We start from the raw sequence: 72,089 nt of genomic DNA, 5'->3' as shown, positions 1-72,089 counted from the left end.
ATACACGGGCCGGCTGGTTGTGCGTATTATAACCAACATACATTGTAAAAAAAGCCAACATCAGCATTGGCTGGAATAAAACGTATTAGGCGCTATCTCGTTTTTCAACGGCAATATTTGTGGGGCACCAAAAATATTAGAAATCGTCTTATTTCTCTCTGAACAGATTTTGACCAAAACAAGATGATTTTGTCATTTAAGTTGTATGTTCTTTCAAATTTGACACTCAGTTTTTCATTATGTCACAAAAAGATTATTTTGTGAAGTGCCCTCTGCAACAAAACTCAACTATCCCTTTAAATGCAAATGAAAAGATTACCAACAATGCAACAATATTGTTTTGACTCACAGAACAGTGCGAGGGCGACAGCTCCAATTATAAGCAACAAGACGATAAGAAACATGATAATGGACGTAAAGAAACAGATCATCCGTCTATAACGCAGGTACATCATCTCCTCATAAGCAGTCATGGGATAGTGCCTTCTGCGACCCATTGAATCATCAGGCAATCCGCTGTTGTAAGGACGGCCAAAAGTCACGTCTGCATTGTATCTAAAGAACATTTGCGGCGATGCAGGTTCATGCCTCGAGTTAGGGGGTCCACCTCTGTACCAGTTATACTGGTAAACATATGAAAATAGAACGAGAAAGACATTACATGACAAGGGCCGTCGAGGGACCACTTTGAAATTGAAGGAAGGGGGGGGGGATATTTGCCGTCAATTTAGTTGAAAAGTTTCATATTTCACACATTTTTCTTGCAGCAAGTAAAAAGGGAGGAAAGAGGATTATCAATTTCTGATATTTGCCGACAGAAAAGTGTCATATGATGGAGAGGCGGAGGGGTGTAACATTTACATTCACCCCACCCCTCCTATATCGAAGGTTCATGATTACCCCTAATTTTAACATGTTCCTTTTTAATGGGAGAAATTAGATCGAGTTACATCTACATATTAATGGAGGCAACATACATGTAATTGATCGACGTCCTTGGGAGGGGTCTTAAAAAGTTCAACCGATCTTGATTTTTTTTTCGGGGGGGGGGGGGCATGTGCCCCCTCCCCCCCCCCCCCCGTGGCTACGGGCCTGGAGACCAGCACTAGAATACTGCTCTCCCGTGTGGCACCCTTTTTTTCCTTCCTCACAGTTCTTTCTTTCCCTTTCTCTCCTATTTTCCTTTCCCTTCTTTATCCTTCTCTCTCTCTCTCTCTCTTTCCTATTTTTTGTTTTTGTTCGTTTGTTTGTTTTTGTGTTGTTTGTTGTTTTGCAGGGGGGCAAGGCCCGCTTGGCCCCCTGGATCCGTGCCTAATAGGCATTACAATTTAAGTTGTTGACAATGTAAAGTTTATCAAATTGCGCTTCTGATGTAAAATTCACAATGTAAAATTGTATTTCAATAGAGAAGCAATAACATCAACCTGCATGTACACTTCCAAATGGGTTTGATTCACAGCCAACATAAGTCCTTTCTTTGAAAAAAAAGAATTACATTTCAAATCTGAAGTACATGTAGTGTTTACAAAAGTACACAATATACAGTGAACAGTTACTATTCTTATATGCCAAACAAAATACAAGGAACCAGCTATAGGCGTAAGACTTAGGTCTGGGTCGGTACTGTAGGCATCCATCTTGATCTACCGATGATCTTAAGATTCAGTTCAGTTCAGTTCATTTTATTCAAAACCACACTGTTACATAAAACAGAGACTGGTAACAGTACATCAATCAACATATTCTAGCTTGATTACATCATAAACTGAATGGTTTTAGGACCCCTTTAGAAGCTAAGCTTGTGAGTGGGCCCCTATAGTCAACAAAATACATACATTTACAGTAAAAAGAATGTTACGTATGATTATACAATGGATGAAAATACTAAGCTACGGAATAAGATCGCCGTTTCAAACCGACTCGCCCTAGATAAGCTACCTCTCGCGGCCGTCGTCCACACTATGAGCAAACACGACGGATGTAAACACGTCAAATTATTAACCCCCCCTCCCCCGGTCTAGCCCTGAGGACTAGAAAAAATCCCCTAAACGCGTTAACCATCGCGTACAGCAGGATTTTGCATCATTTGGAAAAAGTACATTTTGCCTCAAAAATGGCCCCAAATTGATGTTTTTGAACCCCTTAATGCGGCACCGCACGGACAGCGTCCAATCTTAAAAAACACCTCTTTATACGCGTTTTCTTGGCAGTCTTTTTATTTGAGTGAGATCCCCGGGCAGCGCTTTTTTTACACGATTGTTTAGCCATTGTTTTTGCGAAGAAATTCTTAGAAATACTGTGGTGAAAGAATGGGCAAGCACGTACACTCAGGAAGGGAAGATAATATAAAAGGGAAAACAAAGAAATACATAAAGAGAGTGGAGAGGATATGGAGAAGGAAAAACAAAGAAATACAAGACAAAAGAGAAGAGGATATAGATTGAGGAAAAACAAATTAGAACATGACGACAGAGAAGAGGATAGATTGAAGGAGAACGAAGACATAACGACAGAGAAGAGGATAGATTGAAAGAGAACGAAGACATAACGACAGAGAAGAGGATAGATTGAAGGAGAACGAAGACATAACGACAGAGAAGAGGATAGATTGAAAGAGAACGAAGACACAACGACAGAGAAGAGGATAGATTGAAGGAGAACGAAGACATAACGACAGAGAAGAGGATAGATTGAAAGAGAACGAAGACATAACGACAGAGAAGAGGATAGATTGAAGGAGAACGAAGACATAACGACAGAGAAGAGGATAGATTGAAGGAGAACGAAGACATAACGACAGAGAAGAGGATAGATTGAAGGAGAACGAAGACATAACGACAGAGAAGAGGATAGATTGAAAGAGAACGAAGACATAACGACAGAGAAGAGGATAGATTGAAGGAGAACGAAGACATAACGACAGAGAAGAGGATAGATTGAAGGAGAACGAAGACATAACGACAGAGAAGATGATAGATTGAAGTAAAAACCCGGGAAAAACAAAGAAATACATGACTAAAGAGAAGAGGTTATAGATTGAGGAAGAACTAAATAAGGACATAAGTATGAAAGAGAAGAGGATAGATTGAAAGAGAAGAGGATAGATTGAAAGAGAACGAAGACATAACGACGGAGAAAAGGAAAGATTCAAGTAAAAACCCGGGAAAAACAAAGAAATACATGACGAAAGAGAAGAGGATAGATTGAAAGAGAAACAAAGACATAACGAAAGAGAAGAGAATAGATTGAAGGAAAAACAAAGAAATACATGACGAAAGAGAAGAGGATAGATTGAAGGAGAACGAAGACATAACGACAGAGAAGAGGATAGATTGAAGGAAAAACCCGGGAAAAAACAAAGAAATACATGACAAAAGAGAAGAGGACATAGATTGAGGAAAAACAAATTAGAACATGATGAAAGAGAAGAGGATAGATTGAAAGAGAACGAAGACATAACGACAGAGAAGAGGATAGATTGAAGGAGAACGAAGACATAACGACAGAGAAGAGGATAAACTGAAGGAGAACGAAGACATAACGACAGAGAAGAGGATAGACTGAAGGAGAACGAAGACATAACGACAGAGAAGAGGATAGACTAAAGTAAAAACCCGGGAAAAACAAAGAAATACATGACGAAAGAGAAGAGGATATAGATTGAGGAAGAACTAAATAAGGACATAAGTATGAAAGAGAAGAGGATAGATTGAAAGAGAAACAAAGACATAACGAAAGAGAAGAGAATAGATTGAAGGAAAAACAAAGAAATACATGACGAAAGAGAAGAGGATATAGATTGAGGAAGAACTAAATAAGGACATAAGTATGAAAGAGAAGAGGATAGATTGAAAGAGAAACAAAGACATAACGAAAGAGAAGAGAATAGATTGAAGGAAAAACAAAGAAATACATGACGAAAGAGAAGAGGATATAGATTGAGGAAGAACAAATAAGGACATAAGTATGAAAAAGAAGAGGATAGATTGAAATAGAAGAGGATAGATTGAAAGAGAAACAAAGACATAACGAAAGAGAAGAGAATAGATTGAAGGAAAAACAAAGAAATACATGATGAAGAGGATAGATTTCAGCTAGCTGGCTCTCAACTTAAATAGGGCTTCAAACACCTACAATCAGGGGCGGCGATTTCTTTTCATGACCGGGGGACGAAATGCGAGGGACGAGGAAACATATTAGCAAGAGGGGCCAGTGGCGTAATGAGCAAAAACGTTGGGGAGGGGGGGGGGGGGGGAGATGTGGGGAGCTAAAGTATTTCCGATCAGGGAGTGCAAAGCGAGCGAAGCAATTGGAGCGTAAATTGGCGTGGGGTCCAGGGGCAAAGCACCGGCGGGAATCAGGGGGTGGAGCCCCATGACGCTCTTGGGTTTTAAGCATTTAATTTCGGTTAGATGAGCATTTTTTGGTACCTTATTTGTGACACTGGCAGGTCACTAATTGGAGTGAGGTCTAGGGGGCAGCGCTCCCCCAAGTTCAGGGGTTTTAGGCAAAAAAATACGATCCGATTGATGAGCATCTAGGGGCCGTCTTAGGGCCTTTGGTTGGGTCCGGGGGGGGGGGGGCGGTAGAGCCCCCGGGAGCTGATTGAAAAAAAAAAGAAGCATTTTAGTAACATTTGTAAACCACTGGTATCAAATTAGAAATAAACCATGTTTAAATTTTATGGGGGGGGGGGGGGATTACTGCCACCACATCAGTACGCCAGTGAAAGGGGCGGAGGTGACGGAAGTGACTACCTCCCATGAAGCTATGTGATAAGTTCTGATTATAGAGCTACACGCTACCCCCTCACAGGTTTTTGAAGTTTTGTTGTATTATAAAGTTACATTCTTTAGCAAAACTACAGCATAAAAACAAGCAATATACTGTTTTTACACTTTACTTTTACTTTGCCGGTATCTAGTGTGCAGTCAGTAGGCAGGAAGGGACTTCTTAAAAGAGCAAGCTGAATATTAATTTTTGGATCACTGATCTACTTCTATAACTCTTAATCTTGTAAACATGCAGTGTAAACTGTGCTTACGCGATACCAACAATACAATATTTACTTGTATATTTTGAGGGATATTATGCAAAGGGGCGTAGCGACCGAGTGAGAAGATTTTTGCATTTTTATTAGTCTAAACGCTGTACTCTTGGGCCCCTCCAGAGCCTAAAAGTGTGTTGTAGTCTTTAGTCAGTAGTTGTTATACATTTGTTGGTGTGCACTTTCTCAGATTATCTGGGGGGGGGGGGGGCGATCCCCCCTAAGTAAATTGAGGGAGGACGTGTACCCCGCCCCACAATCCATGGGCCAGTACCCAAATTTTCACATATCAGTCCCTTTCTGGATTCCCCCCCCCCCCCGTCCCCCCAAAGAATAAATATTTTCACATTGTTACATGTGTGCAGAATATATATTGATATGTCAACCTTACGAAAGTGGTGTTTTCATAATGATTATTGACCTCCTTTAAATTTATATTTATATGGAAGACTTTAGAAGACAACTGTTAATGTTCAACTAAGAGTGTAGCATACTTGAAAGCATCTTCTAATCTGTCCTTACTAAAATGTGCAATGTTGTTCAATTTCTGATTCTTTGTTGAAAAACTTGCTTGCTGTCAATAGTGTATTCATGTTTTATATTTTTATAAATGTCTAGTCCGGTTAAAAATAGCACGTAATGATATCATTATTTTACACGTACTTCACATTATCCTATCGATAAGCGCAACGACTTGCTTTAGTATCAATTATCAAAATATAACATTAAAAGTAAGTATAGTTTTCCTGAAAACTGCATTACAATGTGAATTCATTGTCAGTGAAAATGTAGTACAATATACAACAATGGGCAAAGAATTGTTTCCAGAGCAATGATTCAAGTAAGAAGTACTTATACATTGAAACGGTTGACGTTTGTATATACATGAACTTGAAATAATAAGTAGCCTTGAAAGTGTCGCAATATATCATGTGTGAGTGAGCTTGAAGTTTAATGGTGTAGGTTAATTTGTTTGAGACTATATAGCCTTTACACTGTTTTTAATGACAAAATATATCCAATCAAATCAAAATGAGTGATGTTATCGAACAACTTAACAATATCAATCTTCTATTCTCCTAAATGAACCTGGGAAACTTTAAAAAAAACTTGATTACAATGTGAATTCATTGTCAGTGAAAAAATACAATATACAAAGTCAACGGTGTGATAGTAGACAATGAGTGCGAAATATCCGAACTGTTCAATAGAATGTTTAATGACGTTGGAACCAAAACAGCTGCCCAGATTCCTCGCTCTTATAAACACCATTTGGATTACATGAACGCATCAAATCCAAATTCGTTATTTTTGTGCCCTACATCTGAAAACGAAATTATAAATATTTTTAGGAATTTAAAGAATACAAATAGCACTGGAGTTGATGATGTTAGTCAAAATATAGCAAAGAAATCTATTCACGCTATAGCCCGTCCGTTGATGCACATTATGAATTTATCAATTTCGACTGGAAAATTTCCAAACCGGCTTAAAACTGCAAAAATTGTTCCTGTACCAAAAACAGGGGATCCTTATGATATATTTCAAAGTTACTAGAAAAATTAGTTTACGTTCGTCTATATAAATTTCTTGAACATAACAATATTTTATACATGCATCAATATGGCTTTCGGCCAAACCATTCAACTAATCATGCTCTTATTGATTTTAGTGATACAGTATGTAACGCATTGCACTCAAATAAGTTTGTTATCGGTATATTTTTAGACCTGTCGAAAGCTTTAAATGTAATGGATCACGACATATTACTTTCTAAGTTATCTAGATATGGTATTCGTGGTATACCCTATTTATGGTTTAAAGATTATTTAACAAACAGAAATCAATGTACAATGTATAAAACTCATATTTCTAAAAAACTTTTGATCAAAACAGGTATTCCTCAAGGATCAATTCTAGGTCCTCTATTGTTCCTATTATATGTTAATGATTTATATTGTGTTTCAAAATTGTTTCACTTTATTCAATACGCAGATGATACTTGTTTGATTGCCTCAAATTATAATCAGAATGACTTAATATGTCAAACAAATACAGAACTTATCAAGGTTGTTGAATGGTTAAGAACAAACAAGCTATGTCTCAATGTTAAAAAAACTAAATGTATATATTTTTGTTTGAACAATTCACGGAGTATCGCTTTACCCAAAGTACAATTGGACGGAGAGTTGATTGATTTCGTCGACTGTCATAATTTCCTTGGTATACATGTTGATTGTTATCTAAAATGGGATTTTCATGTCAGACATGTCTGTAATAAAATAAGTAAAACCATTGGAATTTTATATAAATTGAAATATACAGTACCCCCACATATATTAATTCTATTATACAATGCTCTTATCTTGCCGTATCTCATGTATGGTAATATTGTATGGGGTTCAGCGTGTAAAACCAGATTAGTAAGTATTTTTAAGAAACAGAAACAAGCTATTCGAATTTGTACTCTTTCGCATTATCTTGCCCATTCTAGTCCTATTTTTCATTCGTTAAATCTTTTAAACATTTTTGACATATATAAATATCTTGTTGGTATTTTCATGTATCGATATATAAACAATACTCTTCCACTTTCGTTTCATGATATGTTTCAGCTAAATTCAGATATTCATTCACATTTTACCCGCAATTCAATGAAATTTCGACTGCCAAAACCTCAAAATTCGTTAGATATAAGATCCATTCGGTATACTGGTCCCAAAATTTTAAACGAAATTGAAAATTGTATTTCCGATGCAACCACACTCAATGTATTCAAACGTAAACTTAACCAGCATTTCGTTAACAGTTACAATACTTGATGTACTCCAACAATGATTTTCAAAAGATTGTTTACGTTACATTTCGGTTAGTAGTTAGTTAGTTTGTGAGTGAGGGTGTGTGTGTATGCGTGTGTGTGTGTGTGTGTGTTTGTGTGTCGGCGCATTTTTGTGTGTGACTATTGTGTTTTGTGGCTGGGTGAATTATTTTGCAATTATAAATGTATTATTTAACTTTGTTCAGGTGCCTTCTATTGTACAAGCCCCGTGCTTTTTTTGAAGGTATCCTTTCATCTATTGTTATTATTGTTATGCATCGTCAAATATTGTCAATATCTGTTATAATTTTTATGGATGATGAATAAATAAATTGAATTGAATTGAAAAAAATACAACAATGGGCAAATAATTGTTTCCAGACCAAAGATTTAAGTGCGAAATATATCATGTGTGAGTGAGCTTGAAGTTTAATGGTGTAGGTTAATTTGTTTGAGACTATATAGCCTTTACACTGTTTTTAATGACAAAATATCTCCAATCAAATCAAACAACTTAACAATATCAATCTTCTATTCTCCTAAATAAACCTGGGAATTTGAAACTTGATTACAATGTGAATTCATTGTTAGTGAAGAAATACAATATACAACAATGGGCAAATAATTGTTTCCAGACCAAAGATTTAAGTGCGTAGAACTTACATTTTATATTGAAATTGTCGCCGTGTGTATATCCATGAATTTGAAATAATAACCTGGTCATGTGTCATTGAGCTTGAAGTTTAATGGTGTGGGTTTGTTTGAGACTATATAGCCTAGCTTTACACTGTGTCATTCATGATATATATCCCAAACCAAATCAAACTGACTGAGTGTTATCGAACAACTTATCAATATCAATCTGGCTCAAAGTGACTCGGTAACATTTATGAAGGTTGATGAAAAAACTGCGTAATTTTTGTATGAAGTTTTACTTATTATATTCCTTCTACTACAATAACTCTCTGACATGCACAAAAAACCTGAAATAATCCACTGGGGGACACCCTCTGATAGTAAATTCTCCCAACCATTTTTGAATTTTTCCAACCGTTTTTCCATGAAAATAAGACATATAGCAGGACTTTAAAAATCTTTAAACATCTAAATGTCTGGAATGGTATATGGAGTCAATGCATTGCTTTGTAACATTTTGTTTATTCACCTAAAATGTAATTAAATTGTAATAATAGAGTTGGGAGAATTAAGAAATCGATCAGATCATTTTCCCAATTTTGTAATATTAATAATGGTCTGTTTTTACTCAATTTTTTCAGATTATCTTTAATTATACATTTAGTCATTGAAGTCACCATTTGCTCTCATCTGAACGATGTTTCCAAGTCCCTTTAATTGCGGTGGAAGTTTGTTTGAGAATATATAGCTTTAACATTGATTCATTTATGAGATATATCTTGGATCAAATCAGACTGAGTGATGTTATCGGCGAATAACTTAACAATATCAACCTTCCATTCCCCTAAATAAATCTGGGAAACCTCGGTCTTTAGATACATAAAAGAAGATTACTAAATTTGGTGCCTGGCTTAATGGCGGTGGTTAGCCTTTACACTGTTTCATTAATGAGATATATCTTCAATCAAATCAGGCTGAGTGATGTTATCTAACAACTCACTAGTATTAAATGTCCATTTTCCTAAATAAACCATTACACAAAATGATATTACTAAAGATGGTTTGGGTGCAAAATATCCATTCAATATTGTTTAAATATTGCCTTCAGAGGTTTTAGATGGCACTACTTCAGCCTAAATTCGCAAAAAAGCAGAAATATATGCCCAAATGTTCAATGTTGAAGTGCATTCGCGTAATCTATTTAGGCCGGATCGATATGATTATTTACCAATTATTAGTAGGCGGTTTCCCGGCAAAATGTGTATCATCACGTATTAGTCAAAACATATTCTTTCACATGATTGGTAATAAGAGCTTCCATTTCATTTGTTGAGAGGGGGCGTTTCCAAAACTGGTCTAGGTATTTGAACTGGGGGGGGGGGGGGGTTGCACATAATCTGCATTTTAAGTGAGGAAAGACAAGAAAATAACAATCATCACACTACGGTATCAATAAGCCGACTACACTTTCCAAATTTCATAACTTGTTGGCCCGGGTCAAAGTTTTGATTGCATGACGCACGTCTGTGACGCCAGGAATAATGCATATTCAGATATCCACTAAACTTGGTGCCAACATATTATGCAACCCAATTGGTGTAAATATTTGGTTTGTAGAAAGATTACTACTGTGTAATTTGACGTTGGAAATTTGGAATTGAATTGGGGCATCAAACGATGAATACACATTTAGCTGACCAAAAATGCGAAGCAGTTTTCACTCTCTGTGGGATCCTAAACGTTACAAAAAGTCAAAATCAGTTCGAGAACAGACGTAAGACAATAACAAACACAATTTCAGACCAATCGTATTCATATAGTGAATGACGTTGGCCTCAAGTTATGTAAGTTGTTGTTCTTGTTCTTTTAGTGTTATCGCTGTTTCATTCACTTTTATTTTGCGTTTAACTTGTTTCAAAATACATCTGAATTATGCTCTACATGCAGGGGCGACGATTTCTTTTCATTGGGGGGGGGGGGGGGGGGGCCGAAATGCGACGGACCAGTGGCGTATTTAACAATAGCGAGATTTCGCTCAGCAACATACAGACCTTCACGGACGCAGAGCACTCAGGTTTACGGCCGTCGCACACAGACCGCCCTCGATACAATACGTGGTTTCACTTTTCGGTGAATGCGTACGTATCTCTACGGAGGTATTGCATTTGCGATGCCATTGGCAATTTTCGTAATGTAACCAAATTTAATGCATACGTCTTTGTGAAGTGCCTCGATACAAAATATTTCTTTCACCTGATAAGGATAATATTATTTCAATAGACAGAATCCAAACTGCATACATTAGTTGTTGCCAGTTCGACAAACATTAGGTTATTTCGCAAGCTCATTGCGGACAGAGAATCTGCGGTTCGTGTGCAAAATCGAGAAGCTACTACATCGCTGAGTAGTCTGCAAGCACAAACCCTGGTCAGTCGTAAAAGTGAGTCTGCACTATAAGACTACCATAGGCCATGTACTGAAGCTGCTCCTGACACAGGGTCTGTACAACAAGTGAGCCCATAAGCATTTATTGTGCTTATAGGAGGAGCTTAGCTCTGAGAGGGATCGTCATGGTAACAATGATTGACATTCACTATCAGAGCTGGCTTGCATGCCTCCTACTGAGATGAAGGTCAACTTGGTAGAAATTGTACCATTACATAACACATTGGAATGGATGAGATTCCAGTTCTTAGTACTGTACAATGTACTATAAGCCTTGTGCATGCATACATGTATGTACAACTTTTAGCTCCATGATTTTTCATTTTTTAAGAAATGGAAGGAAATACAGTGTACTCCTTGTATGACTCACAAACTCTCTCTTTCTTTCTCTCCCTCTCTCTCTCTCTCTCTCTTTCTCTTCCTCTATCCATTTCTGTCCCACTCTTTCCTTCTCTTTTCCTTCTTTTTCCCTTTCTGTCCCAGTCTATTCCTTCTCTTTCTCCATTTCTTTGTGCTAGAATAAATTTTACTGTAATTTTTATTTAGGTTTATGAGGACCTGAATATATTTTCATCCCTTACTATACCTTTTACCTCATCTTTCACTTTCTTTCTCATTTTGTTCATGATTACAAATTCACATAAAACTTCTTTTTTATGTCTACAACAAGGAGAAACCCAAATTATATAAACTTTATACATGTACATGATTATGTCATAATTATGTTTGCTAATTTCATTTCCAGTTGGCAACTCTGTGACGTATACATGTATCTTGTGAGCTCCTCTCCCATTTGCTTTGTATGCAGAAATTAACAAATTTTCAATTTTCAATTTTCAAACAGATTGTGTGTAAGGCATACAAGATAATGCTTTATTTATTTAATAAAGGTAATACACAGTTTTGGTATGGGGTCATGAATTTGGTTGAAACAAAAAATTTGGAAGCATATGCGATCCTTCAATATTCAGTGATCGTTGTCGCGGTTGAAATCGAGTCTAAAGTTAAGAAATTGTAAATAATAAACTCTTTATGTTGTATAGTTCCCTCTCAAGGTCAAGATATTAATCAAGCTATAAAACAATGTTTTTGACTAAAATCGACCGATTAGCTATTTCCGTTTGGAAATTTTATATCACAACTACATATTCTGAGATTGTCATGGTCGCAGCTACCATTGTACGGCCGTAGACGCTATTTGAAATTCATCAAAATTTACCGGGAGCACCGGTAAATTTTTATATTCAATTTTTCTCGAAAGCAGAAGTGTTTTAGGGGCTAAATTTTCTAGTGCTTATAATACATCCACAGGGGCAGCCAAATATATCAAACTTGTAAAGAATCATTATCCACCCAACTCAATGTCCGATTTATGTTGACAAATCTCAAAATGACAAATATATTTGGCATTGACAGGGAGGGGGGCTACTTTTGTCCTGTTCGACAAATAACAAGACCAATGTTGAATTTTTACAGCTTTAATTAAAAAGCTTAAAGCAGAATACTGATCGAATCATGAAAAACCCATTTCACCAAAACCATGTGATGAAACACTAAACTTGTAAGAAGATGAAGTTGGAGAAAATCAGAGAATAATAATATCCTAAGTAATATATCCTTCCCAGTACAGACATAATGTACGTGAATAATAATTAAGATGCCAATTTGTGGAAGCTTAATTTAAGTCACGATTTCAGTTGATAAACTTTAATACGCGCAACAAATCATGAAGGTACATTTTGTCTAGTAATGTACTTTTTTTTCTTGCACATACAGTATGATAGCGTTTAAAGTAATATACATTTTTACATGCAGTCGGTCACAATTTTTTTGTTTTCACCCAGATATCCGCACTCCACAGATACATGTACAAATAAGCGCCTGTAATGCAGTCATGTATCTTCCCAAAGTACTATTTGATGGAACAAATTCAAAGGACACAAAGAGTGTTGTTTGAATTATAAGCAAATGTACTGCAGTGGTCTGATATAAAGAAAATATGTCCTTATAATTATACACACAAAACATACAATTTGTTGGCGATAAACCCTGTCACCAAATGTAGAACTTATTAATTCACTGTGAACAATGACAAGTCTGAAGTTAGGGTTCTTCTGATGCGCTTTGAAATTTAGGGGCCATATAAGATGACTAAGTTGGTTCAAAATTAGGACGCTTTAAAGATGCCATAACATTTGGGCACAGTATGGATGGGTTACTGTCCTAAATCTCTCATTATTGTCCTCATAGAATTGATGAATTCTTTACAGGCCACAACAGGGATTTGGAATTGTTGATATTACAAGTACACCTGTTTAATGTTTCAAGTTTCAAGTTTCAAGTTTATTTGTTTCACATTTCACCCCCAAAAAAAGAATTCACATAATTCTTGACAAAATTAGAACATGTACATGTAATGTGAAATATACTAAAAGTGTCACATTATATAATTAATTCTTTGAAAAGACGTCGAAATTAATTGTAATGAATAGAAGGTTGTACAGAGTGAAATGTGAGGAACCTATTAAAAAGCTCAGCTTGTAGATTATAGGTTCCCATAAATAAAACTTAACATTAGGTTGAAGTGGTTGTAATGGTAGAGGACGTAACAGTTTCACATTTAAGACAACTATTGAGCATTTTATGATATCAATACAAAGTAGAATTAACAATGTTACAACATTCGATTTTTATCGCTCTCATTCATAAAATACAGTCTCAGATTCTTGGTAAATCTTTTTCAAATCAACTGAAATTCCCAAAGTCAGAAGATTATTTTCATAATGTTATAGGCTTACCATATCTTTACTCCATTCAATACTGAAGAGGTATGTGCCGAGTTAATGTGGAACAAAAATGTGTGACTCACCTTATTTCCAGTTCCCATTTCAAACAATATCAAGCAAGGTAACATTAGGGGGAATGCTCTCATATTAAGAAAGATTTTTAGAATACATTGTCTATTTACATCAAAGTATTTTGATCACAGCAATGAATTATGTGTCTGATATGCCTGTTTTAGTAGTTTATCATATCATTTAAGGTTTTATATCAATTTGTACAGATCTGCATGGCGCCAAAAACCTCTCATGACAAAATAACATTACTGTCAATTAATAACTTACTGTTGGTACACTTGCATCTCTCGTAAAGTACATATATTATGTCCACACAGTGGCGTATCTAGGGGGGTGGGGCACTTGGAGGGGCACAAAGAGGCAATGGAGAGAAAGAAAAGAAGGGGAAAGTGAAGAAAAGTCCTAATCCTTACGGATTATATGCCCCCAAATCCGCAGGGTAAATGCACGTAATCTAGTTTTTGAGAGTTTGAAATACGAAATTTTTCTAAAGCTTGGTCACTTTGCGCCCTCGCATAATTATTTTCTTTCAAAATCTCGTAATTTCACGTCCCCGGTATACAGTTCTTAAATAGCTTAAAGAGTTCAAACATTTTAAAATAAAAGATATAATTATCATTGCTTTGCTCGCTATCGTGAAAGTTTCATCTGACTCCTGCTAAATATTGCACCCCAAGATAAGAAAAAGTGTATAAAACAGCATTTACAAAGCTTCAACATTTGAAAGAAATCCTAACTTCAGTATTTCTCAAGGGTTTTTGTTAGTTTTGCTCCCGATTGTAGAAGTGAGTGAATAGAAAAACATTTTTCAATATATAAAATTCTAGCTTCTCTACCGCTCAATTACAGAGGTCAAAACTGTCCTGGGTAAACTCAACATATTCAGTTTTTTAGGGTGAAAATGAAAAAAACTTGCCTGTCGGTCGCTTTGCTCCCTAATTTGTTCAATAATGTAGATAAGTTTGGGCACTCGGGGGGGGGGGGGGGCGTAACTTCAAAAGCACTCAGAAGGGCTTGGTACACTAAGGATTTCCGTAACCAGTTGGTAATACTACAAGAGTATCCTGCTGGTTAGTGAGAATACTGTTAATTGCCTGGCATTGCTCTTTCTTCAGCACCACTCCCGCCTCCAAAAACGATTTTACTTCATGATGCTACATGGGAAAGTGAGATGAGCGAGGCAGGAAGACTGCAAATCGACCATGACAATGTGAAAGCTCTGGATGTTTGAAGAGAGTTAGAGCTAGAGATGAGCAGAAGACCTGCTTCATAATCTTGCTGAAGTGAGATATGGACATAATTCTCTGTCTTATCTCTCAGTATCCCCTATCCACTGTGTTTTCTCTTACAACATCAGTTACATAATCATATGCCTAGACAATAGACCCTAGTAGTAGGCTACATTTATGTTTGTTTTAAACTAAGGCATAAACTCAGGGATGGCTGCGAGACCTCTCAGATAACTTTCTTGTTCTGACCAGAGAAAAGTAACATATTTCCTGTTCTGAATGTACTGCCCTTAATATTTTCGCTTTTATTTTGACATTTAGCAGTTTAGTATATACATGTAAGCCTGAAACCTAGTAGAGATACCGTTGTTGTCAGATGATGGATGGTGATGGAAGTATACACTGTCCAGTGTTCATAGTCTGTATGTTTCAAAGACTTTCATTTTCCCCCTCCAAATTGCTAATGAATGGGACAGTTGTCATTTAACTCTTTTAATGCTAATCTATTTGTGACAGATAGACTTGTCATTTTCATTCACCAATAGCTCGACAGGAAAGGTATTTGGTGGTCAATGTGTATCAAAATGTTGAGGATAAACTCAAGCATTCTAAATATACCATCATAATTATATGCTACCTTAAGCATTTTCAGAGAAAATTTGTTAACTTTATTTCAACATTAAACAATCTTGAGGGAAAAAAAAAAAACACAACTCACATTTCATTTTCAAATTCTCATGAGGTAGAGAGTGAGAGATAAGAAAATTAGGATGAGATAGATGGGGGGAGGGAGGTTGCTGGGAGTTTTGTTAAGAAAAACAAGAACATGAAAATGTGACTGCAAACTCAAAATAAAAGGAGGTGGGGCCCCCCAAATTTTGTTGTTGTTCAATGAACAGATTCAAGATGTCTTGCCCAGTAGGCCTATAGCATCTGTATCTCCCTTTTTATTACTCATCAGGATTGTAAAGAAATACAATGCCGCTTTGAGCTTACTCGGATGGAAATAACTCTTCAGTTTTCTGTATTTTGCATCCAGCAATCCAAGAGGGCAAAACTTGGTCTGAATGAAGGTGTTTGGTCTGGCTGGTGTTTGGCCTGGCCCAGTGTTGTTTTAATTTAACTGGTGGTCATATCTTATCTGCCTTCCCAATTATCTTGTTACTGAGAGCTTGCCAGCCAGTCCCAAGAGAGGGTGATGGACATTGTATAGCAACCAATCACAGGTGACCCTGGAGAAGAGGGTGGAGCTAGATTTTGGCCGTGGGAAGCAGTTTTGGTAAACCTGTACAGACCCTATACTGACACAACCTTCTTCTTCTTCTTGATTTGTTTTTGTTTGGCAATCAGTCACAGTTGACTATTTTTGCCCCACACTATTTTATGAATTATTTATATATATACATATATGTACAATTTCATGTCATAAATGACTATTTTTAGGATTCTTTCTCTTTCCATCCTCTTTCCTTCCTCTTTTTTCTTTTTAGACTCTATAACTTTTTTTTAGAGAGAAAATTCAATAAATTAATAATTTTGGAAAGAGACGACGGCCTAGCAAGTTGTGAATGAAAAACGCCTATAAACTAAAACTAAACGTACGTACTTATGTTTACGCGCACGTGCGCGTTCAAATATCACCTCACGTATGCACATGTGTACTTCGCACTTACCCCCACCCTTTTTAAAATGCCATCTTACCAGTCTTTGAGGTATATTTCGCAGACTTTCGGTTTTAACCTAGGTCACTCCGGCATAGGTGAGGGGTGCCAGCTAGCATGTGATGTTGGAGGTGATCACCGAATTGTTAGAAAAAGTGAATGGTCAAATTAGTTACAAGTATTGTGGGCTTTATTGGTGCAAGAAAAAGGAAAAGAGAAGATTTAAAAAAAAAAAAAAAAAAAAAAAAAAAAAAAACCTCAACAACAATTTAATTGTTTTGATACAGCCGCTTTGTTCTTAAAACGAAGCGAACTATTGCTTTTTGTTTAACTATTTCTGAAAGTTTAAGTAGTGTCATGATTTCCTGTGGATGTGATAAATCAGTTTCTACGAGTAACATAGCTCTTTCTATTATGTACTTTGGGCATTCAGTGAGAAAGTGGTTTACAGTTTCAGTACGTCCTATGCAGTTATTGCAATGGCCTGTCGAGTGTATATTCAATCTGAAGAGATCTAAGTTCAAACCTATCACTCCTATTCTTAATCTATGGAGAATACTTTCTTCAAATCTGTTCAACTTACATTCATATGGTTGATTTACTGTAGGCAGTATATGTCTAAGAGATCTATCAGAATTATTCCATCTGTCTTGCCAGAGTTTTATATACTTGCTGGTAATAATACTCTTTATTTCAGAAAAGGATAATTTATTACAAATTTCAATGTTATTTTGTAAAGCAGATTTTGCATAAAAATCTGCCATTTCATTTCCGTGTACACCACAATGGCTAGGAATCCATTCTAAGTGTATGTGTTTTCCTTGATACGATAATTTTGTACTTAATGTAATAATTTCAGTTACAAATGTAATATCTTTTTCATCCTTTATGGCGAGCAGGGCGCTTACGGAATCACAAAAAATAACAATGCCAACATACACATTAATGTTCTCTAGCCAATTAAGCGCAAGGACAATTGCAGCCAATTCGGCTCTGAAAGATGAGGTGTGATCCGCCAATCGTTTGGCTTGTTGAAAGGAGAATGCTGGTACATAAAAAGAAGCAGAACTTATTCCAAAACTTGGAACCTTTGACCCATCTGTATAGATGTGTAGTTGTATTGGCCATTTGGTACTGATCAATTCTAAACTGCGTTGACGTAAATAAGATGGGTTTTCATGTTTGTTCACTATTTCGCTTAATTCTATCGACACTTTTGGAGCATTAATTTTCCAAGGGGGGAAACTAGGTATAGTGTAAGGTTCGATAGTACAATGTTTCATTAGTTCTGTTCTGCATCCAAATGGCTTGTTATTCTTTTGGAGCTTCAAAAGTTCCATTTGCCAGCTGGGCTTAACGTTTAATATGACAGGGTGATCTCGATGCATTTCAATCTTTTGTCTGAATCTGTCCGCCAGCATCTGTCTTCTTAAGTCTAAGGGCATTTCACCTAGTTCAACTTGTAGTGAATCTAATGATGTAAGAGGAAGAGCTCCCGCACAAATTCTCAAGGCTTGATATTGAATGGAGTCAAGTGATTTCTTTATACTTTGAGCCGCACTGTCATAGGCTTCACAACCAAAATCTAATAACGATCTTATCAATGCTCTATATACCATTAGCAGGGATTTCGAGGAGCTTCCCCATGTAGTCCCAGTAAGGCACCTAAGAATGTTCAGTTTCTTTTTACATCTAAGGACTACGCCATCTATGTGCGTCTTCCATGAAAGTCTTTTGTCAAATATAAGTCCTAGGAAATGCTTCTTTGATTGGAATAAAAGTGCGTCGTTGTTTAATTTTAGTTCTGGGTATTTTGCTTTATTGTTTTTAGTAAATAACACTGGAAAGGATTTACTCTGTGAAAGGCGAAAGCCCCATTTAGTAAACCATTCACTCAATGTGTTCAGATAGCACTGTATTCTGTTTGAAATAATTTCTATGTTATTACCTGACATCCAGATGACACAGTCATCAGCATAAATAGATGTGGTGATTAATTCATCTGTTGGAATATCACTCATCATGATATTATACAATATAGGACTTAAGACACTCCCCTGGGGGAGGCTGTTGTACATTTCATATAATTTTGATTCTTCTTTACCAATCTTTACTTGGAAAGTCCGCTCTTTCAGATAGTTATAGAGAAACTCGAGCATATTACCTGTAATACCATGTACTGATAGTTTGTAAATAAGGCCTTTGATACAAAGTCTATCATATGCCTTTTCAATATCGAGAAAGATTGCTAAAGTATATTCACCAACATTAATGCTTCTTTGGATGGCATTCTCTAAAAGTACAATGTTATCCGTGACCCCACGTTTACTACGAAAGCCAGTCATGAGGGGAGGAAGTATATTGTTCTTTTCTACATACCATTGGAGTCTATTCTTCACAATCCGTTCTAGTATCTTGGCAAAACATGAGGAAAGTGCTATGGGTCGGTACGACGATACCTTTCGGGGGTCTTTATTCTGTTTTAACACAGGTATTAGGATAGAGTGTTTCAGACTGGGAGGTATGCTACCCGTATCCCATATCAAGTTCATGACCTTTAGCATATATTGTTTTGCTTTCTGAGGAAGTTTTTGGTAAACCTGATAAGGGATCTTGTCTTTTCCAGGAGCTGATTGTTTACATGTGTTTAGAGTTTTTTGCAATTCAAAAAGAGTGAATGGTTCATTCAAGATATGCTCCATTCCCCGCTTCAGTGATTTCGTGACTTGTTGCTCAACATTTTTGTTTTCTTTTATTTCTGGACATTCTTTAACATTACTAATTGATTGGAAGAACTTAGAGAAAGCCTCAGTCTTTTCACTGTTACATGTGATTTCTTTTTCATTTTCTATCAGGACTGACATGTTTTTTGTTTTTTTGACAGATACCCCCTTTAACCGTTTAATGGTAGACCATACCGCTGATTCTGGTACAAAGCGGTTGAGTCTTGAGCAAAATTCTTGCCAGTAATTTCGTTCTGCTTGGCGTAGAGTTTTTTGTACCTCTGATTTTTTCTTCAAATATGTATTTAGATTTTCTATTGAAATGTGTCTTTTTAATCTATTATTAGCCCTGTTTCTTTCTTTGATACTTTGTGTACAGTCTTTTGTCCACCAAGGTACAGGGTCATGTTTTTTCTTTCCCCTCTGGGGCATTATTTCTTTAATAGTCTCTGACAAACTTTTCATAAAACATTTATACATTTTCGTAGGGTCGGAATAGTTGCCACTATGTTCAATTTTATGTTCACATTTTTCGGCAAAAGTGTTCCAATCAAAATTTTTAAAAGACCAAGTTGTTTCCTCATTTATCTTCTCGCTGTTGCTGTTTACTTTCCCTGCTCGGTCCAATAATATCTGGGTGGAGATGGGAAAATGGTCACTACCAAGGGTGTGCCGCAAAACTTCCCACGAGCATAGGCACGATAGTTTGGGGGAGGTGATGCTAAGATCCAAACATGACATTTTCCCAGTGCGTGGATCTATTCTGGTTCCTCTTCCGTCGTTTAAAATTATAAAGTTATTGTCATGTGTGAAATTTTCAATTGTGTGCCCATTTTGGTCTATCTTTGCACTACCCCACACAGGATTATGTGAGTTGAAATCCCCAACTATAAGGAATAGATTGTATTCTAGTTTGTTAATCATCCTGTTCAAAACAATCTCGTTTAATTTTTTGCAAGGGTTATAGAAATTGATTATGGAGATTTTTGATCCAGCAACATGAACTTTAATATGTTGTATTTCGAATTCTTCGTCATTGACAGGATATTCATAGTTGATGGAATCATGTACATAAATGGCACACCCTCCTTTAGATTGATTTTCCCTGTTTCTAATAAAACATGTATATTCAGGGATTTGCAATATTCTATCATCATTGAACCATGTTTCCTGAACACAAATTAAATGGTACTTTACATCTTTATATGAATCTAAGTATTTTATAAGTTCAGGACCGTGATTAAGAAGTCCCTGCGCGTTCCATTGTAATATGGTTAGCGCTGTCATCATCATTACTATGCTATACCAGTACATCTTTAGCGTCATGTTTTACTCTTTGTTTGAGCAGTCTCTCAGCTGCCACTTTCACTAAGGATGAAATCTCCTTCTCGGATTTTCCATCCGTAAAAGTGAGAACAAGTTGCGTAATGAAAGAGATTATTTGCTCATCACTCATTAATGTTACTAGGTTACCTCGAGGGAGGGCTTCTAGTTCTACTTCAGTTTTTCCATCCTTATCTATTAATTTACTGCTCTGTGCGTTTTTTTGCAGCGGGGTGATCCAGGGCTGGGGATCAAGTTGCGGGGTGGCGTTTTCAGGGCGGATTGCTGTGGATGACCTCACTGGTCGGGGAGGAAGAGGGAGGTTATCTGAGTTGACATCGAGGGAGGGATGTGATTCAGGGAGGTTGGCTTGTGGTTTCTGCTGTGCTTTTTCTTGCTCCGACTGTATTTTTGCAGCTTGTGCGTATGAAAGATTGTTTTTTACTTTTACTATTTGTATCTTTTTGGCTTTCTTAGCTTCAAGACAGCCGTCAAAGGCTGCTGAATGGTTCCCACCACAATTTATACATATCGGTCTTTCTTTTCGGTTACATTCCTCAAATTTGTGGTCTTCCCCGCATCTGACGCATCTCATCTTTGTTCTGCATTGAGCTATGCCGTGGCCGTAGCGTTGGCATTGAAAGCACCTCAAAACGGGGGGAATGTATAGTTTAACCTCAAAATGTTGATAGCACATTGTTATGTTGCTGGGGAGGTTTGTACGGTTGAATGCTATAATAACACTCCTCATTGGGATAAAATTGGGTCTGCTTTCTTCAATTTCAATTGATTTTACATTTGATTTGGACCTTTTCATGATTCTTTTTACATCAATTACTCCTTGGTGTTTCAATTCATTGAGAATTTCGTCATCAGTCATTTCTGTAGGTACTCCATATATGACCCCTCTCACAACTTGCTGCTTTTCTGCAACTTTTACTGGGATGGTTCCTATGTTACTAATTTGAGATAGTGCTTTTACTTGTTTCTGGTTTTTGCATTTGATAAGGAGACCTTGTGCTGTGGGTTTGATAAATTCCACAGGGTTCGGACAAGCTTCACGGATATTTCTAGCTATAGTAATGGGATTCACATTCTTTAGCGATTTTGATTTATCTATGGGGGTAATTAAGACTTTGAGTTCCGATTGGCGGTTCTGGGTTGTATTTTGGTCTTCTGAGGAAGAGGATTCTGTTCTCATTGAAAGATTTTCAATTGCAATGCTTCCTTCGCGCCTGCGTTTATTTCTCGGTTTTTGCTCCCTACGAGAGTATTTTACAGTAGGTAGCTGGGCTAGACTTCTCTCAAGGCACAATGATTTGTTGATAAAGTGTCAAATTAGGGTCTGTGCCTGCAGACTAATCGCTGAGGTACTGAAATCCAGAACGGGTTTTGGCCAAATCTACGGGCGTTCTCAATGACGCCCCAAGTGAATAAACAGCCAATCAGCGAGCTTGTACCAAAGATGGTTATGAGAATTTCGTCGTCTAATAACAAAGGATGACGAATTTTAACGGGCGGATCTAGCCGAGTTCTTTTCTATGGCGTGGGGGGGGGGGGGGGGGGGGGTAGAAAGCACCTTGGCCAGCCCAAGGGGGGATTTTTATGGGGGCAACTGCTCCCCAAGCCGCCATCAGTACGCTAGTGCGAGGGTCGAGGGAGCAAAGTGAACGAGAGGGGCGAAGGTGACGGCACTGACTACCCCTTCACAGGTTTTTGAAGTTTTGTTGTATTAAAAAATTACTTTCCTTAGCAAAACTATAGTATAAAACCACCTCCCTGATAAAACCAAGCAATATACCTTTTTTTTACACTTCACTTATACTTTGATGGTAATTAGTGTAGTCCGAAGGGTTGTTAAAGCTTATCTGTACTAGTTTAAGGAGGGGAAAAACCGCCCTGCGAGGTCACTGGACAGGTGGTTATCTCATCAACTCAGCTCTCAATTAACATTAAATAAAGAGGATCATGGGGACCAATGGTCACCGATAAGCCATTGTTTGTCTATATAGAGGGAGCAAGTAGTTACAAGTAGGACAGTGTGGCTTTAACATCAGTTTAGTAGGTAAATTTTAGTATCAACAGGGAGCTTGGGCATGGATGGGATTTCTATTCACAAAAAGAAGAAAAAGCACAAACATCCATTCTCCTGCGTTGGCATAGGGAAAGAAGCTCTTGACATTTACAATACGTTCCAATTTGAGGAAGATAAACTGTTGGTCATAAAGATGGAATAATTATTTTAAAATTATGGAATGAATTTGACAATGATTTATTCCTAATAGATCTAAATAATAGTATACATTCTCAGATTTTATTGAATGATAATTTGTGAGTGTTTGTTTTGCGTTACTGCTAAATAATGTGTATAGTACTATGCTAATCAACTTGGGGACCTACGTCCTTAAGTCATAACTGACAGTAATGAGGATTAATGCCTCACAAAAGGGCACTAGTATAGCACATCTACACGGTTTTGATCCTGGGGGCTCACAATGCCGAGGCAATTGCTTAGCCACTGAATCATAACTGTACGCAGCGGGGGATAGGGTACATCACCCGGTCGCCGCCCCCTCAATTACAAAAAAAAACCAAAGAAAATGCAATAAATTATCAGTAATTCATTGCATTTTCCCCCGGTCCCCAACAGGAAAAATTCCTCTGAAGGGCCATGCATTATGGTTCAAGGCATGCACAGGAGATGAGTTGAAATTAGAAAAAGTGCTAAAGAAATTTGAGAACTATTGCATGCCGAAACGCAATGTAACATTTAAGAGACACAAATTTTTCACAAGTTCTCAACAATAGAGCAATAGAGCTAAGTCTTGTGATTTTGGGACTTAAAGAATAGTGTCATTCGTGATAGTATTATCTATGGAATTGTGAACTCCATGGTCAGGGAACGCCTATTGAGGCAAGATGATTTGACGCTAGATAAGACTTTACAGTTGTGTCGTTCTGCTGAAACTACTCGAGCTCAGGCAAAAGAGCTGAGTTCAACGGATGGGGTCTCGGTTGATGCTCTTGGGAGTAAGAGAAAGTTGTTTCACAGTAAACAAAGACAAAATCCAAGGCAAAGTCTAGGTCAACAACAAAATCAAAGGCCATATCGAAGTCAAAATCAGACACAAGGTCAGAAATCTAAAAATAGTTGCGGTCGTTGTGGAATATGATGTGAGACTATCTTCCTCATGCAGAAAACCGACTACCGATAAGTGTTGGTCAATTCCTTTCGTTCGAAGTTTGTTTCCACCTTAAATTCTCCATTTTATTCATATCATTAAGCAAGTTTAGCAAAATTCTTGACAGAAATCATAACAATCATAATTTGGTAATATTTACCTCTCAGCCAGCGCGTGACCTCCATTAGGAGTAATTTGTGGTTTTGAGAAATAGTTTGCCCGACCTTTAAAGGGCAAGTTCACTCCAAAATTAACTTAATTTCAATAGAAGCAGAAAAATCAGACAAAGCAATCAAAAAAAGTTTGAGCAACATCGGATTGCTAATAAGAAAGTTATGAGTTTTTATTGACATGAAAAACTTTGAAAATCAGAAGACAAATTAGCAACTCACTCATGAGTCTGTGACGTCATTGCCTCACTATCCACTTATTTTTTTTCCTTATAATAATAATTTTGAATTTTCCTCCTAAAATTTCCTCACACCATCAATCCAAGTTATATTGATAGTATTATGTTCTTGTGTGGATGCACTAATATAGAGTAATTATTTTTCCTGTTTAATCATGAAATCATGAATCATGAATGTAAAAATCAATGATTATGACTATAAAATATTCAGAAAATAATATCAATTCTTTAACGTTCATAACATATTTTGTGAAATGTCATTCACGCAATATGATACAAATCATATGATCTGGACAAAGGCATAGGGACAAGTTTTGGGGGATAAAAGGGAAATGAATGGGATACAAATATTTAAAGCAATCGATAAAAAGTGAGTCAATGACGTTACAAACTGATAACCAAATTGGCAATTTGTGTAAAAAATTTCAAGTTCTATAACTTTTCATACTTTAAAACAAAGTCATAACTTCCAAATAGTTATCCGGTGCTAATTATAAGACCAATATTATATAAACAACATATGATCTTGACTTACAAATCTAGACTCTGATGCCATGATGCCAAAGAAGGCCGGGGTGTTCCACTTCGTCGGGGACGTTGTGTGATTTAAAAAAACACGCAGATAAGTAGTGCAAAAATCAATCGGTGCTCTGCAGCATTCACAATTCTCAGTCATGAGAAGGACTTGCAGTACTGCTGGTCATCAGGGAGGCAGGCATACACGTGAATGACGATGTCAAAGAAGCAGATTATGTTTTTGAGCAATTTTTTTTCTTTTGATACCAAGCCTGGTTGAACATGAATTTGGTGCAATTTATCATGGTTATAAAGTCTGTCACACAACCCTTTGTCAAAGGGAAAGGATGCATTACACCGTATCCTTTGTGCTTTGTTTGATTGTTGTTTGATAGCTTTCATTTCTGCGTTCAAAAATATACAAATTCAAAGTCAAAGTACAAAATTTCGAACAATAACAAATACAATGAATACAATGTTTACAAAAGTAATTGAATGAAAAATCATGTACAATTATATCATTCGATAAACATGTACAAAGCATACAATAACATAAGAAATATGAAATATTTTCAATAAACTAGAGAGGTAATTTGGAACACAGGAGACCACCATCGTGAGCGGTAAGGCTGGAGATGGATGGCGGCCTCGTAAAAAGAATTGGCGACATAGTCTCTTCGAAAAACTAAGTGATCAAGAGGGTGCGGTGCAAGTGCAGGTGCAGTGAGCAGTTGCATGATAAAGAATAAATAAGTCACGGTTTTGTTACACTAATTTAAAGAGATTTTGTGTGTGGTGTTTGTGAATACTGCGAGTTGTGTTTTTGAGCACATTTTATTCTGATACCAAACCTGGTTAAACACAGCCTTTAGACAAGGCCTCATGGCTGATAGACGCCGAGCGACTAAAAAGAGACTAATCGCGAAAATCCGAGTGAACGCCAGAGCGAGTGGCGCCCAGCCAAGTAGCCTTTAGTAATCAGGGGCCTGTTTCAAAAAGCTTTTGACTTACGGTTTGGATTTCTTATGTTAACCCTTGTTCCCGACTGGAATTCTCTACCGAAAACAGTAAACTCTACGTAGTACGAATACCTATAACATTGAACGAAACGAGTTGGACTGGTCCATTTTATATACAGGGAAAGTCCAATTATCTCAGCTAAAGTTATGAAAGGCTTTCTTTTTTATTGTAATTTTGCATGTAAAATAGATTTGGATGTGATATTTTGTATTAATCATTTATATGTTCATATTACAAACCAAACTAGTTTATATCTTTTTATCTTCTTCTTCATCTTCTTCCAAGAAAAGTGCTGCTTCAAGGCCTTGAAGATTGCGCACTGTGTGTGGCTGTGAGGAGCCCTTGTGTACCTGCTGGCCAGGATCCTTGTGCATATACATGTATGTACAGTGTGCGAGTAAAAACTTTTAATCCCGTGAGGGCAGTTAGGGGTGCTTCTTTACCAGTGAGGACTTAAATGCCTCCAGGGAGAGTGATCAGGCTGGGTCTACTGGAAGGTTGTTCCAGACCTCGGTAGTTCTGGGGGAGAAGAAGCTGATGTAGACTTGGCTAGTACACAGTGTCGCTCTGAAGCGGGATCCGTGACCTCTTAATTGTTACAGATGCCTTAATTGAGGTATTGTTGCCATTCAACGTCAACAAGACCAAAGCGGATGCGATACAGTATTGCAAGACGGCTTTGCAGACGTCTACTAACTAGCGAGAGCCATTTTAGTTTGTTCATCATAGATTTAACACTGCTGGTACGATCGTAGTTACCACGACTCAAGTGTGAAAGATGAAGTCACGCCTCGACTCAAGGTGTGGAAGATGAAGAGAATGAAGAGGATGTAACCCTCCTTCACAGAGAGTGATAGGTTCACCAATTCATACGTCCTTACCAAGAAGACAAGTTGTAAAACCTAAGAACATAAGTTTCCATATTCTTGATGTAGATTGTCAAGGGCCAAAAAGCAATCTTTTCATCTTCTGATGCAAATCCATCATCAGGACGTCGTCATTGGAACAGAATCTCGGTTATCGTCATGTAATCAATATCATCGAGGTCTTCTCAACTGATCACATTGAGAGGAGGGATCGACCAAATGACCCCATAGTGGGGTGTTCATATCTATAAGAAGGAACTTCTTGCAACAAGAGAGATAAAACTTGAAACTAACTGTGAAATTATTTGGTGTAAATTGAAGATGGCGTGGTCTAATTAGACACTTCATGTAGCTGCTTACTATAGGCCCCATGAACATGACAAAGAAAGCCTCACAGAACTCCAGCGATCTTTGAGTAGATTAAATCATGATCACACAGCAGTGATAGGTGGTGATTTCAATCTGCCTGGATGGGATTGGAATACCCGACAAGTGAAGGCATGCCACTACTGATCTGCACTTACTCATGCTTTTGGTTCAATAGTGGATGATCATGGTCTAACACCATGAGTGTGCTTATTGTGTTATACCTATTGTGTTATATTGATAATTTGTATTTTGTATCTAGAATTTTGCTATTATGACAGAGCAAGTCGAAAGTCAGGTGATTGAGCTCACCAGATTGGTCCGGGAGCTTACGACCGTTGTCGGGCACATGCAGCGTAGTCGCAGCCGCCATCGCAGTGTTAATAAACGCGACACGCCATCTGAAGCCACGACTGACGAACTTTGTTGGTGATTATGCGCACCATTGCCGACAGCCTTGCTCGCGCTAGAACTCGGAAAACTAGTAGACCAGAGGGTTGGGGCGACAAACCCAACTGGTCAGCCAGATAGTCGTCTTTTCTGTGTTGTTGACATAAATTCGCGCGCGAAATTTCTGGTTGACACGTACGGAGCGGCCGTCTCGGTATTCCCTCCTACAAAACAGCAGCGAACTTGTAGATCGACCATAACGTTAAAGGCAGCCAATGGCTCCATCATTGCCACTGATGTATCGGTACCAGGGGCGTAAATCCGTACCGAGGAGTAGGGGGTGGGGGGGGGGGGATGATCGGCAATAGCCATCACATACTAGTACGAGCACACGCCCACACTAATTTACGCTAGCGCTCGCAAACACACAACACACACACACGCACGCACATACGCGCCCAACGTGTAATCAGGGGACCGATGATGTAATTTTTGGACACAATGCAGCACAGCAAATGGGGAACCACTTTGTGTTTGTGGTGTAGAGGGGACCTTACAAATAAAATTGAGCAAATCCTTTTCACAAATGAACACACGGATGAAAAAATATATATATATATCTAATATTCAAACGCCCCTTACGTCGTAAATTTGATACGGCGGAACCAAGGAACTCAAACCAAGTAGAAGGATTGTGTCCGTTCACGTTTCACGCAGCGCAATGGCACCGCTCGAGTGCGCCCGCCGCCATTTTGCGTAGTACAAGAAATCGCCTGCGCATACGTATTGTGTACAAGCTCCTATTGCAATTGGAGGAAGGGACGTCCAGAAACCAGGGTTTTATTGTTAGTTTTGGTGAAAAATATCTTTACATATATTGTTCATGCCCTTTTCCAAGTCCCATACAGATGTTTGATGACTTGAATATTGGAATAAGAGCGGCAGCTTGGACAGTAGGGGAGTTGAAATTTTAGGGTTTTTTTTGCATAAAGACTAAAAGAGCTAGACTATTTGTTAAATATCATTTGTGGTATTAGACTAGTTTTGTCTCTTTCTGTGATAGAAAGAATATATCAAATTATTTAGGCACTATCTATATAAATCACTCCCACTTTCTCTTTACACACACTCGTAAATTCTCAGTCTTTGTGTTTCTCTTCCCACTCCCCCTCTCTCTATCCCCTTCTCTCCCTCCCTCTCTTTTTCTTTCACACCCCCCCCTCTCCCCTTCTTTCTCTCTACCCCTTTCTCTACTCCCTCTCTCTTTCTCTCTATCCCCTTCTCTCTCTCCCTCTCTTTTTCTTTCACTCTCCCTTTCTTTCTCTCTTTCTCTCTATCCCCTTCTCTTTTTCTCTCCCCCTTTTTCTTTCACTCTCCCCCTCTCTCTTTTTGTCTCTCTCCCCTCTCTCTTTCTCTATCCCTTTGATTCTTGGCACTGCAGAAGTAGGCCCACTGAATATTAATATTATTTCTTTTCTTTCCCTTGGGAGGCTACCATTTAGCTGCCAGATATTATTTTCATCCCATATAGGCCTATTAAAGATTTGTCTAAGAAGTGTTAAGTAATGACACATTGTGGCAACTATTCACATGTCTTTCCACATAATTGTGAATACTTTCATCTTTATTTAGTTTTTTTTTTAACCTTGGCATTGCGCTATGTATTACATGAATGTATACAGTACATATCAAAACATCCATGAACTATTTGCAATGGTGGATATGAAGAAAAAAATCCTCAGTGGTGTGGAAAAAACTTTCCTCAAGCAAGCAATCATGGCACATTATGTTTATACCGGCACATTTCTTATTCATGTTAACACACAGAGAAATAATCACATGTACATTTGCATTTGGCTGACTACAATATACAAAAGGCAAGATTTTCTCCCTTTTAGCACTCAAAACTTGAACATACTTCATTAATAAACTAGACATCAACAAGATATAATACATATGAATCAGTATTTCCCTCTCTTTGGTTTGTTCATGAAGCAATGTATGGATTCATCTGATTTTAGTGAAAACTTTTTAAAACAGATTTTTACTCTTAAGTTGCAACTTTCATTTAGCTCAAGCTCTTTCAGTTGGTAAACATGGATACAACCATTGCAACTACAGTTTGAATTCAATAGTGTAGAATAGATGACACTGCACATTAAACAATAAAATCATTGGACAATATTTTATAACAAAACAGGGATCGTTTGCATACACCGTAAACCTCTGTATACAGATTTTCATACAACATAATGAGTGACTTCCTTATCTAATTTGACGAAACAATTTGTTTGTACACACATGTATGTGGCACTATGCCATCACCGAATACATTATCCATTATCAAGAAACATACGCACAATAAGTGCAACCAATAGGATATGAAGGCACAAGTGATCAGAGTCAAGTTAAAAATACAAAATTTAAAGAAAATCCCTTTCCCTGAAACACGTCGCTGACAATAATCCAGTTGTTTTTTATTTCTTTGATGCCTCTTTCGCAAATTCTAATCTCAAATCTAATTTATGCAATCAGATTCAAACTATACCTAAACCTGTCAGACAGAAGACAGGCTAGTGTCAATAATAGAATCACACAATTCCTTTCCGAAGCCTAGATGTATAAAACACAAAATAGACCAATAGGGCAAACATCGTATATTATATTATCCCTGTAGTGCACATTCTGTCATTTCAGTGGGAAGGAGAAGGTATGATGAAATAGTCTGTTTGAATTAGTATATTTATTTCATCAATGGTGAAATATTATGTAAAAAAATACACATAAATAAGATTGACCAATTTTTTACCCTTTTGCAGCAGAAATCCCCAAATATTTCAAAATGTATATGTCTTTAAAGATATACATGTACCAGAATAATGGGAGCTTCGCAAATATTGCCTGGTGTTTTTTTGTCTTGATTTGTATTTCAAGTGCTGTGCTTTACTAGGCCATATGAAATCACTACATAATCTACACATATTTATCTGAGGAGTAAGTTTTAGAGGACGTAGGAAGGTTCATGCAGGTAGCTTCTTTAACTGCCATGACTGACAGGTCGTAACTTTCACAATGACCAACTTTGATGAGTAAAATTTCTTGTGTCTTACAACAATTTAAATGTCCAAAATTAAGGTGTAAATTTTGAGTAAATTCCAGTAAATTTCTTACAATAATGCTTGAAAGTCTGACGACTCACGGGAAATTGTGTCACTTTTAATACCAGCGCCGCGATGCAACATGTTCATAAGTTCAAGTTAATCTTCAAAGTAACTTGAACCAAGTTTCACCAAGTCAAACAAAGAAAGTGACCTGCTTATGCCCCAATGATTCCCCCCCCCCCAAAAAAAAAACAAAACAAAAAAAACAGTACAGTATTCTCTGGATATCTTGTATTCGATATTATCGGTTTGTAATACTTTGCAGCTCTGTGGAATTCAATATTTTTGATAGTTCATAGCCGATGTCATTGAGCTCGAGCGAAAACAGTTCACAAACATGGAAATGAATAGATGGGACCGATGTACTATACACGCGTTAGTCTGTGGCTTTCTGCGTTCGGATTATCATGCAAAACTGTTTATTTTTGCCATGTTTTTAATGAAGTGATCACTTAACTATGAAAGGTTATTCCAGAGCCTCTTTTAAGGCGATTGGTGCAGTTGAAAGCTGCACAATATGGCATTTTGCAGACGAAAGTTGAGCATACACATAGCACGTAGTCGCAGTTCGCTTTCACAACGCTAGTTCTATCCAAGATGGCGCACGGCGGTGCAATTCAGCGGTCTCGGATAATCCTTCTACTTACTTGGATTTCGATGGGCGGAACCGGTATCGCAACCGTGGACGGTCCCCCATTGCAGGTACGTCCGCGGTTTGAGGTAGTTTTCTATGGAGTGGTCCGCGGTTGCTGGCGTTTTCCTACGCGAGCACACAAGCATACACACACACACACACGTGCGCGCACGCGCACACAAACGCACACGCACACAAACGAACAAACAATATTAGAGAAAGAAGACGATTTGTTGTACCGTTCACGAAAATAATCCTCGCCTGAATTCAGTCCCCCCCCCCCCCTCCCGCGCGAAGCGCGAAAGCTTTTACGTTTCATTAAATCATTAGTGAAAGAAGACGATTCGTTGTTCCGTTCTCGACTTTTAATCCTCATCTGAATTCAGTTTTTCCCTCCCCCCTCCCGCGTGAAGCGCGGAAGCTTTTACGTTTCATTAAATCATTAGAGAAAGAAGACGATTCGTTATACCGTTCTCGACTTTCAATCCTCATCTGAATTCAATTTTTGTCCTCTCCCCCTTCCCGCGTGAAGCGCGGAAGCTTTTACGTTTCATTAAATCATTAGAGAAAGAAGACGATTCGTTATACCGTTCTCGACTTTCAATCCTCATCTGAATTCAATTTTTGTCCTCTCCCCCTTCCCGCCCGCGCGAAGCGCGGAAGCTTTTATGTTTCATTAAATCATTAGAGAAAGAAGACGATTCGTTGTACCGTTCTCGACTTTTAATCCTCATCTGAATTCAGTTTTTTCCTCCCCCCCCTCCCTTCCTCCCGCGTGACAGACGATTCGTTGTACTATTCTCGACTCTTAATTTCTTTAAAAAGGGGGTGGGGTTTTTTTCTGCCTCTCTTTGGACTCCTGAGAAATGTAAAAAGGAGGTTATAAAATATGTTGAATATCCTAGAAAAATTGATCAAATCCCGGGATCAAATTCCTGAAATTCCTGCTAGCTTTGAAAGCTCATTCAGGATTATTTCATTTTGAAAAGTAAAAGCATTGGCCCCCAGTCCCCCGCGATCGACTAGAGCTTACCTGAATTTTTTTGGGGGTGTGGTACATTTAGCAGTGTTCCGGATTTTTTTTTTTTTTTTTTTTTTTTTTTTTGGGGGGGGGGGGGGATCTCCAAGGTAGGAAAAGCCAGCGAAAAGCCGGCGAAGGTGGGGGGTGCTTTCAAAGGGAGGGAACGAGCGTACGCGTACCCTTAATAACACTAAGTGGGGGGGAATGCATCATTTATTTTTTGTATTTGACCCCGAAAACTTTTTTTTTTTTTTTATTAAAAAAAAAAAAAAAAAATGCCAGGGGGGGGGGGGGGGGGGTGGCCCGCGCCTGGGTCATAGATCGCTCGGGCGGGATAAATTGTTCTGCATTGCTAGCGCGAGAGAGCGGAGCATAAAGACTGCGTGGCCGGCCGGCCGGGGCGCGGCCCAATGCATTTTGTGTATATAGTGGGATTCTTATTATTCTGAAGTTTATGAAGTGCTTGTTCGCGCACGTCGCGCAACTATTCTTAATGATAGTGACATACTGTATACGCGTAGGCTATACAGTTATACATACATTAAAAAAAATTCTCTTCTTCTTCTTCCTTTTTTTTCTCTCTTTTTTTTTGTAATATAAGGGGGGGGTGATTGTACAGGCCATCCCCCCTACTTCAAGCCAGGGATCCGCCACTGTTATTAATTAAGCTAGGGCCTAGCCTAGGTCACTCCAGCAAAGCATAGTACTACTACTAGTAGACAATGCTAATGCGTATTGACCTCTATAGCGCTGCATACGTGCTGAGAGGGCAATCGATTGCACACAATTACACACTCGTGAACACAATGAGTACGAAGTGGCTGATATGATCGGCAAGTTTGACAGCTAGTAGACTCGCGATTTGAATTTTCAAAGAAGGTAATACATGTATCTAAATCCCCACATAACCATGTTGTATATCAGCAGGGAAAAAGAGAGAGCATGAGCAATTAAGCTCTTGAAAGCTCAAAAAATAGCTCTGGTAAACTGGAAAAGAGCTCTGGTACAAAATAAAAGAGGAAAAATTAAAGATTTTTATTACTGTGTATTAAAATGTGCACCTTCACAACACCTAGTCCTAATTCAGCTCCAGAAAGGAAAGAAATATATTTTTGCAGTGTTGGACATGTTTATTGTTTGCTAGGACCCTGTTGTGGAGGTGTTTCATTTGTTATATACGGACCACGTCTGTTTGAATTTACCTAAAAGGTGCACTGCAAATCTTTTTCTGCCAGAGCACCGAGAACTGAGGATCCTGATGAATTCAAGGGTTACTGGACAAGAGATCAAAGCCTTCTTCAAGAAAAGTAAGCAGCTCCAATCTGCCAATATACACGTCCGCAGCAAACGGCTCATGATAGACCAGTGTGGTACAGATCTTGTGGAGAGAGTCTTAGATTTGATTGAAAAAGAGGTGAGCTGTTACATAATGGCAATTTAGGAAGAGGTAGACTCTGCATAGATAATGATACTAAACTTGGAATTATTCATCAGCCAAGAAAGTTCGACGCCCCCACAAAAAAAAAAAAAAAAAAAAAAAGAAAATGCAATACATTTTCAATAATTCATTGCATTTTTCCCCAGTCCCTAAAAGAAAAAAAAAAAATGCTCTGTAGGGGCATGCATTATGGTTCAAGGCATGCCCACATAGAAGATTTGATTATTTCGGGGGTCGGGGCAAAATGAAATGAATTATTGAACATTTATTGCATTTTCTTTGTTTTTATGTTTTTGTGGGGGCGTCGACGTACCTTAACGCCCGCTGCGTACAGTCCTGATTCATTGGCTAAGCAATAGCCTCGTTACTGTGAGCCCCCAGGATCAAAACGGTGTCGATGTGCTATTTTAGTGCCCTTTTATGAGGTATTAATCCCCATTACTGTCAGTTATGACTTAAGGACGTAGGTCCCCTAGTTGATTAGCATTGTAGCACACACATGCTTCAGCAATCACGCAAAACAAACACTCCCCAATTATCATTCAATAAAATCTGAGAATGCATGCTATTATCTAGATCTATTAGGAATAAATCATTGTCAAAATCATTCAATAAATTGGGGTAAAAATAATTATTCCACCATTATGACCAACAGTATATGTCTCTCTTGCAGAATGAATTCAATGAATGAACAATATCTAATATCATCTTTCATAAGCTTGTTTGTGCACTGTCCCTTTTCCATATGAGGCCCCCAGATATTGTTTTTATGAATCATATGGCAGAAGTGGGTGTGCAAAAGGAAATGTTGAGAGGTAAGGCATACTGTATCTTATTGGAAGAGTTGAATCATGAATCTTGATGGAATGAATAAATAAACACAGAAAACAAATATTTGAATGAGTTTTATATTTTCTTGAAGTTTGAAAACAATTTAAGAAAATAAATACATGCCTTATACTCCAGCTCAATGAACTTCAAAGTTTAAGAGACTTATGAATAAATTGTCAGATCCCTATTTTTTCATTGATTTTAGTAGCTTACAGCATGGGCAAAACCAATTGGTTTTATATATATATCTATATAAATATAAAACATTTAGGCCCGAATTCACAAAGGAGGTTTGTCGACAAACCGAGGTTTATGTACGTCATAAGACGCGTTTTGATGCGTTTTTTACAAACCTGGTTTGTAAATAACGAAAAGAGATTTGTCGACAAACCTCCTTTGTGAATTCGGGCCTAAAAGTCTGATTTGTAATCCCTTTTTAGCTAATCGTAGTTAATAGCCAGTTCATGGATAGGATCTGCGCAAGCGCGAGTAAACGAACCATCGCTTCCGGGTCAGGTCAAGACTCTTTCAGACGCTTACTTTGTTTAAGAACGTTCACCCGTGCTGGTGACAATGAGTGATTTTAAGTTGGTGTTTATGGCTGGTGTTAGTGCTTAATAAACACTTTGACCTCTGAATATCGTCAACCTTCGGTAGCTAGTGTTATCGATCTTGCACAGTTGTCGTCTGCTGAACCGACCTTTGTGGCTGGTGTTAATATTTTACGTACAAACGCCTTTTCACTAACACTAGCTCCTAGGGATTATAAATCAAATGATGATTTCCAGTTCGGTGTTAGTGTTAACAAATAACCCTATTTTAATTGGGCCATTTCAGACCAGGTTTTTACTGGGGGAGGGAGGGAGGGACAGAGGTAGAGAAAGAGGGAGAGAAAGAGATAGGGAGGGGGATTATTAAAGGGATAGTTGAGTTCTGTTGCAGAGGGCGCTACACCATTTTTTTTTTTGTGTGAGATAAGGCAAAACTGAGTGTCGAATTTGAAACGTATCAAAATCATCTTTGTACAACGATTTCTAATATTTGTGTACCACCACAAATATTCGATAATTTGAAAAAGCCGTTGAAAAAAACTAAATAGCGCCTTTTACGTTGTATTTCAGCCAATGCCGATGTTGGCTTTTTCGTGTCGGTTATTATTACGCACAACCAGCCAGCCCATGTATTGTTATTGTTATTATCATTTAATTAACGGTCACCGTTTTTTTTTTTTAAAGTGGAGCTTAATTGGTATGATCGTATTGGCCAATTTTACACATTTTGGGGTCTAAAATTGCCTTCTTAGCAATTTTAGGTCCTAAAAGGGCATTAGAAATGTCATAGATAAGAATAAGAGCAATAACCATGCACTTTGAAGGCATTTGTGGTCTGAAAACAGAACTCAACTATCCCTTTAATTGTACAAACAAGAGAAGGACCAGCAGAATTTTGATACCGGCTAGTCCTGATCTCTTTCATCTCCCCCTTTTCTTCTGTTTTCCTCCTTTTCTTCTGTTTTCCTTTCTTTCCTCTCTTTTTTCTCTTTCTTTCCTTTAATTTTTAATTCGGTCCCTTAATTTTCCTCTCATTCTTTCTCTCCCACTTTTCCCACCCCCCCGACAGATGAGGGGGGAAGGAAACACTACACCCCCCCCCCTTTAGCGACGCCCCTGTTCACAGTATTTTATTACTTGATTTGGACATGCTCTGCTGAAGGATATTGCTCAGCAGGACACCTACCCTGGCACCCTAGGATAACCACCCTCTAGGACAACTACCCCTAGGATAACCACCCTGTAGGACAACTACCCCTAGGATAACCACCCTCTAGGACAACTACCCCCTAGGACAACTACCCTCTAGGACAACTACCCGCTAGGACAACCTCACATCCATGCGTTCATTTTTATTTTATTTCACTTGAATACAGATGTAAAAGTATGCTTTCCCCAGGGTTTCCTTCCGTCAGTGGGTAAAACAGGCTGTCTGTTAAAATTCCATTCCAAGGTGCACTGCTTTTGACCACTGTCTTAGGTGAAGAATGATAAGAGAATATCATGTATTGTTATTTTGATGTGTCACAACAAGGTGACTTGAGATTATTTAATCAACCCTCCTGCACTTCACAACACACAAAATGCAGCAACAGTATTGAAACAACACAATAAAATACCTGTAAATATGACAGTGCTGGGTTTTTAATCAAACTTCCTTATAACCTCCTCATTCGCATAATGAATATACATGAATATGTATAAGGTTCGTAACATATATCTCCCATTTGCAGACAACATGAATTCTGTAGAACTTTGCAGGAATATGTCACATATATCCTATTTGTGAAATTTAAACGTTAGCAGTGTCCTAGTATTCAAATTATGCAAGGAAACCTGTTTACTTTCTATAGACTTCACTGTCAGACACTAGAAAACCCTCAAATTACACAAACATTTCCATCATTAAACTTAAGACCAAATATGTTTCTTCTAAGTTCCCAATTTTAAACTCTTATTCTTTAGACATCAATATAAATGTACTTTTTAGGCTACCAAGGCATGTAAACAGAAAGTAGGAGAAGAACATATGTGTACACATGGGTGTCGATACTTACGTAATACCTATTCATCAGGGGGATGAATGAATAGATCCTCCCCCTGATGAATAGGTATCAGTTACGGATCGACACCCATGTGTGTACATGATTTTTGTACAGAACGATAAATATCGATAATTAAAACAGATTACGATCAACATTAGAATAAGAACATATGATGAATAAAATGTATACATAAATGTTAAACAAGCTACGAACGGATCAAAAAGCGATCAAATACTAAATATTTTTGTATGCAGCAACTCCGCACATGCGAACAAAGATAACAACTAAATATTCATAAGAATGAATGTGTGTAAATCATGATCACATGACGCATAACCATGACAATCATCCCGTTATATAGCAATTTACAGGATCATTAATTAGAATTGATATTAGGATCTCCATAGAATAAATAATCATTGGATAAAAAAAGCTATAAACAGTACATCAAATTTAAGAAATATAATTTGAACAATGCAACAAGAGTCTGCACAATATCTGACTTGAGACATTACACAACTTTCAGAAGAATTAATTGATATTATATCCTTTTTCTTTCTTTTAACTGCACAAGTTACATCATATTGCTAAACACCATATATTCAAATATCACAAATCACATGGTATGTAAGCATACTTAAATTATTTCTGCGACTTGTTTTTTTTAAAGTCATGTCAAGATATTCTCTTACTGTGCCCTTGTATTATTCGTCGTGTCTGTGTTTGTCAGTTGTTTCTATCTATCGTCTTGCTGCATATGTTTGTCCCACTTTCCTTTATTTCCTTCTCTCATTTCTTCTGCACCTGCATACTAAGAGCACCACCAATTGATTTTTATACTTTATGCGCTTTTTTCTTTTCAGCTATTGCTTCTGAACCCCATATTGCTGATCTGAACGATCAGATGGCTTTTAATTCCCTCACAGATGACGATCTACTCGATTTACATAGACCCTATTCTCTCTCCAGTCTCCAATAAAATAACATTGCCAAATTTCCCAGGTACCTATGATGATTATATTGCTGGCAGCATCAATTCCTCTTCTGAAGAACTTCGATTTGATTTTAATCAGCAGGACCCAGCACAAAGCTCTTTCAGCAAACATAAAAACAGTTTCACAATTTCGTGATATAGTTAGGAACTTTAAACGCAATACATTCTCTATACTTCACTTGAATATAAGGAACTTAAACAAACACTTTCATGATCTACTGTTAATTTTGAATAATTCCTCACCCAAACCTCTGTAATAGGTTCGACAGAGACTTGACTGGCTCATCAGGATTCAAATCTACCATTTTCTATTGATAACTATGATTTTATTTCCAAAAAACAGGCAAGAAAGAACATGTGGAGGCGTCGCTCTATACATACTTAAAAGGTTGTGTTACTAGTTCGCATTTTCTCAATATATGTCAATTAGTAATTACATCATTGAATCTCTTTTTGTTAGAAATTAAAGTGCCAGGTGATAAGAATGTCATAGTAGGTGTTGTTTACCAACCTCCGAGCTCTAGTGCATGGAAATGATTTTATAATATAAGATTTCCCGGCCAAATTCGCGAGTTTGTCATTCAAATTTATTTGTCTTGCGTTCAAATTCGACGGTTTTAGTGCAGTCAGGTATATCTCGGGTTTATATTCCCTTTTTTAGTTTTCAAATCTATGGAATTTTCGTTAGAATCTACGTATGTTTCATTCAAATTAATGAACAATGTGCTTCTTTCGCTATTTGGTCATTCGATTTGGCGCAACACGATTTTCTGACAACGCGACGGTGTACTTCTAGCATTCTAATTCATTTGTAGCATTCAAATTAGCACTTTGTGCACTTAAATTGATGGTCAATATACATTTCTCGTTTATTACACACTTTTTATAGCTCATTCTTTTTCTTTCAAGATTGTTTTTTCATGTACGGTATTTCATCATTTTTCATTTACTTGCATTATTTTATACACTTATACTTATTAGATTTATCTAATATTCATCAGCATTTAAGTTTAATTGTTAAGAAGTAAAAAACGACTTGCATCTACGGACCTGATGGTCTCACAATTTGTAAATGTTCATGTAAGGAAGTTGTTTGTCTTATGTTTCATCATAAATTTATCATAATTTCATCATAATTTCATTATGGAAGAAGGGTACAATATTGTGACTGGGGTAGGGACTAGAGTCAACAATTTGAAGATGATTCATTATTTAGCCATGTCTTTAGCCATCGATCTGCTGGCGGACAAGTGCACTCTAAAAATAGAGAGCAAAACTTTGCTGTGCAAAATCGCTGTTTAAATAAGTTGGGTAAAGTATTACCCAACCTTGTGCAAATACGAAGTCCCTTCGAAATTGCATTACACTTGCCATAGTGTCATATCAAAATTCGACTGTGCGCATTACCCGGGTAAGCAAGTAACGATGCAGATTAATATTTGAACCACGCGTTGGGTAAACCCAAGTTTTGACACCTAAACGTTGGTATTATAACACAACTGATGTTAAAAACTATGATTGAAGCGCTAGCGTGGTGGGTTGTTACACATCAGCTGTTAATCGACTTCTTAATAGTGTTCAAGATCGACAAAAGATGGACGACTTTGTTCGAAATAGACTACTATCATAGGGTATGCACTTGTGTCTTTCCGCAGCATTTATTTGCATGTATGCATGTAAATCTTCTCAATATTTATGGACATGAAATTCCACATAATTCTGGACAACATGTTATTCCCCTAATATTGTGTAATACATATAACATGTACCTTTCCAGCCAACTCCTCGGACAAATTTTTCTTATTTTACCCAAATCTGTGTAAAAAAAAATAATCATACAATAAGATTGGGTTAAAACTTTACCCAACTTTTGGGTAAAAAAATGTGGGTAAAACAACAAAGTAAACGAGTACCCAGGATGAGTTGGGTAAGAACTACCTAATGTTGTGTCAAAAAGGGAACATGGTTGTCGTTGGGTAACATTTTATCTTTTACATTGGGTCAAACATAATTATCGCACATCAGTTGAATAAAATATATAGTAAACATTTTCTGGGTGAATTTGTACCCAACCACCCCTGTGTCAAATTTTACCCAACAAACATGCATGTTCCCTTTTTACTCTCGTAAAGTGTAAAATTTTACCCAATATTGGGTATCTTTTTTTAGAGTGTAAGAAAAACAGAGGGGTGTGCTGGGTATAAGAGACGATGTGAATTACTTTTGTAAAATTCCGAGTCTGTAGTCAAAAGGGGCGATTCAGGGTACCCCCCCCCCCTTTCCCGGGTATATAAACATGCCATATCCCTTGATTTCGCCCCTTCTTTACTTTATGTCTGACTACACCCATCTGCATTGTCCTGAAAATAAATATATGGAATAACAGCTTAGACCCCAATGGCAAATCATGCATTTTAACTGCATTATTTAAAAACTGTAAAAGTTTGTTGCAATTCTTCCCCTAACATTCTTAACCTGAATAAAAATATTACGAATACGAATGACAGGTGTTAATTTGAATGATAAAAATTACGTTTCGACAAGCGAATATTAATTTGAATGCTAGTTGAGCAGTTTCTAAATTGAATGACAGATCTATCAAACCCTTCGACCAAAATCCTAAATTGAATACAAAAACTGAAAAATTGAATGATAATTGGCATGGCAAAGCCGATCTGCGCTAACGTAAATGCAAAGTAAATGAATTCGAATGACAAACACGCGAATTTGGCCGGGAAATCCTATACTGGTACATTTGTCCGACTTGCTTCGAAGTACAACATTTAATGATAAGGACTGTTTTTTATGGGGGACTTCAACATACATATACTCAAATGTGCCACTAACAATATCGCCCATGAGCTCATGGAAACTTTCTTATTTGCCTCCTTCCGTGCCGCTTGTTTCTAAACCCACTTGCGTAGCAAATCTGTCTGCCAGTTTAATAGACAATATTTTCTCCAACGTTACTCCTCATCCTGATTCATACAATCATTCTTTCTGATGCAACCGATCACTACCGGTATCCCATTTTGACGTACTACACTGTATCCCAGTCACTTAATAATCATGGTCCCCGCCTTCTAAGACTTAAAGTTAACAATGCGAATTTAACCCGTTTAAGTGCTATGGTCTTGAAAATGTGGATTGGTCATGTGTTTTTGATAAAGATGATGTGGAATTTTCGTAAGATCTGTTTTGTCACATTTTGAACACCCAGCTAGATTCGTTTATTCCCTAACAATGAGACAATAATAGAAATTATAAAAAGTCCAAGAGACTTCCATGGATATCATAAGTCTCTACTCCCCTCTATAAATCTGGAAGAAATAAAACTTTATTATAAGTATAAATCAAAAGGTACAGGCAAAACTAAACATAAATATACATCCTACAAATATACATCCTACAAAAATACTTTGACTAAAATCATACGTTTAGAAAAGAAAAAGTACTTTATAAACCAACTTGAACTACATAAACATGATATGAAAAACACTTGAAAAGTCCTGGAAAAAAACAATGAATGTGGCAAACAATAAAGCTCTTATAACGGAAATCAAACCTAATGATGGAATTGTACAGGAGCCCGTAAACATTGCTAATGATATATTTAATACCCACTTTCCTCCATAGGGGATAATCTTGCGAAAAATATACCTCCTTCCAATAAACATTTTACAGATTTTCTTGCTCTAGCTAACTAGAGTTCTATATTTTTTACTCTGACATATACCCATGAAATTATAGACATTGTTTCAAACCTAGACAATAAGACAAGTTCTGGCTACGATTGAATCAATAATGTTATCCTTAAAGCCATTATTCCATTTATAATAGATCCCCTGGTTCATACATTTAATTTGTCTTTGCTACATTGGAAAATTCCCAACTCTATGAAAATTGCTTTATTTAATAAACAGGACAAACTAAATGTAAACAACTATCGACCAATCTCTTTGTTATCTCCTTTCTCCAAGATCTTGGAGAAAATCATATATATTAGAACACTTGCCTTCCTAAAAGACCATGTTTTTTTTCCAACTTTCAATTTGGTTTTAGGGAAAAGCATAGTACACTCTAAAAACTGAAATGTTAAATAACCATTTAAAAGGGCCGAGGAGTGACCACTCTTTCAAAATGGTAGATTAACACTTTGAACATGCTGGATCCAACATTATAAAGGTTGAATCTAGCAGGTTAAAAGAAACAATCTGACATTTTGAAAGAGTGGTCGCTCCTCGGCCCTTTTAAATTGACATTTATCATTTCAGTTTTTAGAGTGTACCATTCATGCTTTATTATCTTTTGTAGAGAAAGTAGCTCATGCTATTGCCAAAATATTGTTGGTAATTTCCTGGACTTCTCCAAGGCCTTTGACACAATAAACCACGATACATTACTTTATAAACTTTCCCATTAACTTGTACTTTTGAGTTGTTCAGGAACTATGATAGTTCCTGAACCACTCCAAAGTACAAGGTAATGGGAAAGTTTATAAAGTAATAATCGTTTAAAAAGACATAAGGCTTTCTGTTAGAAAGATAATCTTTCTAACAGAAAGCCTTCTTTCTAACAGAAAACCTTATGTCTTTTTAAACAATTGTTCATCAGATTTATGTAACGTTAGCTTTGGTGTTCCCCGGGAAGGCCTGCTACATGTAGGTCCAGTTTTATTCATTTCATATATAAATGATTTCTGCAGATCATCTCATATTTGATCGTGTTTTTTTTTGCTGACGACACGAATCTGTTCTTTTCCCACAACAATCCATACACTCTTATGAAAACGTTTTATTCTGAACTATGTAAGATTCTAAAATGGATTAGAGCAAACAAACTTTCACTTAATCTCCCAAAATCTAAATATATTTGTTTAGTAATACTATAGGCTCACTGCCAAACAACATTGAATTAAATGACTTTCCGTTAGCGAAATTTTTGGGCGTAACAGTCGACAATAAACTCTCATGGAAGTATCATATTGACAACATCTGTAAAACTATTTCTCGTAATATTGGTGTCATGAATAGATTAAAAACTCATCTTCCTTACTTACGCTTTATTCCTCTCTGGTCTTACCATATCTAGATTATGGACTCCTGGTGTGGGGCAATATACACCAAACTATGTTAAACAGAACCTTATAGTATATTACGAAAGCATTGTAATGACTTTCATCTACCTCTGCTGAGAACCCTTCTAGCTAAAAACACGTTTATTTATACAGCCCCCTAATTTTGGAACTCCCTTCATAATGAAATCCAACTTGCCCCCCTCACTTAAAGGTAAAGACCAATATTGGAAACGCCCCAATTTCAAAAAGAGAAATGGAAGCTCTTATTACCAATTATGTGAAAGAATATGTTTTGACTAATACATGATGATAAAAAATTTGCAGGGAAACCGCCTACTAATTGATATATTTGGTAAATTAGTTTGTCTATGGTCTGTGAGAGATAAACGCACGTGTCGCACACGTGTGCGTATAGTCCCATATACATCTTTCTGTGTACAGTGCTTGTAACTTTACGAAGACAGGGCCAAATTTCTTATCATTTTGATGATTCCAGAACCTTGCAGTACACACCAATACTTATATGCTAGATGATCAACCTTCAAGATGAAGGACATATATAAAGCAAAGAAACAAATAAACTAATTCAACAAACAGAGAAGAAAAGCAGAAGAAAGAGACATAGATAGAGGGAGACAGAGAGAGAGAAAAAGAAAGAGGAAGAGAGAAACAGGTGTCATCACTACGCGACACATCTATAATCGATGTGTAGATACTTATAGGTACCATGGCAGGGATCGCCACCTAGACAGGGGCGGCGATTTCTTTCCATGAACGGGGGGGGGGGGGGGGTCGGGGACGAAATGCGAGAAACGAGGGAGGAGTGAGGTGGGAAATCTGCATCACCACCGCCCTTATTTGTTACATGCAGGCCCCGTGGAACGTTTTTTCACAGTGGGAGGGGGAGGGGGCTCAAGTATTTTCGATCAGATAGAGCAAGGCAGGTGGGGCGTAAATTGGCGCAGGGTCCAGGTCAAAGCCCTGGCGGGGGTCAAGGGGCGGAGCCCCATGGAGCTCAGAGTTTTAGGCATTTAATAAGGGTCAGATGAGCATTATTTTGATACCTTATTTGTGACACTTGTATGCAGGTCACTAATCGGAGTGGGGTCCAGGGGGCGAAGCCCCCAGAAGCTCAGCGGTTTTAGGCATTAAATTACGATCAAATGAGCATCCAGGGGCCGCCTTAGGGCCCTTGTTGGGGTCTAAGGGGCGAAGCCCCCAAAAGCAACGCCATTTCAGCAACATTTGTAATTGGTATGGAATTAGAAATAAACCACGCCCGATTGAGTGAGCGAGAGGGGTGAAGTTGACGAAAGTGACTACCCCCTCACAGGTTTTGAAGTTTTGTTGTATTACAAATTATATTCCTTAACAAAACTATAGTATGAAAACAAACTTTTTTCACACTTCACTTTTCTACAATATTTACTTGTACATTTTGAAGGATATTATGCGAGGGAGCAGAGCTCCCGAGCCAGAAGATTTTTGCATTTGTATTTGTCTAAACGCCGCACTAGCTCTTGGGCCCCCAAAGCCTAATAGCAGTCTTTAGTCAGTACTTGCTGTACATTATTTTTTTGCACTTTTTCATATTTTCCGGGCGGGACGACCTACAAAAATCGACCTACAAAAATCGAGGGGGGACGAGTCCCCCCCGTCCTCCCGGGATCACCGCCCCTGCACCTAGGACACTACTTACAGAAAAGCAGAAAAACAGAAGAAAGAGGCATAGAGAGAGGGAGGCAGAGAGAGAGAAATAGAAAGAGGAAGAGAGAAACAGGTGTCATCACTACGCGACACATCTATAATCGATGTGTAGATACTTATAGGTACCACGGCAGGGATCGCCACCTAGGACACTATTTACGGCGTTAACAGTGCAACTCTGCTCCCCTTGGCAAGTCGTCCTTACGTATAAGGGATTCAGTGACATGCAGTCCACATTGGACGTTGTCGCCGGCCGGGTTTTCGCGCAAGTTGTTGTGTCACTTCGGCCATAGATGGACGAGCAAATGCTGATGGTCTGTCCAGCCGAGCAGGTGATCCTTGGTTCGTCCTTTCCCTCACATATGTCGATGCTTACTGTATTGGATCAAATGAGAAGAATATGGTCATTGGCAAGCTAAAATGCCCAATAATTTAAGAAAAGTTCAATTCAACGACTTCGTCTTCCGTTAGAAACTCTGGATCAATGTAAGCTCGGTTTTTTCATTTTAAAAATTGTTTATGAGCGACAAGTCAGTTTCTCCAGCGAAAATCAATCTTTATCGCAAAAAAATAAAGTTTATCAGTACATAATTAACTTATGCAAAGTTTTCGTTTAAAAAAGAAACTGAGTTTACCGGCGATGAACTTAGTTAAAAAAATAATAATAACTGCGCATTTGGCTTGTCATAAAAACAGTACAGTTATTGTTAAAAATGGCCTGTGCATGCTTTCAAGGCCGAATGGTCTTATGGAATGCACTGCTTCCCCCATCAACAGGCTAGCGCATATGAAAACACGGCGACCTTTTCATTCCATATGCCGATCTGCTTATCTTTTAATCAGCATGAACAAATCACAGCATTGAGTGATTATGCTTCCGCGTCTCTGCGAGAAATCACAAGCGGTTATAACACATTACCCCAATGAGAAAATCCCCCTGCTTGTCAAATAACACGATCTTCGATGCCGATGGTAAATTTTGCATTTGAGTGGTAAATTGAAAGTGATAAATACAAAGAATGATACTTATGTGTTTGTGTGAACGATTGACCGCAGCTTTTTAAGTTTGGCCACGCCGTTATTAATAAAGAAAAAATCACATGTCTTTTTGTATATACACCATTTATTTCTTCATAAATATTTCACTATTTTCTTCTTGATAAATCATTTTTGGTTTTTACTGCGTTATTTGGGAACTAGACTTTTAAATTCAAGCGTGTTTAGAGTCTGGTAATATACTCACTCAGGGTTTGTGGGGGAAGGTCGTCCTCGGGTTCGCACGTATAAGTGATCTGAAGGTATTTATATGTGCCTGGACATGGATCATCACCAAATAAACTACTCGATGCAGTCACAGCACATTGGGAAAGACCAGTGCAACACGAAATGGTGTCGAACACACCAGCTGCCATGCAATTTGTATTGCTAACCTTGTCGTGTGGACAAACATCTGCTTCGGTCCTCCCGTAGAGGGCGCTGCCGATGTTGATCCTGCCGTTAGTGCAGTTCAGGACTGTTTTGCTGCCCTCGCATATTGTTACAACAACTAGTGTGAAACATAGGAGAAACAAATAGAAACACAGTTGAAGACATACTGATAGTGATACCCTCACATATCGTACAAAATACTACTAAATGAAACAAGGGGGGGGGGGGTAGATCGAAGCACACCAATCATGTGGTGATTATCAAAATTATAAGCGAAATGCTTTATGGGCCCCTATAAATCTTGACCCTTCCATTTTATTATGGTACGCAAGAGGGAGACCCTTCCCGGTAGCACTACGCATGCAGTGTGAGGGAAGGACCAACTTGTGAGGATCAAGGTAAACGTCCTGGTCTACCTCAAGCTGGTAGGGGTTGTGAGCCATCTGACTTGTTCAGTTGGTGGCGGACAGACCAGGGTGGCTAGGAGAGGAGTGTCTCATTCGCCTAGTGTAACTACACTGTTGCTCATAACGGTGGAATATTTTTTTTTATCCCAATTTATGGAATTATTTAAAATAATTTAAAAATACTAGATCTAGATAATAGTATACAGTCTCAGATTTTATTGAATTTGCCAATATGTTTTTGCGTGACTGCTAAAGCATGTCTGTTATGCTACTATGTTTATCAACTAGGGGACCTATGCCCTTAAGTCATACATGACAGTAATGAGGATTAATGCCTCACAAAAGGGCACTAATATAGCACATCGACACGGTGTTGATCCTGGGCCTCACAGTTACGAGGCCATTGCTTTGTCACTGAACATGACTGTACGTAGCAGGGGCTAGGGTAGGGGGCAGTTTCCATAAATAAAAAAAAAACAGAAAATGCAATAAATTTTCAATAATTTATTGCATTCTACCCCGGTCCCCAACATAAAAAATCTTCTGTGTGCCCATGCATTGAGCCATAATGCATGGCCGTCCAGAGGATTTTTAATGTTGGGGACCGGGGTAAAATGCAATAAATTATTGAATATTTATTGCATTTTCTGTTTATTTTTTTAATTTATGGAAACTGCCCCCTACCCTAGCCCCCACTACGTACAGTCATGGTTCAGTGACAAAGCAATGGCCTCGTAACTGTGAGGCCCCAGGATCAACACCGTGTCGATGTGCTATATTAGTGCCCTTTGTGAGGCATTAATCCTCATTACTGTCATTTATGACTTAAGGGCATAGGTCCCCTAGTTGATAAACATAGTAGCATAATATACATGCTTTAGCAGTCACGCAAAACACATATTGGCAAATTATTATTCAATAAAATCTGAGACTGTATACTATTATCTAGATCTAGTATTTTTAAATTATTTTTAAAATAATTCCATAAATTGGGATAAAAAAAATATTCCACCGTTATGAGCAACAGTGTATATGAGCGAAACTGCATGAATGATGGAAAGCCTAAATAGCACCAGGGTGAAAGCCCCTGATAATACTAACCAGCCCTTTCGACTGATGGGCCAGCAAACTGCAGTGCATGATGATGCATCATCTCCAAACCCAGTTGGAAGAGATCATGTTGATAACCCCAAAGAAAAAACGGCTCTACTAACATAAAAAAAAACTGATAGGTATTGGCACATGGAATGTGCGTACTCTAAATCAAGATGGAAAACTAGACATTCTAATGAGCCAATTGGACAAATTCAAGTGGGAATTGGAGTCTCAGAGACGTCTCACTGGAAAGAATCAGATTTCACCGAGAGAGGATACAAAGTACTGTGTGCTAGCGAGGAAGATGTACACAGGAGAGGCGTCGCTCTGATCCTCAACAAACAAGCACAAAAAGCACTCCTGGGATATAACACCATATCCCCTAGACTGATCTCGGCCAGATTCCAAACACAGGTTGGAGCCTTAACAATAATCCAGGTTTATGCACCGAACATGGCAGACAGAGAGGAAATGATAGACACATTTTATGACCAGCTTCAACAAACAATAGATGACACTCCTAACAAGGATATACTGATAGTGCAAGGTGATTTAATCGCAAAAGTAGGGAGAGACTGGGACACCTGGAAGAACGTCATAGGACATCATGGATACGGAGAATGAACAACAGAGGAGAAAAGCTTTTGAACTTTTGCATGGCCAACAATCTAGCTATTGCAAATACCATGTTCAAACAGAAGAATGCAAGTCGGGAATGGACATGGGAGTCGCCGGACGGGAGAACCAAAAACAAGATAGACTTTGTCATGGTGAACAACAAATGGAAATCAAGCGTCCAATGCGGTAGAAGTTTTCCAAGTGCTGATGTGGCCTCAGATCACCAACTGGTTATCTGCAACTTCAAGCTACGATTCAAAACTAAACCCAAACAGAACGTAATGAAGAGATACGATGTGTCGAAACTGAAAGATGAAAACACATAAAAAAAAACTACCAGGCCATAATCGGAGGGAAGTTCAGACCGCTGCTGGATCACTCTGATACCCACCTAGACATAGAAAGCATCTGGGAAAAGATCAAACAAGCATTTAACAGCACAGCAAAGGATGTTCTGGGAATGAAAAAGAACAGACCGCAGGAAGCATGGATCTCACAAGAAATACTAGATCTCAGCGAAGAACGCAGCAAAATCAAACAAGCCAAACAAAACGACCCTTCACTGAAACCAAGGTACAACTTTCTGAATAGAGAGATAAAGAGGAAGACTAGGGGCTGTAAAGATGCGTGGCTCCAAGACCTTTGCAGTAGAGTAGAAAGCGCACACTAATCTGCTAAATCAAAGGAGCTAGGTCTACGCAACAATTAAGAAAATCACCAAATCAGCATCAAAGAGAATGCAATCAGTTAAGAGCAAGACAGGGAGAACTCTAACAGAAAGATCAGAAGTAAAGGCCCGGTCACACAGAGGGGACGCATGGGGGACGCACGGCCGGCGCATGAAAAATTTGCAATTTTGGTCAGTGCGTTGTCGTTCGCTAGGCGTGCGTCATCACTCGTTACTCGTTCGTCGAGCGCGCTGGACCCACGCTATGCATTCGTCGTCACTCGCTGTGTGCGTCTGGATTTTTTTAGCATGCTCAAAAGTGTGCGCGGAGCTCGAAGTCCAAATAGGAGCCAAAATTCAAGGAACCTGCATAAACAACTTACGTTTTGCAGACGACATCGTCTTGATAGCCGAGACTCCAGAGTAACTGCAGACACTGGTTGATAAAGTCTACAAGGCAAGCTGTGACCTTGGTCTCAAGGTGAACATAGCAAAGACAGAAGTACAAGCTATTAGCAAAAGCAAGCTGATACGACTGCTACAAGCACTGTATGAACAATCCCAGAGTACGGTCAGAGTAAATGGAGAGCTGACAGAGTGGTTCAAGACAACTGTAGGAATCAGGCAGGGGTGTGCCATCTCCCCACAACTTTTCAACATACTCATCGAGCTAGTTATGACCATGGCAATGGATGAAGTCCAAATAGGAGCCAAAATTCAAGGAACCTGCATAAACAACTTACGTTTTGCAGACGACATCGTCTTGATAGCCGAGACTCCAGAGGAACTGCAGACACTGGTTGATAGCAAAGACAGAAGTGCAAGCTATTAGCAAAAGAAAGTGCAATCTCAACATTGACATAGCCAGAATAAAAACAGATGGAAGATTTTGTGTACCTGGGAGGGAAAATAGCAGAAAACGACAAGTGACATTAAGAATCGTATCAGGAAAGCAGGGGCAGCTTTCCAAAGGCTAAATAACGTATGGATATCAAAAAGCATTAGTAGCCACACGAAGATGCAACTGTATCAATCACTCATCCTCTCTAAACTGCTTTACGGGGCAGAATCTTGGACAGTTAAAAAAAGAAGATAGCAACAGACTTCAAGTGTTTGAAATGGCATGCCTTCGTCGCATAATGGGGTGACAAGACTAGATAAGATCCGTAAGACACACATCAAAGGATCCCTCAACCTCGATCAAGATGTTATGGACAAAGTCTCCACTAAAAGACTCAAATATTTCGGCCACGTTCTAAGAATGAAACCTACAAGATACCCCAAAATTGCCGTGGAAGGAAAAGTCACGGGAAATCGACCCAGAGGCCGTCCACCCAAAAGATGGCTCGACTGCATCTCAGAGGACTGCAAAGCAAGATCCATACCAAGGCTGACAGATGCATCAAGACTGGCTGCGGACAGAAAAACTTGGCATACCATCACCATACGTAAGCCATCACGAGGCCCCTGGCCTGCGTGGACGGCATAAGTCAAAGTCAAGCTTTATAGCTGAAATGGTTCTTAGATGCAATTTGCAACGATCAATGAATAGAGAGTGTAAGTGCGGATATATATATGAACCCTCTTTTAGAACAGTCCTCAAAAGATATTATATCGGATAAAGCTCTGTAGCGAACTGTTAATTTGAGGCCTAGTGGGTATAAAATCACCCGACTGCAGATCACAAGGTACGGGGTTCAAATCCGAGCCCAGCTAAAGTCCTTTGGCCAGATGTTCTATGTTTGCCACTCTCCACCAGGTGTTAAATGGGTAGGATGCGAAAGTATAGTTTGTTCAGCATTGTGAGTATCTGTAAAATTACGCCTGGCTGGAATGCTCCCCAGGGGGGAAGGGGACACTTTTTTTTTGTGGTCTCGAAATTTGAAAATTTGACATTTGGCTCGTTGGGGAGGGGGGGGGGGTGTGCATCTGCATCTACTAGACATGCATATATATTTTCATGATTTGTATTCCCTTTTTCGGGAGAAGAAGAGGGGAGAGAGAGGACACTTTTTTTGTGGTCTCGAAATTTGAAAATTTGACATTTGGCTCGTTGGGGGAGGGGTGGGGGGGGGGGGGGAGGTCACCTTTTTAGGTCAGCCATGGGAATATTTTTTTTTTTTTAATTAAAAAAAAAAAAAAAATCCAAAGGGGGGGGGGGTTACCCCCCCCCCCCGTGTACGTGCCTGGATGCACATCACAATGCATATACGTCCATTGTCATCCCTCCGTCTAAGATGGGCGGGATCACCCTGCAATATGAATACGCGATTCCTTTACTAGCAGATCGACCATGAATATTTAGATCTGCTCATGCAGCGAGTTCGGATTGCCATTAATTTGCTAAATTTCAGGAAAACTAAAGAATCCAGTGTCTCGTTAGAGATATAATTTAATCCCTACACACCTTTTTTCGTAAAAGGTCGTCCATAATATCTAAATTCTCTTCATTAAATTGCTGAAATCAACGTAAAATGTGTCTTTTCCCATCGCCGGAGCCGAGTCAAATTTGGTGGTAGAAATACGTACGCACGGCTGCGAGCACGGTGTGTAAGCCTCGTTGTCCGCTGTGTTAAAACTTCGCTTACGCACTTGCATATATTATAGAGGTCGATACGTAAGTTTATAAAAAAATTTTTTATTGGATTGAAATTGGCCCTAGTTTCTCGACAACCAATCAAATTATGTGTTACATCAGACGGCAGGGGATTATATACCCTATGTTTTGACGGCCGAGACCACCCAATAACAATTTAGTTACGAGCGTTATGAAGTACACGACCCCCAGTGAAAAAGGCGAATTTTCCTGTGACCTCCATAGAGAAATGACAAATTGAATGGCTGTTGTTCATTTTTGAAGACGAAAAGGCCCTATTTTCTAGTCTGCAAATCAGTTCGAAATTGATATCAGTGGAAAGAACAGTATTTTAATATGTGATTTCCACCCGAGATAGTGTGTAATTTCTTTGTGAGCATTTCTTTGCACACTTAGCGCATTTTCAAAGACGATTTCACATGTGGAAGACCGCGGAGCGAGACCGCGTGAGCAGATGCTCGAAATGTGTTCATATTCCACAACGTTTCTTTCACAATGCAATCGCATGACCATAACTGATCTTTACCTTTCATTTGTTTAAGAGGGAATTGAAATTGTTTAATTCTTATACTTCCTTTAATACAATACAAATTATTTTAAGTGCATTGTCAAATCATGTCTTGCCTTCTTTGAATCCTTCCCGCCACGTCTTTCTTACGCTCTATAACTTACTATAACTATGGTCACTACCTCCTGGAGTATCCACATTGTGTGCTCTCTCTCTCACTCTCCTTTCTTCTCTTATCCACCTCTCCTCTCTTTTTCTTAACTCTTTACATATACAGCAACATTGTCTATCCTTGCATTTCTCTCTTTCCTTGCTTAATTTCTGTTGTTTTATATATATTTTTTAATTGTATGTTTATGTCAGTCTTCATTGTCTCTTTTGACCTTTCCAATGTGAGGTTAATTGTGTCCCTGCTCAGGCGCGCCGGAAGCAGTTTGGGATTGGGGTGGCTAACATTCCAGAGGGCTCACCTTCCAGGGGCAGTGATGTGATGAGCCAAAAAGTTTGGAAGGGGGGGGGGGGGCAGAAGAAAAATCTGCATTACCACCACTCTTACCAGACGCTAGCACTATTTTTTTTTTTTTTTTTGGCTCCCGAAAATTTGGCATTGGCAGGTCACTTAATTATTTTCTCTCTCTTTCTTTCTTTTTCTCTGTAACATACTTTGTCAAAAAGTGAGAGGGCTCGAGCCCCCGAGCGCAGCGGTTTTACAGACCATGACATAAAGGCTTCTAAATAAGCATATTTTTCGCCCGACTGTAAATTTGGGAATTTCTAATTTTGGAACAAACGCATAAAAAAGTATGACTTACAAAAAAAATTGAGAAAAAAATATTGGAAATTCATGTAATTTCAGCAACATTTGTAAATCACTGGTATCAAATAAGAAGTACCACCCCCCATCAGTACGCCAGCGTTCAGGGGCTCATGTCTTCTCACCCCTATAACAAAAAACAGACACGCTTTCCCAGTCTCTCACAATATGTCCACGATATGCGCGCATTGCTATTATAAAAACCTCCATTGATAAATATAGGTGGCATGCGCGATTTATAGGAAATTTAATTCCTGTTAACTTTTCTTTTCTTTGAAGGGAATTTTATTTGTGATTTAATTCTGGTTTTTATTATTGTTATGTACTTTTGGGTTAAATATACAACAATCTGTACTCCTTTACTGCTTTTTTTTTTTTTTTTTGAGGGGGGGGGGGGGGGCGGCGTTTTTTTTTTTTTTTTTTTTTTTTTTTTTTTTGGGGGGGGGGGCAAACTACGTTTTGCCCCCCCACTTTTTTGATTGGGGGGGGGGGCAACTGCCCCTCTGCCACCCCACTTCCGGCGCCTATGTCGCTGCTCACTGTTTTATTCTACTTTGCTATGTATATTAGGGGTTGACAGATTAGCACAGATGAGTTTTATTGCTTTGGAGTCATCCCAGCTCCTAATTCAATTCTAAGGGTTCATAATTTTTTGTGTATTATATTACGTTTCATATTGGAAAGTATTGTTTTATTTAAGTATATTACATGTGTTTATAGGAGAAAAGGCATGGTTTGTTAGTATTCACAATGTTAAAACTGAGCAAGAAGGTGGTACTGGAGATCAGCTAGCAACAGTTCCCTCAGCATTCAGTTCATGTCGGTGGCAGTATAATTTAAAAGAAATTTCCATGATTAATTCATACCATCCAAAAGGCATAGATATATCATACCTGAGCATGAAGATGGCGTTAGAGACCAGCTAGCAATAGTTCCCTCAGCGTTCAGTTGACAAACTACCGTCAGGTTATTAGGGTCTGATGTGAAGCCATGATTGCAGGTGTAATTGTATGCTTCCCCAGGGCTTCCTTCAGTGATTAAAACAGACTCTGTGTTCGTACCATTTTCAGGTGAGCCACATTTGACCTCTGATTCAGGTGGAGAATGAAAAGAAATTATTACTTTATTTGTTGTATAATTTCATTCTTGTAATTCTACCTTGCGGTTTGTATTTATTATCAATTATCGCGAGTTAAAAAATAGAATTGCTGGTCATTCAGAGTTTCTTTTTGCTTGTTGCCTTTTACCGTGGTAGTAGGGGACTAAAATTCATTACCTTTAGCAAAAGAAACAAGTCATTTTCTATTCTATGTTTCATGCAAGATGGCCGACAGGCCCAAATATAAATAAAGATTTTGATGCATATGCAACGGATTCAACTTTGCTATGTATATTCGAGGTCGACAGATCAGCACAGATGAACTTTATAGTTTTCGATATCATCCCAGCTCATAACTCGATTCTGAAGGGTCATGGTTTTGTGTATTAAATTACGTTTCGTATCTTATTTTAGTCTATTACATTTGTTTAAGGCATGGTTTGTCAGTAGTCACAATGTTAAAATTAAGCAATAAGGTAGTACTGAAGACCAGCTAGCAACAGTTCCCTTAGCGTTCATTTCATGTGGGTGGAAGTGCAATGTAAAAGTTATTTCCATGCTTAATTCAAACCATCCAAAAGGCATAGATATATCATACTTGAGCAAGAAGATGGCGTTAGAGACCAGCTAGCAATAGTTCCCTCATCGTTCAGTTCACAAACTACCGTCAGGTTATTAGGGTCTGATGTGAAGCCATGACTGCAGGTGTAATTGTATGCTTCCCCAGGGCTCGCTTCAGTGATTGAAATAGACTCTGTGTTTGTACCATATTCAGGTGAGCCACATTTGATCTCTGATTTAGGTGGAGAATGAAAAGAAATAATTAAGTTATTTGTTGTATGATTTCATTCTTGTAATTCTACCGGTTTGTATTTATTATCAATTATCCAAAGTTAAAAAATAGAATTGCTGGTTATTCAGAGTTTCTTTTTGTTTGTTACCTTTTACCATGGTAGTAGGGGACTAAAATTTATTACCTTTGGTTAAAGAAACAAGTCATTTTCTATGCTATGTCTTATGCAAGATGGCTGACAGGCCCAAATATAAATAAACAATTTGATGCATATGCAACGGATTCAACTTTGCTATGTATATTCGAGGTCGACAGATCAGCACAGATGAATTTAATTGTTTTCAGTGTCATCCCAGCTCATAACTCAATTCTAAGGGTTCGTGATTTTGTGTATTAAATTATGTTTCGTAATTGCAAAGTATTTCGTAATTGCAAAGTGCGGGCAAACACGGAATCCAATGACCGGGGTAATAGTATATTTGTAAAGCGCTAAGAGACATTTGTATTAAGCGCTATATAAAAATTAAATATTATTATTTGTCAGTATTTTAGTCTATTACATTTGTTTAAAGGAGAAAAGGCATGGTTTGTCAGTATTCACAATATTAAAACTGAGCAAGAAGATGGTATTGGAGACCAGCTAGCAACAGTTCCCTCAGCGTTTAGTTCATGTGGGTGGCAGTATGATTTAAAATATAAAATTCTAAGATTGATTCATACCATCCAAAAGGCATATATATATCATACCTGAGCAAGTAGACGGCGTTAGAGACCAGCTAGCAATAGTTCCCTCATCGTTCAGTTCACAAACTACGGTCAGGTTATTAGGGTCTGATGTGAAGCCATGACTGCAGGTGTAATTGTATGCTTCCCCAGGGTTTCCTTCAGTGATTGAAATAGACTCTGTGTTCATACCATTTCTTGGTGAGCCACATTTTACCTCTGATTCAGGTATAGAATAAAAAGAAATTATTACTTTATTTGTTGTATGATTTCATTCTTGTAATTCTACCTTGCGGTTTGTATTTATTATCAATTATCCAAAATTAAAAAATAGAAACACTAGTATTTCAAAGTTAACTTTTTGGGGGTTGTCTTTTATTCTGGTAATAGGCTACTAAAATTCTTTAGATTTGGTTAACAAAACACGTCATTTTCTATGTTTTTATGCAAGTTGCCGAAGGGCCCATCGATATAAATAAACAATGTGATGCATATGCTACGGATGCAACTTTGCTATGTATATTAGGGGTTGACAGATCAGCACAGATGAGTTTTATTTGTTTTGGTGTCATCCCAGCTCATAACTAAATTCTAAGGGTTCATAATTTTGTGTATTATATTACGTTTCATATTGGAAAGTATTGTTTTATTTAAGTATATTACATGTGTTTATAGGAGAAAAGGCATGGTTTGTCAGTATTCACAATGTTAAAACTGAGCAAGAAGGTGGTACTGGAGATCAGCTAGCAACAGTTCCCTCAGCGTTTAGTTCATGTAGGTGGCAGCATGATTTAAAAGAAATTTCCATGATTAATTCATACCATCCAAAAGGCATAGATATATCATACCTGAGCATGAAGATGGCGTTAGAGACCAGCTAGCAATAGTTCCCTCAGCGTTCAGTTGACAAACTACCGTCAGGTTATTAGGGTCTGATGTGAAGCCATGATTGCAGGTGTATTTGTATGCTTCCCCAGGTTGTCCTTCAGTGATTAAAACAGACTCTGTGTTTGTACCATTTCCAGGTGAGCCACATTTGACCTCTGATTCAGGTGGAGAATGAAAAGAAATTATTACTTTATTTGTTGTATAATTTCATTCTTGTAATTCTACCTTGCGGTTTGTTTTTATTATCAATTATCTAAAAGTAAAAAATAGAAACACTGGTATTTCAAAATTACTTTTTGGGGTTGTCTTTTACCCGGCTACTAAAATTCTTTACCTTTGGTTAACAAAACATGTCATTTTCTATGTTTTATGCAAGTTGGCCGAAGGGCCCATTGATATAAATAAACAATGTGATGCATATGCTACGGATGCAACTTTGCTATGTATATTAGGGGTTGACAGATCAGCACAGATGAGTTTTATTTGTTTTGGTGTCATCCCAGCTCAAACTCAATTCTAAGGGTTCATAATTTTGTGTATTATATTACGTTTCATATTGGAAAGTATTGTTTTATTTAAGTATATTACATGTGTTTATAGGAGAAAAGGCATGGTTTGTCAGTATTCTCAATGTTAAAACTGAGCAAGAAGGTGGTACTGGAGACCAGCTAGCAACAGTTCCCTCAGCGTTCAGTTCATGCGGGTGGCAGCATGATTTAAAAGAAAATTCTATGATTGATTCATACCATCCAAAAGGCATAGATATATCATACCTGAGCAAGAAGATGGCGTTAGAGACCAGCTAGCAATAGTTCCCTCAGCGTTCAGTTGACAAACTACCGTCAGGTTATTAGGGTCTGATGTGAAGCCATGACTGCAGGTGTAATTGTATGCTTCCCGAGGGCTCGCTTCAGTGATTGAAATAGACTCTGTGTTTGTACCATTTCCAGGTGAGCTACATTTGACCTCTGATTCAGGTGGAGAATGAAAAGAAATAATTAAGTTATTTGTTGTATGATTTTAATCTTGTGATTCTACCGGTTTGTATTTATTATCAATTATCCAAAGTTAAAAAATAGAATTGCTGGTTTATATTCAGAGTTTCTTTTTGTTTGTTGCCTTTTACCGTGGTAGTAGGGGATTAAAATTCATTACCTTTGGCAAAAGGAACAAGTCATTTTCTATTCTATGTTTCATGCAAGATGGCCGACAGGCCCAAATATAAATAAAGATTTTGATGCATATGCAACGGATTCAACTTTGCTATGTATATTCGAGGTCGACAGATCAGCACAGATGAATTTAATTGTTTTCAGTGTCATCCCAGCTCATAACTCAATTCTAAGGGTTCGTGATTTTGTGTATTAAATTATGTTTCGTAATTGCAAAGTATTGTAAGTATTTTAGTCTATTACATTTGTTTAAAGGAGAAAAGGCATGGTTTGTCAGTATTCACAACATTAAAACTGAGCAAGTAGATGGTATTGGAGACCAGCTAGCAACAGTTCCCTCAGCGTTTAGTTCATGTCGGTGGCAGTACGATTTAAAAACAAATTTATGATTAATTCAAACCATCCAAAAGGCATAGATAAATTGTACCTGAGCAAGAAGATGGCGTTAGAGACCAGCTAGCAATAGTTCCCTCATCGTTTAGTTCACAAACTACCGTCAGGTTATTAGGGTCTGATGTGAAGCCATGATTGCAGGTGTATTTGTACGCTTCCCGAGGTTGTCCTTCAGTGATTGAAACAGACTTGTGTTCGTACCATCTCCAGGTGAGCCACATGTGACCTCTGATTCAGGTGAAAAATGAAAAGAAATTATTACTTTATTTGCTGATGATTTTATTCTTGTAATTCTACCGGTTCGTATTTATTATCAAATATCCAAAGGTAAAAAAATAAAAACACTGGTATACTAAAATTCTTTACCTTTGTTTTAAAAAAGAAGTCATTTTCTATGTTTTATGCAAGTTGGCCGAAGGGCCCAAAGATATAAATACACAATTTGATGCATAGGCTACGGATGCAACTTTGCTATGTATAGAGGTTGTCAGATCAGCACAGATGAATTTAATTGTTTTCGGTGTCATCCCAGCTCATAACTAAATTCTAAGGGTTCATGATTTTGTGTATTAAGTTACGTTTCATACTTTATTTTAGTCTATTACGTTTGTTTATTGGAGAAAAGGCATGGTTTGTCAGTATTCACAATGTTAAAACTGAAAAAGAACATGGCGTTATAGACCAGCTAGCAACAGTTCCCTCAGAGTTTAGTTCATGTCAGTGGCAGTACGATTTAAAAGAAATTCTACGATTAATTCAAACCATCCAAAAGGCATAGATAAATTGTACCTGAGCAAGAAGATGGCGTTAGAGACCAGCTAGCAATAGTTCCCTCATCGTTCAGTTGACAAACTACCGTCAGGTTATTAGGGTCTGATGTGAAGCCATGACTGCAGGTGTAATTGTATGCTTCCCCAGCTTGTCCTTCAGTGATTGAAACAGACTCTGTGTTTGTACCATCTCCAGGTGAGCCACATTTGACCTCTGATTCAGGTGGAGAATGAAAAGAAATTATTAATTTATTTGTTGTATGATTTCATTCTTGTAATTCTACCTTGCGCTTTGTATTTATTATCAATTATCGCGAGTTAAAAAATAGAATTACTGGTTTATATTCAGAGTTTCTTTTTGTTTGTTGCCTTTTACCGTGGTAGTAGGGGACTAAAAGTCATTACCTTTGGTTAAAAAAACACGTCATTTTTTTATGTTTTATGCAAGTTGGCTGAAGGGCCCAAAGATATAAATACACAATTTGATGCATATGCTACGGATATAACTTTGCTATGTATATTCGAGGTCGACAGATCAGCACAGATGAATTTTATTGTTTTCGGTGTCATCCCAGCTCATAACTCGATTCTGAAGGTTCATGGTTTTGTGTATTAAATTACGTTTCGTATCTTATTTTAGTCTATTACATTTGTTTAAGGCATGGTTTGTCAGTAGTCACAATGTTAAAACTAAGCAATGAGGTAGTACTGAAGACCAGCTAGCAACAGTTCCCTTAGCGTTCATTTCATGTGGGTGGAAGTGCAATGTAAAAGTTATTTCCATGCCTAATTCAACCATCCAAAAGGCATAGATATATCATACCTGAGCAAGAGGATGGCGTTGGAGACCAGCTAGCAATAGTTCCCTCATCGTTCAGTTCACAAACTACCGTCAGGTCATTAGGGTCTGCTGTGAAGCCATGATTGCAGATGTATTTGTATGCTTCCCCAGGTTGTCCTTCAGTGATTAAAGCATACTTTGTGTTTGTACCATCTCCAGGTGAGCCACATTTGACCTCTGATTCAGGTGAAGAATGAAAAGAAATTTTTACTTTATTTGTTGATGATTTTATTCTTGTGATTCTACCGGTTTGTATTTATATCAATCATCCAAAGTTAAAAAAAAAAAACACTGGTATACTAAAATTCTTTACCTTTGGTTAAAAAAACACGTCATTTTCTATGTTTTATGCAAGTTGGCAGAAGGGTCCAAAGATATAAATACACAATTTGATGCATATGCTACAAATGTATAGGGGTTGTCAGATCAGCACAGATGAATTTAATTGTTTTCGGTGTCATCCCAGCTCATAAATAAAATTCATGGGGTTCATAATTTTGTGTATTAAATTACGTTTCGTACTTTATTTTAGTCTATTACATTTGTTTATTGGAGAAAATGCATGTTTTGTCAGTATTCACAATGTTAAAACTGAGCAAGAAGATCGTGTTATAGACCAGCTAGCAACAGTTCCCTCAGCGTTTAGTTCATGTCAGTGGCAGTATGATTTAAAAAAAAATTCTACGATTAATTCAAACCATCCAAAAGGCATAGATAAATTGTACCTGAGCAAGAAGATGGCGTTAGAGACCAGCTAGCAATAGTTCCCTCATCGTTCAGTTGACAAACTACCGTCAGGTTATTAGGGTCTGATGTGAAGCCATGACTGCAGGTGTAATTGTATGCTTCCCCAGCTTGTCCTTCAGTGATTGAAACAGACTCTGTGTTTGTACCATCTCCAGGTGAGCCACATTTGACCTCTGATTCAGGTGGAGAATGAAAAGAAATTATTAATTTATTTGTTGTATGATTTCATTCTTGTAATTCTACCTTGCGCTTTGTATTTATTATCAATTATCGCGAGTTAAAAAATAGAATTACTGGTTTATATTCAGAGTTTCTTTTTGTTTGTTGCCTTTTACCGTGGTAGTAGGGGACTAAAAGTCATTACCTTTGGTTAAAAAAAACACGTCATTTTTTTATGTTTTATGCAAGTTGGCTGAAGGGCCCAAAGATATAAATACACAATTTGATGCATATGCTACGGATATAACTTTGCTATGTATATTCGAGGTCGACAGATCAGCACAGATGAATTTTATTGTTTTCGGTGTCATCCCAGCTCATAACTCGATTCTGAAGGTTCATGGTTTTGTGTATTAAATTACGTTTCGTATCTTATTTTAGTCTATTACATTTGTTTAAGGCATGGTTTGTCAGTAGTCACAATGTTAAAACTAAGCAATGAGGTAGTACTGAAGACCAGCTAGCAACAGTTCCCTTAGCGTTCATTTCATGTGGGTGGAAGTGCAATGTAAAAGTTATTTCCATGCCTAATTCAACCATCCAAAAGGCATAGATATATCATACCTGAGCAAGAGGATGGCGTTGGAGACCAGCTAGCAATAGTTCCCTCATCGTTCAGTTCACAAACTACCGTCAGGTCATTAGGGTCTGCTGTGAAGCCATGATTGCAGATGTATTTGTATGCTTCCCCAGGTTGTCCTTCAGTGATTAAAACATACTTTGTGTTTGTACCATCTCCAGGTGAGCCACATTTGACCTCTGATTCAGGTGAAGAATGAAAAGAAATTTTTACTTTATTTGTTGATGATTTTATTCTTGTGATTCTACCGGTTTGTATTTATTATCAATTATCCAAAGGTAAAAAAAAATAAAAACACTGGTATACTAAAAAATTTTACCTTTGGTTAAAAAAACACGTCATTTTCTATGTTTTATGCAAGTTGGCTGAAGGGCCCAAAGATATAAATACACAATTTGATGCATATGCTGATATGTATAGAGGTTGTCAGATCAGCACAGATGAATTTAATTGTTTTCGGTGTCTTCCAAGCTCATAACTGAAATTCTAAGGGTTCATGATTTTGTGTATTAAATTACGTTTCGTACTTTATTTTAGTCTATTACATTTGTTTATAGGAGAAAATGCATGTTTTGTCAGTATTCACAATGTTAAAACTGAGCAAGAACATGGTGTTATAGACCAGCTAGCAACAGTTCCCTCAGCGTTTAGTTTATGTCGGTGGCAGTATGATTTTAAAAAAATTCTACGATTAATTCAAACCATCCAAAAGGCATAGATATATCATACCTGAGCATGAAGATGGCGTTAGAGACCAGCTAGCAATAGTTCCCTCATCGTTTAGTTCACAGACTACCGTCAGGTCATTAGGGTCTGATTTGAAGCCATGACTGCAGGTGTAAGTGTATGCTTCCCCAGGTTGTCCTTCAGTGATTGAAACAGACTCTGTGTTTGTACCATCTCCAGGTGAGCCACATTTGACCTCTGATTGACGTGAAAAATGAAAAGAAATTATTACTTTATTTGTTGATGATTTTATTCATGTAATTCTACCGGTTTGTATTTATATCAATCATCCAAAGTTAAAAAAAAGCACCCTGGTATACTAAAATTCTTTACCTTTGGTTAAAAAAACACGTCATTTTTTTATGTTTTATGCAAGTTGGCTGAAGGGCCCAAAGATATAAATACACAATTTGATGCATATGCTACGGATGCAACTTTGCTATGTATAGAGGTTGTCAGATCAGCACAGATAAATTTAATTGTTTCGGTGTCATCCCAGCTCATAACTAAATTCTAAGGGTTCATGATTTTGTGTATTAAGTTACGTTTCATACTTTATTTTAGTCTATTACATTTGTTTATTGGAGAAAAGGCATGGTTTGTCAGTATTCACAATGCTAAAACTGAAAAAGAACTTGGCGTTATAGACCAGTTAGCAACAGTTCCCTCAGCGTTTAGTTCATGTCAGTGGCAGTACGATTTAAAAGAAATTCTACGATTAATTCAAACCATCCAAAAGGCATAGATAAATTGTACCTGAGCAAGAAGATGGCGTTAGAGACCAGCTAGCAATAGTTCCCTCATCGTTTAGTTCACAGACTACCGTCAGGTCATTAGGGTCTGATGTGAAGCCATGATTGCAGGTGTAAGTGTATGCTTCCCCAGCTTGTCCTTCAGTGATTGAAACAGACTCTGTGTTTGTACCATCTCCAGGTGAGCCACATTTGACCTCTGATTCAGGTGAAAAATGAAAAGAAATTATTACTTTATTTGTTGATGATTACATTCTTGTAATTCTACCTTGCGGTTCGTATTTATTATCAGTTAAAAAATAGAATTACTGGTTATTCAGAGTTTCTTTTTGTTTGTTGCCTTTTACCGTGGTAATAGGCTACTAAAATTCTAAACCTTTGGTTTTAAAAAAACACACTCAATTTACTACGTTTCATCCTAGATGGCTAACGGGCCCAAAGATATAAATAGATAATTCAATGCATATATGCTATGGATGCAACTTTGTTATAATAAAAATAATATACTAGTTTTTATATAGCGCTTATTACACTGAGCGCTTTCAAACTTGGAGATTATTACCCCGACTCTGTGCTGCCATTACGGCGCTCTAGAATTTCAAAGAGTTAGTTCTTGCCAGGTACCAATTCACATCACCTGGGTAGAGTGTGGCAAATGTAGATCAATGTTGTGCCAAAGGCGGCGGGTCTCGAACCGCGGACCTTATGGTCGACAGTCCGGCGACTTAATCACTCGACCACGGCACCTATGCATGACAGATCCAGTGGCGGATCTAGGATTTGCCGATAGGGGGGGGGGGGGCCTAAAATTTAAAAATCGCGCTGAACAAAATTCTGCTCAGTGGGGGGGGGGGGGGGGGGGGGGTAAGAGCATTTTGTTTCTTCCTCAATTTTGCTCTCGGGAATTCAAAAATTGAGCAGATCATTTTTTGCTCAGTGGGGGAGGGGGGGGGGGGGGGGTAGTGTTAGCACTTACTAGACTCGATTTCAACCGAGACAACGATCATTGAATATTGTAAAATCGCATATGCTCCCAATATATTCATTTCAACCAAATACATGACCCCCATACCAAAACTTAGTAAATACCTTTAAGGAAAATAAAAAATCCAAGATTGTGTCCGAAATGACTACAGTATCCTAAAATGACCCGGGAGTGAGTTAATTGGCTATATTATTATTTTTTTTTTACCGTAAAGCTATAATTAGAAAGATATAAAATATGTTTTAAAGGTCAGGATGTTCACTAAATTGCTTTAAATTAAAATGATACAAAAGATGATCGCCATCTTGTATTGCAAGATGGAAGCCAAAAACTTAAATCAGTCTCAACTCGTGATATATCCTTCTTCTGCAATTTTGGTATCTTTGCCTAGGTTTTGGATTGCGACAAAACCATTAAGACTGTTTAAAATGTGTTATGGTTTTCAGAAAACCTTGAAATCCAAGAAAGCATCCATGACAGCCGGTATCGCAACATTATCAGATTTCGGTTACTATTTACAATATAGAGTTTGTGTAAACCAGGTCCATTTTAAGGGTAAAAATATTCATTCAAAAATAGTATCAACTATAATTGCAACTTTTGTGGAACATTGTATACAAGATGGCTGCCATTGAATCATTAAAAATGGCTGCAAACGCCATAAATCATTTAAGGTATCCCTCCCTTGTCTTTACCTTAGAAGTTAGATTGAGGGTTAAAAATCTATTGAAACTATTCAAACTACAGTTGTTCCTTATGTCAAGCACTAAAAGAAAGCGTTGGAAATCTTTTGTTATTATTTTTTATGGGGGAGGAGGGGGGTCAAACCCTATTTTGACCAAACTACTGTACGTACCAGGTGAATAAAAAAAGTTGGTACATGTAACCCAAGGGTTCTAGAGAGAAACATATGTACAAAAACAATAAAGGTCTATTCGTTTTGATTTTGCCTCACCCGTTTCGCATCGTGAACCAGCGAATCCTGGTGCACAATAACACGTTCCTTCCCGACACGTTCTTCCATTTCCACAGATCACATTGGCACATGGATCAGTGCCTGTGCCGGGATCAGTACCAGTGCCGGGATCAGTACCAGTGCCGGTATCAGTACCACCTGTAGGGATCGTCGGCACTCGCCATTAAAATGCATGCTTATTTTGTTACAAACCTCATACATATTCATGTATTTGTTAGTATTTGTTTATGCGTATGAGCAGCATGAATAGGTGAGTGAAGATAGATTCATTAAAACAAAATATAGCCATAGGTAAAACATAGTTTTTGTTATTTCCTTGTATACACACACACACACACATATATATATATATATATGTATATATATATATATATATATATATATATATATATGTGTGTGTGTGTGTGTGTGTGTGCTGCTTTGAGAATGTGTGTGTTGTGGGGTGCAGGGCGGTTTTATTAAAACACTCATTACCAATAATTATAGTGATCACGATGTTATCAAGAAAAAGTAATGATGCTATAGCATGCAGTTGAAAAGATAATAACCATTTTATAGTACACCAAACTACAACAAAAAAGTAAAATCAAATATATGCTTACTTCCTTGCGGCACTGCCAGTTCGTACAGTTCCGAAAAGAATCGAAAAGAAACAAAAAGATGAATGGAAAAGCAGGCACGTAGCCAGAGTTTGATGTATTAGAGGGGCACATACATGTAATTGATCAACGTCCTGGGCAGGGGTCTAAAAAAGTTCAACCCCCGTGCCCCCCCCCCCCCATGGCTACGTGCCTGTGGAAAAGTACACAAGTAGTTGTTAAAATGTATACTCAACAACAGTCCAATGCCAATAAATTTGCCAGTCACATTCACCCTAGAAAATTAAAGTATTAAGAGATTCATCATTTACCTCAACTGTGCCATTGAAAAATTTGATTTCATTGTAAATGATTTCCATTAATTTGAGTATGTCTGGAAGCCCTAATATTTGTATTTTTATTAGTCAAAACATTTTGTTTGCGACAATTCGCTCTGGTGACCAGTTACCACCACTACAACTTTCAAAGTTAACTGAAATTTAAAAAAAAATCTTTTTCTAGCTCAAGTATCTTGGCAAATAGCGCTATATTTATTTCGTAATTAAAAAAAAAAAAAAGTTATCACTCACACAGGCATACACATGCACGCACACACATTAGCAACTCCACGTCGTGCTAGAAAGATCGTACAATGGATATTTCTTTATAATTTTATATAAAATGTTTGTCAATATTTCAATTAATGCATTCATCTTAAAGGAATAGTTGAGTTCTAGTTTCAGACTGCAAATGCCTGCAAAGTACATGGTTATTGCTCTTATTCTTATGTATGAAATTTCTAGTGCTCTTTTAGGACCTAAAATTGCTATGAAGGTAATTTCATACCCCCGAAATGTGTGAGATTTAGCCAATATAATCATACCAATTCAGGACCACTTTCAAAAATATGGTGACCGTTAATTAATCAATTAATTTATAATAACAATACACGGGCCGGCTGGTTGTGCGTATTATAACCAACATACACTGTAAAAAAAGCCAACATCAGCATTGGCTGGAATAAAACGTATTAGGCGCTATCTCGTTTTTCAACGGCAATATTTGTGGGGCACCAAAAATATTAGAAATCGTCTTATTTCTCTCTGAACAGATTTTGACCAAAACAAGATGATTTTGTCATTTAAGTTGTATGTTCTTTCAAATTTGACACTCAGTCTTTCATTATCTCACAAAAAGATTATTTTGTGAAGTGCTCTCTGCAACAAAACTCAACTATCCCTTTAAATGCAAATGAAAAGATTACCAACAATGCAACAATATTGTTTTGACTCACAGAACAGTGCGAGGGCGACAGCTCCAATTATAAGCAACAAGACGATAAGAAACATGATAATGGACGTAAAGAAACAGATCATCCGTCTATAACGCAGGTACATCATCTCCTCATAAGCAGTCATGGGATAGTGCCTTCTGCGACCCATTGAATCATCACCCAATCCGCTGTTGTAAGGACGGCCAAAAGTCACGTCTGCATCGTATCTAAAGAACATTTGCGGCGATGCATGTTCATGCTTAAACTTAGGGGCCGGTCCACCTCTGTACCAGTTATACTGGTAAACATATGAAAATAGAACGAGAAAGACATTAAATGACAAGGGCCGTCGAGGGACCACTTTGAAATTGAAGGAAGGGGGGGGGGGGATATTTGCCGTCAATTTAGTTGAAAAGTTTTATATTTTACACATTTTTCTTGCAGCAAGTAAAAAGGGAGGAAAGAGGATTATCAATTTCTGATATTTGCCGACAGAAAAGTGTCATATGATGGAGAGGCGGAGGGGTGTAACATTTACATTCACCCCACCCCTCCTATATCGAAGGCCCTTTTCATGATTACCCCTATTTTAACATGTTCCTTTTTAAAGTTGATCCTCTAAGACAATCCCAAATACTGAGATAATTACATAAATAGAAAGCTTTTAACCCCCATAATAACACCAAATGGTGTCCACCCGACAAACCAAGTTTAGAATAATGAATTTATTCGAGTAAACTCTACCAAAATATCTAAGTCTGAAACCCGGAAGTGCACGTAGAGTCGGGCCTCTATCCGTGACGTCACGAACGGGAGTCATGGGCTCAGTGAGGGTGAATGACAGTGATATCCCTACGTAAATGCTATCCTGTCAGAGCTTAGATTTGTTGTTGTTAAGGAGTATATTTGATGGATTTTCTGTTTTCATTTGAATGAAGAATAACGAAGCAACATTTTCCAGTCGCTGATTTCTTTTTGTATTCTCATATTCACCTATTGGTAGAGATTTAAGACGAGTTTACTGCTTAGGAATTAAAGTTAAATCGTGCACTTATGAATAGGCGGATGCATTATTATTGTCATCAGATGTACATGAGCAGTTTTGTAAAACGAATAGGTCTAGAACTATGATAGTACTTATCATAGATGTGACTGCCTCAAAAAAGGATACAGTACCAGTTAAACATTTTATGTTGTAAAATATCAAACTTGAACGAGATCATGCAAGCGCGCTTCCTCTATTTTGGCGAGTGATGCGGCTCTTCGGCATGAACGTTCGTGGAGCGAGCAGAATCGGGAGGTAAGACCAAGCCGCTGCTCTAGGCGCTGCTTGCTTGTGATATGGAACGTACGTGCGCTAGTTATATGTTTATCGGCAATTGCAAGAGAATGAAAGCGACGTTGCCAGCTAAAAAAAACAACTAACAAAGACTTGCTCTTGACTACCGGTGTCAGAATTGGTAGATGAAGGATGTTCAGGGCCAAGGAAGGCGAAAGACATGGGAAAAAGGAAGAAGAAACCATCGGGAGATCGCTGTAGTGTATGGTAATGAACTGTGCATGGGTAGACAGCTACTGTTCACTCCGTGCCTGGGCCGATTTCAACACCAAAACAAAAATTACATGGTGAAAATATCGACTAATAGCACATCGTTGGCATGTATATGTCATAATTTTTAAAAGGGGAATTGATATTAATAATATGAAGTACTAGGGGAAGGTAAAGAATTGTACATAGAATTATGATTTATTAGACTTTTCAGCCTTTGAAACAAAAATATGCAGAAAATCGTATCACTCTGCACATGTTTGCTATGGAACATCCGGGTACGTGAATATACTCTCTCCCGGACGTGAGGTCATAAATAGTAGACCAGCGTCGTGACTGATTTTCTATGCAAAGAGAGGCGGATATTTTAGACATTTCAATTGAGGATTTCGAGTAGACAGAATTTTTTTGTGATATACTAAGTAATTGAAAAACTTAAAAATAACATATACTTGCCGTAGGTAACAAATTAAGGGACATTTATTTGCTTAGAGTATCAACTTTGATGGGAGAAATTAGATCGAGTTACATCTACATATTAATGGAGGCAACATACATGTAATTGATCGACGTCCTTGTGAGGGGTCTTAAAAAGTTCAACCGATCTTGATTTTTTTTTTCGGGGGGGGGGGGGGGGGGCATGTGCCTCCTCCCCCCCCCCCCCCGTGGCTACGGGCTTGGAGACCAGCACTAGAATACTGCTCTGCCGTGTGGCACCCTTTTTTTCCTTCCTCACAGTTCTTTCTTTCCCTTTCTCTCCTATTTTCCTTTCCCTTCTTTATCCTTCTCTCTCTCTCTCTCTTTCTTGTTTTTTGTTTTTGTTCGTTTGTTTGTTTTTGTTTTGTTTGTTGTTTTGCAGGGGGGCAAGGCCCGCTTGGCCCCCTGGATCCGTGCCTAATAGGCATTACAATTTAAGTTGTTGACAATGTAAAGTTTATCAAATTGCGCTTCTGATGTAAAATTCACAATGTAAAATTGTATTTCAATAGAGAAGCAATAACATCAACCTGCATGTACACTTCCAAATGGGTTTGATGCACAGCCAACATAAGTCCTTTCTTTGAAAAAAAAAGAATTACATTTCAAATCTGAAGTACATGTAGTGTTTACAAAAGTACACAATATACAGTGAACAGTTACTATTCTTATATGCCAAACAAAATACAAGGGACCAGCTATAGGCGTAAGACTTAGGTCTGGGTCGGTATTGTAGGCATCCATCTTGATCTACCGAAGATCTTAAGATTCAGTTCAGTTCATTTTATTCAAAACCACACAAAGCATGATATAATCTGTTACATAAAAAGAGACTGGTAACAGTACATCAATCAACATATTCTAGCTTGATTACATCATAAACTGAATGGTTTTAGGACCCCTTTAGAAGCTAAGCTTGTGAGCGGGCCCCTATAGTCAACAAAATACATACATTTACAGTAAAAAGAATGTTACGTATGATTATACAATGGATGAAAATACTAAGCTACAGAATAAGATCGCCGTTTCAAACCGACTCGCGCTAGATAAGCTACCTCCCGTCGTCCACACTATGAGCAAACACGACGGAAGTAAACACGTCAAATTATTACCCCCCCCCCCCGGTCTAGCCCTGAGGACTAGAAAAAAATCCCCTAAACGCGTAAACCATCGCGTACAGCAGGATTTTGCATTATTTGGAAAAAGTACATTTTGCCTCAAAAATGGCCCAAAATTGATGTTTTTGAACCCCTTAATGCGGCACCGCACGGACAGCGTCCAATCTTAAAAAACACCTCTTTACACGCGTTTTCTTGGCAGTCTTTATATTTGAGTGAGATCCCCAGGCAGCCCTTTTTTTTACACGACTGTTAAGCCATTGTTTTTGCGAAGAAATTCTTAGAAATACTGTGGTGAAAGAATGGGCAAGCACGTACACTCAGGAAGGAAAGATAATATAAAAGGGAAAACAAAGAAATACGTAAAGAGAGTGGAGAGGATATGGAGAAGGAAAAACAAAGAAATACATGACGAAAGAGAAGAGGATAGATTGAAGGAGAACGAAGACATAATGACAGAGAAGAGGATAGATTGAAGGAAAAACCCGGGAAAAAACAAAGAAATACATGACAAAAGAGAAGAGGATATAGATTGAGGAAAAACAAATTAGAACATGAAGACAGAGAAGAGGATAAACTGAAGGAGAACGAAGACATAACGAAAGAGAAGAGGATAGATTGAAGCCCAATAAACAGAACACTAAAAAGTAACCTCTTTTGGGAGTGTATTTTAAGTGATTTTAAAGTATAGTGCCTTTTGAACTAGATTTAAACGTTATCGACACGTGCCTTCATTTAAACAAAAAAGGTACTCCTGTTCACGTTTTCATCTAACCTAAAAACCACCAGTTTATCACGCGATTTGTATTGTATTTATTTTCCAATCATATTAAAAAGACAAATAACATATGACATAAAACGAAATGAAACATAACAGAATTAAAAAAAAAAAAAAAATTACATGTGTATATAGATTGCTTAAAAATGATTGGCTGGATTGCCCGTTCAGTGTCATAAAAATATATGACACTGTTCTTCCTGGGGGTCCAGGTACAATTAAAAGAAACATTACGTAAATAGAAATTTAAAAAAAAATGCACAAGCTGCTGAGTATAACACTTGCATGTCCTCTTTCGTGTTAACCAATGAAACAAAACAATTAAAAGCAAGAAAAGGCTATACATTTACAATTGCTGAGATTTGCGGATAATTAACCCGCTATGCGCGAATCAGTAAGAGGAACGACTGCAAGAAAGAGAAATAGAGAGAGAGAGAGAGAGAGAGAAAGGGAGAAAGAGAAATGGAGAAGAACTCTCTTGCAAAGCGTGTGGAAGGCACATGTAACGCCTGGCGCGTCCGGGGAAAGAAATCAAAGCAATTGAATAGGTGAATGAACAAGTACAAAATATGCTACCTTATTCACGGATCCCGGACGCGCCCAGCATAACACCATGTAATTCCAAACCCCACGCGAGAGACCCGCCCACTGTGTTGTCTAATTCTCTATCCGACAATCGATCCTCAACTATAAACGTCAATTGGAGTAACGTGATTCCACTTACCTCTGTAAATCAAGTGTTAATGACCAAATAACCACTTGACCAAGCAACGAGTTTTTTGTCCGTTAATCGATGGTGGCGATAAATACGTAATTATTTGGTCTTATAAGCACCTTTATCGATTGGTTTCACAGGTTATCCAAGGTTGATGGTAATAATCACGTTACTTACACCGGCTAATCGTCTTATTGTTCTCTCCGTAAATCTCTGGTTATATTAAATTAGTAATTCGGAGGTGTCTTACACACCTCTTTAAATGGTTTCAAAGTTACCATAAATTTCTTGGTTATGATCACGTGGCTCAAGCTGATTACTAATCTAAGCTGTGAATCCGTGATATGTAGGTGTGAACAATTAGTAATTATTAGGTGTCTTAAAACACCTATTTAAATGGTAGTCAAAGTTGCCAGCAGTTCCGCGGCGATGATCTCGTGACTCAAACGGAATATTAATCTAAGCTGGGCATACGTGACTTTTAGGTGTGAAAAATTAGTCATGATTAGGTGTCTTAAAGCACCTATTTAAATGGTAGTCAAAGTTGCCATAAGTTCCGCGGTGATGATCTCGTGAGTCAAACGGATTATTAATCTAAGCTGGGCATACGTGACTTTTAGGTGTGAAAAATTAGTAATTATTACGTGTCTTATAACACCTATTTAAATGGTAGTCAAAGTCGCCAGCAGTTCCGCGGTGATGATCTCGTGACACAAACGGAATATTAATCTAAACTGGGCATACGTGACTTTTAGGTGTGAATAATTAGTCATAATTAGGTGTCTTAAAACACCTATTTAAATGGTAGTCAACGTTGCCAGCAGTTCCGCGGTGATGATCTCGTGACTCAAACGGA

The 72,089-nt window shown here is 37.9% G+C and overlaps 1 protein-coding gene across 1 annotated transcript; it reads right to left on the bottom strand.

Moving 5' to 3' along the window:
* Positions 1-45,030: 45,030 nt before the first annotated feature.
* LOC585549 (CUB and sushi domain-containing protein 3-like) lies at positions 45,031-61,916 on the bottom strand. The gene is made up of 13 exons (XM_030984944.1): positions 61,904-61,916; positions 61,291-61,485; positions 60,486-60,680; positions 59,743-59,937; positions 58,939-59,133; positions 58,303-58,377; positions 57,358-57,552; positions 56,545-56,739; positions 55,721-55,915; positions 54,779-54,973; positions 53,975-54,169; positions 46,192-46,494; positions 45,031-45,323 (listed from the first exon to the last, which is right to left on the bottom strand). The coding sequence occupies exons 1-13, from the start codon at positions 61,914-61,916 to the stop codon at positions 45,031-45,033; spliced, it is 2,439 nt and encodes an 812-aa protein (XP_030840804.1).
* Positions 61,917-72,089: the final 10,173 nt, after the last annotated feature.

This window comes from Strongylocentrotus purpuratus, unplaced genomic scaffold, assembly GCF_000002235.5.
Source record: "Strongylocentrotus purpuratus isolate Spur 01 unplaced genomic scaffold, Spur_5.0 spur5_scaffold_14, whole genome shotgun sequence".
Lineage (NCBI taxonomy): Eukaryota > Metazoa > Echinodermata > Echinoidea > Camarodonta > Strongylocentrotidae > Strongylocentrotus > Strongylocentrotus purpuratus.
This window is presented reverse-complemented; position numbering and strand designations above follow the sequence as displayed.

Excerpts from the sequence above, each read along its gene's own strand:
- LOC585549 (XM_030984944.1), bottom strand. Across the intron at positions 59,938-60,485 it reads AACGCCATCTTCTTGCTCAG|AGGTCAAATGTGGCTCACCT; the intron begins GTACAATTTATC and ends CACCTGAATCAG. Across the intron at positions 46,495-53,974 it reads AACGCCATCTTCATGCTCAG|TTGTTGTAACAATATGCGAG; the intron begins GTATGATATATC and ends GTTTCACACTAG.